At 45.4% G+C, this 72,089-nt stretch overlaps 1 protein-coding gene and 1 pseudogene across 5 annotated transcripts; one reads left to right on the top strand and one right to left on the bottom strand.

Moving 5' to 3' along the window:
* LOC119175997 (ADP-ribosylhydrolase ARH3-like) overlaps positions 1 to 7,311 on the top strand; it is a 94,311-nt pseudogene extending 87,000 nt beyond the window's left edge.
* An 11,316-nt stretch (positions 7,312 to 18,627) lies between these two features.
* Positions 18,628 to 44,254, bottom strand: LOC119175996 (nuclear receptor-binding protein-like). Of its 5 annotated transcripts, none has more exons than XM_075877182.1 (13): positions 43,952 to 44,254; positions 41,049 to 41,171; positions 40,030 to 40,224; positions 36,814 to 36,854; positions 36,543 to 36,637; positions 32,996 to 33,088; positions 32,690 to 32,748; positions 31,670 to 31,771; positions 25,194 to 25,326; positions 22,492 to 22,639; positions 21,856 to 22,042; positions 20,668 to 20,787; positions 18,628 to 19,823 (listed from the first exon to the last, which is right to left on the bottom strand). In XM_075877182.1, exons 1-13 carry the CDS (start codon positions 44,081 to 44,083, stop codon positions 19,719 to 19,721), a joined length of 1,533 nt encoding a protein of 510 aa, XP_075733297.1. In that variant the 5' UTR covers positions 44,084 to 44,254; the 3' UTR covers positions 18,628 to 19,718. The 5 variants fall into 5 exon arrangements, with proteins under 5 accessions (XP_075733297.1, XP_075733292.1, XP_075733294.1 ...); XM_075877177.1 differs by having other exon boundaries at positions 22,492 to 22,651; positions 43,952 to 44,249; XM_075877179.1 differs by having other exon boundaries at positions 22,492 to 22,651; positions 33,005 to 33,088; positions 43,952 to 44,249.
* Positions 44,255 to 72,089: the final 27,835 nt, after the last annotated feature.

The raw sequence follows: 72,089 nt of genomic DNA, 5'->3' as shown, positions 1-72,089 counted from the left end.
CAGTGGGTACTGGAGGACTCTGCAAACATGCCCACTCTATTGTGTGAAGGCAATACTGATATGAACAAATTCTCTAGTAGGCTGGGATCGGCACAACACCCTACGACTGAGTTGTATGCCTGAAATTGTGAGTGCTCTTGATTTGTTATACCAGTGCCATTACGGCAAAGTAACCTTAGGAGACAACACTTAACAGTGCGATTGAAGTGAAGAAGTGTCAGCCAAATACAGGGTATCTGTATCAGAGTGCACAAGAGATTTTAGCGTGGTTGCTGCTCAGAAGACAAATTGAGGGCAGCCGCAGATTCACGAATCATAATTTCTTCTCGAGCCAGTGCAGCTCTCATTGCGCGTTAGGTATGACTTATGATGACTTATATTTAACCCTACTGAAAGGACATGGCAGTAAAGACAACAAACATAGAGATTGGCACTTTTCTCTCTGGGGTATATGAACAGGTGTCCCACACTTACTACTAATGCATTTTGAGCTGATACAATGAGGCAATATACATGGGAAATGTTTTTGTGAAGAGTTTGCTTCTTAAAGATGGCTGGTTGATATACTGTATGGGTGTTGTGCTTAAAAAGAGGGGACGTGTTATGCACTTGAATGACTGCAATATTACTTGGGACTCAAAAAGACACTTGACACTAGATCTACACTTGCCCCCCGTAAACTTGTTGCAGCATCTAAATCACTGCTCCTGCTCTGCGTTATTGTTCAATTTTATCATTTTTGTGTCACTACGGTCTCTGTTTGTAAATTGATTACCTAGCTGAAAATGTTTAAGCTATCAAGTCAAATCAGAGGTGGAGATCACTGACAATTTCACTTGGCTTTTGCTGTGCCTTGTCAACTAATCATATAACAATCCTTACCTCTTCTGGTGCCTGCAGATCTTATATATGGCTGGCTAGATTTCTGCATGCTACATAAAAATAGACGTGCATGCAAGAGAAAGTATCTTTTTGGCACTTTATCAAGTTTGCAAGTGGGAAGTGATATTTCTTCTGTCAGGGCTTTCTTTAACAATAAGAGACTTCTAGGAGAGCTTGCTTCACAAATCTATTACCAGAATTTTGGGAAATAAAGCAACCTGGCTAAATCATGTGGTACTATTTTGTCCATCTAAATAGAGCCCTAGAAACTGCTCTGGAAATAGTCTTGCAATTGTGGCATGTTTTTTTATTATTTTTGTAGTAGAGAAAGGGTTAAAATATTCAGCTGATCATCATTGTTACATGTACTGCATTAGTTGTTAGAGTAAGTTGTCTTTGACTTATTGAACTTTCTCTAGGATTTCCATTATTTTATTTCATGGTTTTTTGCTTTGTTTTTGTTTTTCCAGATATCCAATGGCTTTGTTCGAGCCCTGTTCTTTGCCATATCAATGGGTGGAGACACTGACACTATCGCTACCATGACTGGCAGTATTGCTGGGGCATACTATGGCATCTTTAGAGTTCCAACAACCATGCAGGGGTACTGCCAGGCAGAAGAATATGCAACATATTTGGGCAACAGACTACTAATGGAGCGATGGCAGCCAAAGTGAAGGAAGGGTTGCAGAGCTGTCTGTGTGTTGTTTTTTCACTCATTGTGCGTTTTTATACAAGTATTTCATCTTATTTTCTTTCATTTTTTTAAGACCCACGGGCTGGTTGGTATTTTTCTTACATCTTGAGATTGTATTCTGGTCACAGAAAATGCTCAGTTTAGAAGGGTAGTTGCCTCAGCTGATTTTTCATGTATCAGTAAGTGCTTACTGATATTATGCTTAGTCAAAGTAAAAGTACTACAGGAAATTTGCTATTTACAAGAGCAGCGCACTGCAAAAATCAAGGAGCAGTTTCATTGCCTTGGTAGTGCAGAAAACAAGGAATAATGGGTGCCATAATTAGCTGACACTTCTGTATCTTTATTTTCTAGAAAGCCCCAAAATTGCTAGGTAATAATTATTGTATAGGGCTCTTAATAAGTTGCATAATTCATTGAACAAGTCAATTGTCATTGTGTTCAACTGAATGACCAAGTTTTTGCCATTGGCGGAAGCTTATGGAAGGTCAATTCTAACATTGTGGCATCAGCGGTTGTAACGTCGGCTCAAGATAAAGTTCTCAACCATCGCCTCAACAAGGATGGAAGCTTGGTGGTTACAGTGTCAACCCTACTCTCTGCAAATCGTTTGCTCACTGTGACTGAACTGGCTGGTGTAGCTGTAGAAGCCCGAGTTCCGTACTCATACACGGCGAACTATGGGAAAATACAAGATGTCCCTCTGAGCTACTCAAATGAAGAACTACAAGACTATCTACGGGATCAAGGAGTCGTTTCAGCGAGGAGGCTCACCACCTTCACACCTGAACAGGGAGGACAAGTGAAAGAGGTACATCGTCGATCTGTCATTCTGGAATTTAGCAATGATTCAGCACTACCTAAAAGAGTTACACTTGGCTTGTGTAGTTACCAGGTGTCCGAATACGTTGGGGCAGCTACACAGTGTTACAAGTGTCAAAGGCATGGTCACATATCAAGACACTGCACAGGCCCGGTGCGCTGAAAAGTGTGTGCTGGGCCTCACTCGCACAAGGAATGCACGTCAAGAGCACAACCTAAATGTGCAAACTGCGGTGGCCCATACCCGGCATCATATGAAGGATGCATAAAAAAGGATTCTACACTTGCTCGCACGTTGGAGCAAACACAAGGAAAACCACCAAAGCAGAACAAATCACTGCCTAGCACTGATGTGGTATTCACGAGTATGAAAGATGCCTCCCAGGAGCAACCACCACAAAGCCAAAAGACATCTGCTAACACGTATGCAGATGTTACTAAAAAGAAACGTGGGAAATCCATGGGCTTGTCACATCAAAGTCATCGCAACATACCTCGCAAGACCCACCAAGCCAGCACTACCGTCACCAGTCTCAGTCGCCGCAACACGACAAGGAGATCTGCGAGAGACAGCAACATGGAAACACCGATCAAGATGTAACTTGCATACTGATTCCTATGTTGTTTGCAGCCCTCAAAGCCCTTGTCCGCGCAAATTCGTCGTCAAGAAGTCTTCCAGAGGTAGAAGCAATCCTTGCAATGGAGCCCCCGGTGTCGACGTCCTACACACCGCAGGGACCCATTTCTTCACAGTAGTGATCATGGCTTCCCCAACGACATCGCCAGCTGAACTGACAATACATAAAATATTTAGCACATGCACCATATTCCAGTGGAACGCTCGCGGGCTTCGCTCAAACCTTTCGGATTTCCGACAACTTGTGCGAGCGTACCAATTCCCTTTCGTCGTCATCTCTGAATCACGAGTCGGACCATATTTCAAAATGAACGGGTATTATTTTCATCATTCAAAACGGCTTGGCCATATCAGCAGATTACTCATAGGCATTCGCAGAGATATTCCGGCCTCTGAGATCGACATCCCACCCCACAATGACAATGAATATGCGTGCGCCATCACAACAATCGGTAAACAAGAATATACACTCATTGGAGTATACCTGGAACCAGGCAAGCCTGTCGATGCTTCAAGACTTGAAAATTTGATTTCAAGAACACCTTCTCCACACATCATTCGTGAAGACTTAGATGCCCACAATGAAATTTGCAGCAGCTCACACACTTTTGTGCGAGGAGCCAAGCTCGGAGAACTACTCTCAAAACATTCCATTGAACCTCTGAATGATGGCAGCATCACATATCTACGAGGCTTTTCGACTACCAGTAGCATCGACGTCACCTTCGCAACAAGCTCAGTTGCCCGTAACTTTCACTGGGAATACGGGGGAGTGATCACTACCCAATCATGATATCAGCTGTTGGTGCGAAGATGTCATCGAAAAAATTAATTACAAGATCTACTGATTGGGATGCATTCAAAGACGCCGCTAGCAATGAAATTACTGCTGCCACCAAGGGCGAAGAATTACTCACTACTATGTCTCATTGCCTAAAAGCATGCAAATGTCTTTCAACTAAGAATGACAGATTTTCGTCAAACGATGAGGAGTTTGAAAAACTGTGTGCTATTCGCAGGCGAGCTGGAAGGAAAGCATTGCGCACGAAGTGTCTTAAAGACCTTCGAGCCTGCCGACGTACACAATGTCATATCCGGCGTTACCTGGATAAACGTAGCTGGCAACGATAGCACGACTTTTGCTCCACACTGGACGTTCATCAACCGATGGCCAAAGTATGGTGGGTCTTTAGAGGCATGCAAACACCACTCCAACAGCTTCACCTTTTCACCGTACTTTCCCTTCACGAACGGAAACACCTGAAAGAGCTGTCAGAAGGCTACTGCACACTGTTATCATTAACTTCAAACCCTGGAGCTCTTCCGCAAACAACAAATCTGATTTCTCATGAGAGACAGTGCCAGCATTGGATTTGCCATTCACAATTGAAGAACTGAACACTGCAATCAGCGAATCAAACAGGCACACATCACCCGGTCACGACGAAATAAGCTATGAAGCCATCGCAAAGTTACCCCACACCTCCCGCCTACGACTCCTAGAATAGTATAATTCTTCATGGCTGTCTGGCGAGGTTCCCACAGAATGGAAACTCGCTAAAATAGTGCCCATTTTGAAACCTTCAAAGCAGCCAATAAGCTATGCCTCTTTCCGACCCGTTGCCCTACTGAGTTGCGTTGGCAAGCTTATGGAAGAGATGGTTCATAAACGAATGACTTGGTTTTTAGAAAGCCACGACAAATTTCCTCAAGAAATGAATGGATTCCATCAAGGCAGATCAGCTATCGATAATGTCATCACCCTCGTTTCTTCACTTAAAGAGGACCTCTTTGCTGGACGCATCTTTCTCGACATCAAAGCAGCTTTTTACTCCGTCTTTCCCCATGCCATTCTTGCTGCCATGGTCAGTCTTGGCCTTGGAGGAAGACTGCATAAATGGATTGAGAGCTATTTAAAAGAACGGAAGATATATATGTGCACTCCAAACGGTCCCACACAATTCTATGCAGTAGAGAAGGGCGTACCCCAGGGCGCAGTGCTCAGTCCACTCCTTTTCAATATCACCCTGATGCATATAACAAGGATAATGCCACGAGGAGTGCACATCACAATTTATGCCGACGATATCTGTATCTGGAGTACTTAAAGTTCGCGTTTTGTTACCAAACAACGCTTTCAAAAGGCTTTACAGAACCTCTCCGCGTATTTGGCTCCCCAGGGTATGCACTTTTCTCCAGAAAAGAGCACAGCCATGGCATTCACGAGAAAGAAAATGACCAAGTATCCGCTCCTCCTCAGTGGCTGGCCACTGACCTATGTACGGCCTCAGCCATTTCTTGGAATAGTCATCGACAGAAGCCTTCCTCAGGTGAAGAAACTTCGAGCGAGAATAGCCGCAGCATCACAACTTTTCAAATTCATGGTGGGAACACAATGGGGATGCAAGTGCCGATCAATGGTCCTGCTTGAGAAAGCGTATATTGAAGGAACCTTGCATTATTGCCTACCGGTGCTTCACCGATTATCACCAACAAACAAGAGAACTTTAGAGGGCGCACGAAACAATTGCCTACGAATCTGTCTAGGCCTTCCGAAGAGCTCATCAGGCTCAGGAACTGTAGCGGAAGCAGGATGTCTTCCGCTAGATGTCATCTGCACTCAAGAAATATTGCGCACTCATTTCCGCCATGTCATACATGGGAAGAAGCAGTTTCTGTACCGCATACATCTCACCCACAGCAATTCAGCATTCGTTGGTGTGCAAATGCAGCAACTTACTGCTATCAGACAGCCGAAGAAGTTGATGCCTCGAATATTTCCTCCGTGGACGCTTACATCTCTTGATATTAAACAGTGTGTCCCAGGAATCAATGAAGTGAAAAGACGTATCGCACAGACCGCACTGCTGCAGACTACTCTCTTCTGCTTAGCCCAGCATTACACTCAGCATTCTCATATTTATACTGATGCCTCAACTACTCAGAAGATCTCGTCATATGGCCTCTATGTTCCCTCTACAGGACAAAGTCTATCCCATCGGCTACAACGCAGGACATCATCAACAGCAGAACTTCATGGAATTAAAGAAGCAGTTCTCTACATCCTGCGGCAAATGCCGAACCAATAGGTGATCTTCACCGACTTTAAGGGAGCTCCATTAATACTGTTCAGCCTCTTAAAGAAAACAAATTATCACTTGATTTCATTTGATATAGCATACTTACACCACTTGGCTCTTATCGCGGGTCACGCTATAACATTTCAATGGATACCGGCTCATTGCAGTATACTGGCCTATGAAAAAGCAGATGAAGCGGCCCGCAATGGGCTTCAAAAGCAAAATTACAGGCGAACCTATTTCACCAAATCAGATGCTTCCCAGCTGGCTAAAAGGCTTGCTTTCGAAGAAAAGAAAAGGCTATGGAACCTCTCGACACATCATTATGCTTTCCTTCTCTCTATCGACCCATATCTAAGGACTAGACTCCCATCCCAAATCCCTCGACACCTTGAAACTCTCTACCACAGTCTCCGGCTGAACAGTGCTTATGAAAACAATTTACGGTATCGCTTCGGTCAAGTAGACAGTGCATACTGCAATAACTGTGGCTCCATAGAAACTGTAAAACATATCATGTTTGAGTGCCGAGCGTATGCCGATGAGCGTGCGCTCTATGAACACTGCATGCATCTGTTAACCCAAAGAACTTTATCAGTTGATTGTGTCCTGGGCCCTTTCCCCAGCATAACACAACAGAGGCAAGTGATGAAACTTTTATTCGCATATTTAGACAATATCGGTCAGCTAGACAAACTAGGAACGCCCTGAAAACTGAAGTCATGCTGTCAGCACACGTCCCCGCCCAAGAGACAGAAAAAAGTCTGTCTATTTACTTTTTTTTTCTTTCCACTTTTAATATTTCTCTCTCTCTTCTGCCTTTCAGTCCCCAATCCCCTCCCCCACGTAGAGTAGCAAGTCAGCGACTCACACACGCAGGCTAAATTCTCTGCTTTTCAATAAAAAGCTCTCTTTCTCTCTTTTGCCATTTTTAATTTTACCATTCTGATCAAACTGAATTACCAAGTTTATGCCATTGCTAATTTTAACATTCTCTTCATTGTAATTGTGTTTGACCAGTAGTTTTATATGTGGCTGTTGAAATGCGCCATTATAGTGTTCTTGAATGATAGGATGCCAATAAGTCACCATCATCGCTCTGCACTCTATACGGCTAAGATGAGTATATATGGAACACATATTTTAAAAAAACCTCTTTCGTTTACAATAAAGATATTTTTTGCAGTGTGTAATCCCACTTAGTATACATGTCACATGCACTGCTCGATCGTGTGCTCATGGGGCCTAAAATTGTACAACTAAGTACGCATGGTATACTGGGTGTCGCAGCGAACCTGGACCAAGCTTTAAAAAAAAGAAAAAAAAAACGGGAAACCTGGGATCTATCTCGTGGTGTTCACTTTGGGGACATGTCCACTTCGGCCTCCACTGATTGGCTGAAGCTCTGTGAGCAGTGCACCACCTGTTTCCGCTGTAAATGTCATTTTGCGCAAAAAAAAAAAAAAGCCATGAAGGAAGAGAGAACAGACAGGCGCAGGTCATTGGTGAACCTTCATAAACTCGAGATAAATTATCTGACTGCCAATCTGTAATCATAACCACATGTATTTGCCTTTCATTTATGTATGTGTTTTTTTTTTTTTTTTCAAAATAAACTTCAGTTAGTCTGAACCTGTCTATGCCCTCTTCCTTCTTGTCCGGTTTTTTTTTTTTTTTTTTTTTGGGCAAGAAGCCATTCACAACTCGCCCAATGCTCGGTTCTTCTAAGCTGTTTCCACTCTTTCTTCTGCAACATCATTTTGACACTATGCAGCATTCACAACTCTCAACACAAATGAGAATGACAGAATGGGTTTAGCCGCTACGAATGCTGTACCTAGAGATTTGCTTTTGGACACACAGCTCGGAGGCTGTGCATAAACTCTACTGACATTAGCTCTTTAATTATGTTTAACGTGCCGCCCGCCTGACGCATCTGGAACGTCGGTACGCATTCGCTGCAACATTTCTAAAACATCTCAACACGTCCATACGGCAATTCAAACTTGTCAAGTTTGTTTCCTAGCTGTTACTGTACTTTTCATCCACTTTTCTTTTACTCTAGGTCTGTGTTGGGGTGGTTGGGTGGGTCGACGCGGTCAAGAGCGCCTTGACGTCACAACTCGCTGCATTTTTTGCGTAACCGAACGTGCCCAGTCGAAGTGGACATGTTCACTGAGTCGACACCACGAGGATCGTTTTAAACAAACTGGCTCGCGCCGAATAGCCTGCCCAAGAAGACTCACTGTGCCACATCGGGCAATGCTTTTGGAATGGTTCCCGTGGTGTTTTCGGGGTCTGTCCGAGTTTGCTGCTTTGTTATGTCTAGCAATGTCTAGCGGCTACGTGCAGGAGCTCGACATTGCGCAAAGTGCACCCACATCATCTACATGCATGCGCGGGAGAAAAGTTGCTGCCTCCTGCCAAACCACCACATATTTGCGTTTTTGTCTAAACGTACACACAACCTCGGGATAAAGCTTCCTGCCCCTGTGTCACACCAGGCCAGTTTCCAAGTCTTTGCGACACGTTGAGCTTGTAAGTGCTTCTAGGAGCCCTTGTAGTTGTACGTGTTAACTGGTGCCAGTGGGCGGTCATGCTTTAGGATAAATATTTTACATTTCCCTCTTTATTTAGTTCGTGTATAATTATATCAGGTTCTGGAGGTAACATAGCATAGGACTTTAATCAAATGTTAAAACAAAGAATATGTTATTTGTACTTTACCTGATATCACCTCAACATGGTTTATTAATATACAAGACCCTAAATGGGCATATAAGCTTACATATAGCATCTCAATGAACTTGAACAGATTCCTGTGCTAGCAATAGCTTGTTAGATGCTTGTAATAATGACATCCAAAATTTGTTCGACAATTTCATTGAAACGGGTGCATGGCGAAAGTTTGTAACGGTGCACAAAAGAGCCGGTGCAACCGTGTGTTTGTTAGCTTTTGTAGTAAATATGTCACAAAAGTTATTACGGTAAGTGCCCAGGCAAGTAACAGCTCCTATTACGAACTCTTTGCTTGTGGTTGCCTACGTACTGTTCTTTTAAGAGCTGCACATGTACTGATGTAGTGCTTCACATATGTGTAATATTTGCTTTTTGATCGACAATTTTCACGAGTAGGAACGCAGCCACTAGTTCAAGATAGCTGGGCATTGAGCAAGGGCTTAAAACTTCGCCAGTTGGTTCGATTGATAGACAGACAGACAAACGGAAAGCCAGACATACCAATATTTCTGCTTTGAAATACCCCAAGAAAGACTATTGTGTGGAAACTTGGGCAAGTTGGTAGAACGTAAGTGAATCTAGAGCAACCTAGAAGTAGTTACTGCATAACTACGTAAGAATGAACTAGGATAGAGAAGAGCACTCTTCTCTATCCTTGTTTATTACTTTTGTAGTTGTCCTGTAACTACTTCTATAGGTAGCACTGTTCATATATTTAGTAAAGACTATCATCTTTCAGAAAAACTATGTGAATGTCATGTATAGTGGAAGAATGTCGTGTGGCGGAAGCCTTGAATCACGACAGGCTTCAAAAGATTTGAATTGAGCTACGAGTGCATGTTTCAAAAGCCCACAATTACAAAGCAATCTTATATTTAATCGTCATCAGCAGCAGAACTATCAACAAAGTGAACAGCTGCGTAGGTTCGAGCGTTGCCTTGCGGACAGGTGGACCCTTCGCTGATCCGCAAAGTAGTTCTATGCCATATAGTGGGCCCTTCACTGTGCTTGCAATATGCATTCATTAGAGAGTTTTAGAACAGTGAAGCAGAAAGCGTTGCATTGCGCATGCGTTGTACGCTAACCTCTTGCAGGCTCCTGTTAAAGTGACGAATGCTAACGCAGCGCCCGCAAGCTTTTCGTACGGTATTCTAAAAGTCCCTCTTGACATCATGAAATGTTCAATGTTACGCACAAAATCGTTTTCTACTGCACGATTGAGGCATGCACCATAGCTATATCGCGATCGCTACTTGAAGCCGAAGCTCAAGTGTCCGTTTTTTTTTAATAAGTACTTAATGCTTCACCACCTAACCACAAAATCGGGGTGCTACCAGAATTTCTTGGCATGGTGAAACTGACGTACGGGCACCGCTCTCTTTCGCTATAGACCTAGGCCTCAAAGGACGTTTTGGTGTATATTCGTAGTAACCGACGTAAAATTTGCTATCTTGGAAACGGACTTGCGTGACTTTGGACTATGTAGCCCTCGTGTGTGAAAAGCCTCCTAATTAAGCATCTGCCTTTCAGCCATACGCTCGTGATACCACCAGGCACTGCCTGTTTTGCGGCCATCCTGTGCAAGTACCACAAGCTGACACGGCTGCCACTTATCGGTGCGGTGTCATCAAGCACAATGTTTTTTTTTACATTTCGACCACAAGACCCCCGGTTAACGCATGCCCACGCTGCCTGACCTCCCAGAAGCTGAATACACTCATACAAAAGCCCCTGGGCATCCCCATTACACATGGTGACAAGTCTACACCAGGAAACTAGCGGCCCTGTGGCGGTTATCGAGCCCTGAACCGAGCAACGTTGCCCGACCGTTATGCCCCCAGCAAACCATTAATATTTAGAGGATGTCCACAAATGGTCTGAATATCCAATGTTATTTGTGAATATTCAGTGGATATTGAGTGGACACTTCTATTTAAATATTAAAGTGGATATTCATGAAATATTCATGAACATTGTTTTACTAACAAATATGCCTAAGCGAGTTCAACCCGAAGGTCGCGGAAGCGAATCCCGGCCGCGGCAGCTGCATTATTCATCGAGACGGAAATGCATTAGGCTCGTGGACTTTAATTTAGAAGCATGTTAAAGGACCCCAGGTGGTAGAAATTTCCGGAGCCCTTCACTACGGCATTGTTTTGGGATGTTAAACCCCAACAATTATTAGCATCAAGACGCCAGAGATATTTTATTATAAAGATAACAGTAATGTGTAGCATTTTCTGTTTATGTACATATAGCAATGAGATGCATTTTTTTAATAGGTTATATTTTTGTGAAAGTAACCTGATTTGTTCACAGACTAGTTTGCACGTGCATGCATGCTTTTGTATTCACCCACACTTCAGCCACTACAACAATGTAGGATTGCATGCAAGTTGTGCAATCAAATTTCAGATTAGCAGCTTTAATGAACATTGTGATTGTATGTAGGCATCCCTAAAAATAATTTCAAAAAGAGTGATTTCAACAACAATTTTTACATGTTACACCACAACCAGAATATGTTGTAAAACTTGATTGTTGTGGGAAGTCACTCGAAAAACGCAGCCTATTCTAGGTCACTGATATCTCGAGTAGAAAATCAGAAAAACCATACTGCTGCACTGAGCTGAACGCGCTTGGGCCACTCACAGGATGTGATGGCTCGTTTGAGGCTCGATTAATACCACAGTAGATCCTATGACCTCTTTCAAACAATTACGGGGGATTACTCCACATTATCGCACTCACAACTCTATGGCCGCGCCACCCGCACGTCAGCCATGTTGTTTATTGCATTGTCTAGGTACAGTGTACTAGAAGAGGGCTGTGGGCTTACTCCGCCGCTACTCTGACGCATTTGGCGTCACATAGGAGAGATGGTGCCACAGGCATCTTCAATGAAAGCTTCACCTGCAGAAGCTGCTCACCGATGGCCGCTCGTAAAAGTTGGAACGTGCATTTATTCGATATTTGTAATAAACTTGCATGATTTGACTGTCCTCTGATTATATTATGAGCTTCTGGTGCTCTCGCTTCACAGTGTTTCCCTTTTCTTTTGTGATACAGCTTCCCAAAAATCAGTCCGATGACGGCTGGCGCAGTCTGTGCATTCTTCTTTCTAGTGCGACGCAGTTAACGCTATATTTGTGTATGTGTGGGTTTCAGAGGGTGTGTGCTTGAGTTAATCGAGTATTCCTGATAAGCACTATATTTGTTCAGGCCACATCGTGTTTCCTCGTATATAACACCTCGTCGAAAAGGGTGATGTATCCCACAAATTATATGATTTGAAACAGTGACCAAATGTACGGTTCATGCTGTGTAGACCGAACCTAAAAAGAATTCGTAACAAGATTAAGCCCGCTCTTTCACGACATAATTAGAAAACAGTGCACGTTCACTTCCTAGAAAAGCTTTTAACATGCAGGCGCTCTGGCTGGGTTTGCGCCTTTATTATAAAGTGACGTTGTAGTGCTTAAATAATTTTTGTTCTGCTTCAATTGTAGACCATGGCACAACAGTTTTCTGGGGGTTATTAATAATTATAGTTATGCAGATACACGTATGTTAGACATATGTAGAGCGACATAGTGAAAAACTTAAATAAAGATAAACACGAAGCTTCTGCTCCTGACATGAAGCACTTATTTGCAAGAACTGAAGTACACCATCTAGCCACTGATTTGCACACCTTATTCACTTCATGTGCGACGGCTCATCTACAGCTGCTTGGCCCTCTGCCGCTTCCCTGCCTTGTCAGTTTTCAGTCCTGTCACATTGAAGACGTGTGACAACGTAAAAAGTAATTACTTTCGCTGTGAGGGTAGCTGCATGCACACTGCAACCAACTTCAATCGAGAGTCTGCGCTGAACGATTGCCAGTATGTACATAATGCTGTCAGAGTGCAGCTTACTCTGGCAAAACCATTCTGCGAAAATATCCTCGAGCTTTTTCATGAAGCTGTACACCTGACATGAGGGATGGAGGCCTCCTCGGTCACAAAAATTAGTCAGTCGAACAAGTTGAAAACAGCCTCGGCGTAGATAATGGGCGAAGTAAGCGCACTTACTTCGCCCATTAATAATACTTTCCATTAATAATATTGTCGCTAGGTGAAAACAGAATACAGGATGACGGTGCGACCAGAAAAAACGAGGTCTGTATTAACAGAACAAAAGAGTAGCCGCTTCGACTTCTTCCTCGGAGAAACCGTGGGTGCTGTCCACGCTCATCACTTCATCGTCCTCTGTCTTCTTGCCCGGCCTTTAGCCGTGACATTAGCCTCCCATTCAAGAAAGCATCGTCCCGATGCTTTATAATCAAAGCGGTTTGTACTCGTTGGAAACGCGCGAGTTCATTCAGAGAAATAAGGCTTCATGCGTACCACGTGCACAACTTCTGGAGCATACCTTCGACGCCTTGAAGAGTGCGCAGTATCAGGAACAATCTCATAATTAATGTCACTGAGACGTCGCAGAACTTTATAGGGACCGAAGTACCATCTTAACAGTTTTTCTGAGAGGCCACGGCGCCGAATAGGTGTCCATATCCAAACTTTCTCTCCTGGCTCGTAAGAGACTGGTCGGTGACGAAGGTTGTACCGTCTTGAATCGTAGTCCTGCTGGCGACTAATACGTAGGCGTGCAAGTTGTCTGGCTTCTTCGGCCAGCTGAGTGATATAATCAGCATCCGTTTCAGCGTCTTCGCACCCGTGCGGCAGCATAGCATCCAGCATAGTGGTAACTTCACGACCATGAAGAAGGCGGAATGGCGTTGTTCTTATTGTTTCTTGATAAGCCGTGTTATAGGCGAGCGTGATATACGGCAAGATCTCATCCCAGTTTTTATGCTCCACATCGACGTACATGCAGAGCATATCCGCTAGTGTCTTGTTGAGACGCTCCGTAAGAGCATTCGCTTGTGGATGATACGCCGTTGTTTGCCGGTGGGATGTGCCACTAAGTCTTAAAATTGTCTGTAATAGTTCGGCTGCGAATGCAGTTCCCCTGTCAGTTATTACCACTGATGGAGCACCATGCCTCAGCACCACATTCTCTATGAAAAATCGGGCTGCTTCACTTGCCGTGCCCCTCTCCAAAGCCTTGGTTTCGGCGTAACGAGTGAGGTAGTCGGTGGCTACTATAATCCATTTGCGACCTGCTGATGAGGTTGGAAATAGGCCCAAAAGATCCATTCCGACTTGAGCGAATGGAGTAACAGGCACGTCAATAGGATGGAGGAGGCCTGCTGGTTTGACGGGTGAAACTTTTCTGTGCTGGCAATCAAGGCACGTCCGAACATAGTGTTGAACGGTCGCCGTCAGTCTTGGCCAGTAGCATTTCTGCCTCACTTTGCACAACGTACGCGTGTAACCCAGGTGGCCGGATGTTGGTTCATCGTGGCATGCCTGTAATACTTCGCTCCTTAGAGATGTTGGGACGACAAGTAAGTAGTCGTTTCTGTGTGGCGTGAAGTTCACCTTATACAGGACATCGTTGCGCAAGCAAAATGACGAAAGCCCTCTTGCAAACAGTCAAGGTACAGCTGAAGTGCGACCCTCTAAAAAACGTAGTATGGGTTCTAGCTCGGGGTCGTCTCGTTGCAGCTGTGCGACAGTTGCCGTGTTTACAACTCCGACAAAGGCTGTATCGTCATCTTCTGCCATCGCAGGTTCGTATGGCGCACGAGAAAGGCAATCAGCATCTGAATGTCGCTTCCCCAATCTGTAGACCACCGTCATGTCAAATTCTTGAAGCTTCAGGCTCCAGCGCGCCAACCCTCCTAAAGGGTCTCTTAAATTCGTCAGCCAGCAAAGGGAGTGATGGTTGCTGACAACATTAAAAGGACGACCATACAGGTATGGGCGGAATTTTATAACCGCCCACACCACCGCAAGGCACTCTTTTTCCGTAGCGGAATAATTTTCTTCTGCACATGAAAGAGTTCTGTTCGCGTAAGCAATTACTCGTTCGGCGCCATCCTGCCACTGCACGAGTACAGCTCCTAAGCCGACATTGCTAGCGTCGGTGTGCACTGTTGTCGGTGCGTCATCATCAAAATGTGCGAGGACTGGTGGCTTCTGAAGGCGTTGCCGCAGCTCGTCGAATGATTTTTGCTGCTCTTCATTCCATACGAATGCGACGTCTTCTCTGGTAAGGCGGGTCAACGGCGAGGCAATGCGCGAGAAGTTCTCAATGAAGCGTCGGTAGTAAGCACACAGTCCTAAAAACCGTCTGACCGCCTTTTTGTCATTTGGCGCTGGAAAATTCGTAACGGCAGCTATTTTTTCAGGGTCAGGCCGCACACCATCACTACTGACAAGATGCCCCAGGAACAGAAGCTCTTCGAAGCCGAAATGGCATTTTTCCGGCTTAAGTGTTAGTCCGGCGGAACGGATAGCTTGAAATACTGAGTGCAGTTGCCCGACGTGTTCGTCGAATGTGGCAGAAAATACGATGACGTCATCTAAATACACCAAGTACGTCTGCCACTTGAGGCCTGATAGTACGGTGTCCATTAGCCGCTGAAACGTTGCCGGTGCTGAGCACAAGCCAAATGGAAGTACCTTAAATTCAAAAAGGCCATCAGGTGTCACGAAAGCTGTTTTCTCCTGGTCTCTTTCATCGACATCTATCTGCCAATACCAACTCCTTAGATCCATCGACGAGAAATAACGCGCGTGCCGTAGTCGATCGCGTGAATCGTCGATACGTTGAAGTGGGTAGACGTCTTTTTTTGTCACCCGATTCAGCTTGCGGTAATCCACACAGAAACGTAAGGTGCCGTCTTTTTTCTTCACTAATACAACCGGCGAAGCCCAAGGGTTTTTCGACGGCTGAATAACGTCGTCTTCAAGCATGTCGCACCTGCTTTTCGATGGCTTCACGTTCTCGCGGAGCTACCCGGTACGGGTTTTGCCTGATGGGTCTGGTCATGTCGTCCGTTATAATTCGATGTTTCGTCAGCGGCGTTTGACGGACCCTGGAAATCGACGAGAAACAATCTTCAAACTTGTTAATAAGCTGCATGATACTTTGCTTCTGCGCCGGCAGCAAACTTGGGCCAATATCAACAGATAGAGGTGCAGGGGTCAAATCAGTTGAATTATCTTTCTCAAGAGTTAGGCAGTCTGTCATCTCGGCGAGCTCTTCCACGTACGTGACTGCCATGCCCCTCGTTAGATGTCGGCGTTCAGAGCTGAAGTTCGTAACAAGGACGTGCGTTTGTCCGCATTTTATGCTTACGACGCCTTTTGCGATAGATAAACCATGGCTGAATAGCAGTGTTGGAATTTGCTCGGCGATGTTTTCAGAATCGCTCGACGTGTCACATGTCACAGCCACGAGTGCACTTGACCGCGGTAGGATGGTCACGTCTTTGCAGCACTCTGGTAAAATTACGAAAGTAGCGACGAAATCTGAACTGCCGATATTAATTCGAGCTGTACATTTGCCCGTCGGCGTCACCAATTGACCCCCTGTGGTTCTAATGTTTGGGCTCGTCCATATTGTTCTTACTTTCTTTAGGCAGTCGGCGAGTTTACGGCTGATAATAGAGAAGTCCGCACCAGTATCTACCAGTGCTGTTATTGGGCGTTCGTCTATACAAATGTCTAGATTGGCGCTTACGATTTTCGTTGATGTCGGTGACGTCGTATCGCCCTTGGTATCGCGCGTCGTACGATCCGTGGTATCATTCGTCGTATCACGTCGTAGAGAAGATGTTGGGAGTGTGATAGAATCTCGACGGGCGGTAACCTTCCCCCCAAAGGTCCAGCTGTTAGTTTCCCCGACGAGGGCTAGGAGATCTGCCCCGAACCACCTCGGAGTAACTGCGCTGCGGCGGCGAGTTCGGTGCAGGTGAAGGAGAGCGGGGTCAACGATACGGCACTTCGGGTTGCTGTGCTTGCGGGCCTGCACTGCTGTCACGGCGGTTATCGAAATAGGCACGAGGGGAGGTTTGTAGAAAGTTATGATGTCTACGGTCACGGTACGGGCAATCGCAGAAAACTTGGCCGGCTTCTCCGCAATGAAAGCAAAGTGGTTGACGGTCGACGGTGCGCCACAAGTCCGTCTTACGGATGAATGGTCGACTGGTGGGCATACCTTGCGACCAAGATGCAGATGTCGGCTGAGTGTACATTGGCGCCGTTTGCATAGGCACGTTGGACTGTGGATACAGCTGCGGCGGATTGGGAGCTGGGGCCCACGGCTCGTTGTAAGGCCCTTGGCTCACGTCACGATAAGCCAGTGGTGACGAGTTGTAGGACACTGGAGTGTGTCGACGGACAGCTGATGCGTAGCTCACAGACCGCTGGTCTGAGGGCGATTCGGGCAACAAAAATGCCTGGCGGAGTTCTTGCCGCACAACTTCTGCAACGCAAGCCATGGTATTTTCTTGCGGAGTCACAAGGAGGTTTCAGATCTCCTCCCGAACGAGTTCGCGCAGAGAACACTCACTACCGGCACTCAAAGCAGAGAGACTGGGAGATGTTTTGATTGGTTGGTCATGGTATCGGCGCCGTTGCTGCAGTGCTCGCTCTATTGTTGTAGCCTCTTTGACAAATTCGGCTAGGCTTGTTGGTGGGTTGCGTAGGAGACCGGCAAACAGCTCTTCCTTGACGCCCCTCATCAAATGTCGGAGTTTTTTACCTTCAAGCATCTCGGGGTCGGCCCGCTGAAATAGGCGGGTCATGTCTTCCGCAAACATGGCGACGCTCTCGTTTAGTTTCTGTATGCGTGCCTCGATGAGCTGCAAAGCAGAATCACGGCGGTCGGTGTTTGCGAATGTCCCGAGAATTTGCTGCGGAAATTCCTCCCACAAAGACAGCGTTGACTCGTGGTTCTCGTACCACGTACGAGCGCTGTCTGCCAAAGCAAAGTAGACGCGCGATAGCTTTTGTTCAGTGGACCAGCGGTTGGCTTTGGCGACTCGCTCATACTGGGCTAACCAGTCCTCGATGTCTTCATAAACCTCACCGTGGAAGGTCTCAGGAATTAGAGGCTGATCAACAGTAAGCTGTGAAGGCCCTCCGGTAGCCATTTCTCCCGGTACGGTGTGTTGCTGGAGAAGTTCAAGCGGGATCGCCTCGGGACTAAGGCCTCGCTGTCGGCGACTGTAGCGGTGGACAGGAGTATCCACTGCAGGAACGGATTGCGGTGGTGGACTCGATGTGCTAGGGCGCGGAGCTGTCCCAAGCATCAGTTGGAGAAGTCCAGCACCTCCACCAATGTCGCTAGGTGAAAATAACAGAATACAGGACGACGGTGCGACCAGAAAAAACGAGGTCTGTATTACCAGAACAAAAGAGTAGCCGCTTCAACTTCTTCTTCCTCGGAGGAACCGTGGGTGCTGTCCACGCTCATCACTTCATCGTCCTCTGTCTTCTTGCCCGGCCTTTAGCCGTGACAATATGCACATGGTCCTTAAGCTAAAGACACGGTTGAAGTGAAGTTCGCAAACTGCGTTGGTGTCTTCCAGAAGCTTGTCCGCTCTGTGCTGGTTCTTCTCACATTCTTTCGGCCTGTTTTCATCCTTCAGGACGCCAAACAATGACAGGTCCTGCTTACTCTTCACGAACACGTCTGTTAGACACCCAAGCGCCTGACAGTGGTTTTGCCGTTGTCGTGGCATGGTTATAGTATGCACTGTAAAGCATACTTTCATCTTGCGTGGTGCGTAACGCCCAAAGCTGACGGCAAAAACTCGGCACAACAATGTCCACAGCCACACAACGTATGACTATGAGAAAATGAATGCACAAATGTGAAGGCATCAATTTTTATTTGCAATGACAAGTGCCGGTCAAATTTGTATTCTCAGAAAAAAAATAAAGTGCCAATTTTCCAGTCATGTATATCTCTTTTAAAGACGAAACAAAAAACTCTAGTTAAGTGTTATATCAGCTAAAAGCATGTCCTGGCTGATAAAAGCATTGCTGGAAAATGCCAAAATAGGAGCATTGCATAGTTATAGGAATATATGCTTCAAACAGTGACGTGGGCGAGCAGTTGCCAAGCAAATCTTGCTCGAACCCACACGCACTGTTTATAAGAATACCTGGGGGACAGAGTTATCATTACATTACAGATACTGCAGCGTGGCTCAACAATCCATAAATATGGTTGCGAGTAGGTCACGGTGCCTATTGACGTAATTCGAGAAGAATTCATTATCTCTTCAATTCATAATGTAAGCAAACTAATGAGCGAGGCCTTGGGTCACAGTCTCATGCCTACAGCTTACACATGTATGAAGCAGAGAGAGAAAAAAAAAATCACTTAGCGATGCCTTCTTATACTTTTCATGCAAACAGCATTGTAAAATGAACCGGAATGCACACTCAGCTTTCCAACACTTGTGCTATTTGGTGGGCTTTCATGCGAAATGACAACAGCATTTTTCCAGTTATCATGACAACCTTTGTACAGAACAAGGAAGAGGGAATAAGGAAGAAAAGCTCCAGCATGATACTAAGCTCAGAAACTTCGTACGAACCCCAACCTCTCTCTTTTCAACTCAAGTGCCCACCCCTACTCGAGGACACACAAACTTCTGTACAGTACGATGAGTACTTGGCCCCGGCTTGCTCCTTCCGGAGCCATTAAAAAAATTTTGAAGAAGGGGAGACCGTCAGACATCCCTCTTTGCAAGGCAACTTGGAGCGGTCGAGATTGCAGTCGCTGCACAAACGGCTCATTCACACACGCTAGAAAAAACAGCTAGCAGTCGCTTCAACACACACACACCTCTCACACAGGCCTAGACTTTGGGTAGCCCAGTCTCTCTGTCACACTCAGGTCTTTTCTAAAGAGGAGGCACCGTGACTAAAGTGGATGGCCCCTGAGGGGTGGGAGGTCATGTGGCACCGATAGATATTGGAGGCGCTTGATTGGAGATGCCCGGAATGTGACTCCGGCTTAGAGTGTCTTGGATCAGGACCTCCACCATGTTCCTGTCATCCTGTAAGCAGAGTGCAAAAGTGTTTTCAGCAACGTCCCCTGCCCATAGCATAGAGTTTTGCAATAGCGCACTAGAGGGAAATCTGCCACTAGGGTCTGTGAGAACTCCAAAGCATGTCGCTAGTATGGGAACGATGGGCAGTGCATAGATTTGCATAGGATTCGTTATTTCGATTAAATGTGGCACTGTGTGGCTTACAGCCATTTTGCCATAAGATGTTCAGCAGTGCCACCTCGCGACCTTTTTTGGCTCACCCATTCAATCAGCTCACGAGGTTCACAACGAGCAGTCCTTTAATCCAAAACTAGTTAAAAGACAACAATAGGCAAAGCCACAAAGAAACTCCAAGCAGCAAGCATAAAAAGGCTAGGCAAATCCATGCACTACTCGTTCCCATGGTGGCTATATGCTGCATGCAGTTCCATGTAGACGCTCCAGTGCAGGAAACTATGGCCCAAAGAACACCTCGTCGAATATCTTTTGTAGACCGCAGTAGCAATGAAGCACACAGACATCTCCTTATGGCGACATTTGTTAACTCAAGACCCTCAATCCTTGCATGCTGCCCCCAACGAAATGGGGCCACAGCAGCCAAAAGCTGAAGGCGCAAGTTTTCTGGTGGGCAGGTAATCGCCGCATGTAGTCATTAGAGGTTCAAAGGGGCTCAATCTCGTACAGAGGAAAAGAAGGAGCACATCAAGATTTAACATTGGGAGCAAGTTAGAATCTGGTAAACGCTGTACTTCTGAACAGTTTAGGCAGCACAACAAAAATTAGCTTTTACAACGGCTAGTTCTATCAACAGTCAGCTTCCTTCGGCAGCAAGTTGAGCGAAGAACAGTACCTTGTTAATAAAGCCATAGTGAACGAGCTCTGTGGCCAGCACGGAGGGAGTGTCCTTTACACTGAGCTCGCAAGTCAACTGACGATTCATTTTGTCATCCATTCGCAGTAACAGCGTCATCTGAAAAGCAAGGGGATACAGCTAGTGTATGCAACACACCGCACTTGTAGCTTGAAAACTAACTGCAAGCACCACAGACGCTCTACCCAAAGAACCACAGCGATCATTTTTTTTGCGATGAACACAGAAATTATATTGTCAATTATTTGAACCTTTAGGTGCAGAATGCATCCAATAACAGACTTGGAACAGCACAAACAGACAAGAAATGTACTGTGTTAGGTAAATTTTTTTTAGTAGTGTGTGTTGCTTATAATGCCTTTCAAGCATGCCTAACGGAAATGACTGTAACAATATCTGTGAAATACCAACAACATATCCCTCCATTATTCCAAAGGTTGATTGATATGTGGGGTTTAACATCCTAAAACCACCATAGGATTATGAGAGATCGCCATAGTGGAGGGCTCCGGAAATCTCAACCACATGAGGTTCTTTACTGTGCACCCAAATCTGAGCACATGGGCCTACAACAACATTTCCGCCTCAATCAGAAATGCAGCCGCCGCAGCCGGGATTCGATCCCGCGACATGCGGGTCAGTAGCCAAGTACCTTAGCCAATAGACCACCGCGGCGGGGCATTCTAAACATTGTTAAGCGAGTACATAGTGTGAAGCTTTTGGCAATAGAGACTAAAATGGCAAGTTATAGTGAGGTTTTATGCGCCAAAACCACGATACGGTTATTAGGCATGCCATAGATCACTCTAGACCACCCGGGGATCTTGCAAGCATAACTATATGTACCGCATAGAAGCTAGTGTGTAATGCATAAATGAGAAAATTATTGTGTTTATTGACAGCACCGTTTAATGTCAGACAGGTTTTTCGCTCGCAAAGTAGATGGTGCACCGATGCTTTAGCATTACTGCACCATCGCAATGCAGCAACTATGGCCAGGAATCAAATCCAAGGCGTCAAGCTTAGCAACATAACACCATAGACCTTAAGCCATTGCAGTAAATTATAAAACGAGCTCATATTCATTAATTTAAAATGGCAGGGTTGCACAGATCCAGCATGAACAAAAAAGCGTGCAAAAGAACGGCCAATAATAACAATACTCACAACAAAGTTTTGAGATTCGTCCTGCTGTTTGATGTTACACATCATGTTTATGATGCGTCGTGTCTCTGCATCAAACGGTTCCGGCGATGCCGATTTAACAGACTCCGACACTTCGGGTGACGACGCTCGGGGTCTCACGATTGGCTGATGGGACATGACAAACGCTGTCAAGGGATAGATGCCATTTCTGGATTGCGAAAGAAAAAAAAAATGGAAGGACGAAAGCATAAGAAGGCATGAGTACAATGGCTAGATGATAATGCATATAGCACTGACAGAGTGTCTGGGCCACCACTCGGTCTTGTCTTAGATACAAAGGAATTTCATGCAACGTGCCGACAGGCCACTAGCTTCAACATTTAACAAGTTAGATAGGACAAGCAAGGTCATATCTGTGTGCATTTTACAGCTTTTTAACCAGAAGTTTTTCCTTCCAAGATTCCACAGCATGCATTTAAGTCTATAGCCATTTACTGCTTGATAGTCGGGCATTAGAGTCATCTGTGTAGGCATACCTCGAAGTACTGGCACTGTAATGTGCTGTCTCTATAAAGCAGTAACAGTGCAATGCAACAGAACTTCATACTGTGTCACCCTGACCATCGCTGAATGAAGAGTACGCATGCACACGCCCACCTGACATCTTCGAGCAGCTTCTCCAACTCCAGCTTGGGCACCTCGTTCTTGTGCAGTTGCACGCCAAGCCGGCCGTCCCGGTGCGTAATCTCGGCAATGATGTCCGCCTGGCTGTACCTCAAAAGCACGGCCTCATCCGTCAGTTGGTCTGGGTGATAAGCTGAAAGTGTGAAGGCCCACCTTATGGAACCAACAGACCACCAGTGCTGCTGCTGTGGTCGGATTGGTAACGAGACCAGTAGCACAACTGTGCTTCAGCCATGCGCAACATGCATGCAAACGCTTCCTCTCTCTCGTGTCCACTGTGCACATCGCTTCAGTAAATGAGTTTCCTCAGCGGAGTGCTTGCAGAGAGCCCGCAGCATAGAGTTCCACTAGGATACACTTGGAGGGAAATGTTGTGCTAGTGCCTATGGGAGCTGCAAAGCGGGGACCTTCAGCCAACACGAAAATAATGAGTAATGCATTGATTGGGGCCTGCGTTTCTATCTTTCGGCTCCGTTTAACCTGCATTCACTTGACAAGCCGAAGTAAAGCAGTCCCACTTTGCCACCCTTTGCGAAGGATCAGTTGAAATCTGCTCGCGAAGTCCACAACCAGCCATTTTATCTTATCTGAAAACAAAAGCCAAAACACGACAATAAACGGAGCCATAAGTGCGTTTGAAGCCGGAAGCATGAAGACTAAGCAAATCTATGTGCTACTTATCGTTCCCAAGGTAGCTGAACGATTGCAGTGGCACAGTTTCCTTCAGTAAATATTGTAGGAAACCATGGTCTACAGTCTACACATGTAAACCAACAGAAGCAACTCTAAATGGTACAAGTTGTATAATTTCGTCAAGGCCAGTTCGAAGAAAAACAATTCATCTCTTCAAGTATTGCTCTGAAATATGAAAAGCACAATCTTCGCCGCAAGAGAGCGCTGTGCTGGGAGGCTTGTTAGCAAAGTATAATGAGGTGTCGATTCCACTTGCGGGGCATTCCAGTCTACACGAAAAATTTTCCCTTTGCACATAATGCTAGTATTTCACTATTTTAGTGCACAGTTAAACAAGACAGAACAGAAGAACAACAAAGACACAGCATAATGCTTCCGTCCTCCGTCTTGTTTAACAGTGCACTAAATAATGAAATGGGTTACCAACATGCCGAAGCATTAGTTAAAAAACATGAGGTGTGAGCAGCATTATACTGTAATGAATTGCTTTAGAACTTAATCCTGACAAGGACAAAACATTGCTTACGGGGAAAGCATCAGTTCATGCAAATGGGATAACAAATTGGAAAAAAGAAACGAAAAAAAAAAACATAGCACTGTTGCTTAAAGGTAGATGTGATTCGAAAAATACATGTTTTTTTTCTTCAAAAGGACAAATTAATCATTTTTATTTGCTTTCTCAAGTTTCTCTACTTAAACTCAATGTTGGTTACCAAAACTCAAACTAAAAAATTAAGAAGTCCTGATTGTCTAGAGTCTCCTGGAAATTGTCACCTCGCTGCTTGCCATTGCATTTCACACGAGGAGTCTACTAGATCCACATGCTCAAAATAATCTACAATTGCCAAGCTCTCATGATGAAAGAAATCATGTTGAAAAACATATCTTTTCCACGTAGATGAGCTTTGCATTCTGCCTTTAAAACGAGTTTGTCAAATCCATTTTCGGGCAACTTCTTGAGTTTGGACATCGTGTTTTTGGTACTTCCAGGACGAAATTTCGCCCACATATTACTGAACATGTGAAGGGTGCAAGTATCTCCTTCAAACTTGATATCCCCTATATAACTACTACAAATCTAAAGTAAGCAATTAGTATGGCCTTGGAATTCTAAGAATTCGCACATTACAATTTTTCTTGACCATCACAATGTTTTAAATGCACTTTCTTGATACGTCATTTGCATTCTGAAGTTAATGTGGAGCATTAGGAGCCATTAATTGCTCAGAAGCACAAAGCTTTAGTGGAACAGAAAGATTGTCCAAACAAACTATACTTTACACATTGTTTTGGCACAAAACCAAAAGTGTACAAGTAGCAATAAAACTAGCAACATACTTGAAATCAGCATAAAAGCCCATATATACAGTGAAAATTCCATTGCATTAGGCTACAGACTAAAAATAGACTCGCACCTCCCCTTAACTATAGTTTCCAAGCAGCGTAAACATAGCTGTAATAACGAAAGCACCACACACAAATTTGACTTTCTTCCTGGTGAAAGTTCACGGATGCTCCAGTTATTTGTTTAGGAAACGCATGTTTTCATGCATTCTAGCACAAAAGCAACCAGTGCACAGGTGCATTCTGTGGCAAATTTGGCAATGCATGACTCATGTCTTTCCGAGAATTCATTGCATGTGAACAACACCTTCAAAGTCGTAGGCCACAGCTGTTACACCGCGATACATGCATTAAAATAATAGCAAAACGAATGCCAATTAGGACTGTTAATGAGGTAAACAGGCATTTCAGTTTCTCGTGCACGCGATTCCTGCTTTCCGAAGAAACCTGTTTAATGCGTAAAATTGTTCCCAATTATGAAGCTACGAGAAAAATGCCAGATTGTTTTAACAGCCACTGTATTTGCAAGAGACAGTTGCCCTCACCCTGAAGAGTAGCCCTCACCTTGAAACAAGCACGACAAGAAGCCACATATACAAGATATAGCAGTCACTTTCAAGACGGAAGGACCGACTTACAAGCAGTTTTGATGACGACGTGCGCTGCCAGTACTTGCAGGGAGTGAACCTCGAAGATTACTGGGTGAAAGAGAAGCTCCCTGGCAGTTGGCCTCTCCAGCGGATTTTTTCGCAGGCACTTGCGGATGAAGTCCTGAAAAAATCGTGCAACAAATGCACTGCAGCACACCCACCGGCTTCAGAATTTAAAGGCACCTTTGGTCACACCAGGTTGGATTGAACTTGTCTCAAAGTTCACAACCAATTTCGTGGCAAAAGGGCGACCATCAGAGCAAAGAAAAACGATGATGATGATGTTTTGTGGCGCAAGGGCCATTTCACGGCCAAAGAGCGCCAGTTCATCTTACTAAAAACATGGACAATGATTGTGGTAAGCGGCTGTATAAGGGCTATAAAATTCCTCGCGGTAAGGCGGGTAAAAACATACAAGTAATAAAATCATGACCATGCCTTGAAAGGTGTGTGTGGTGTGAATAGATGACAAAAGTTGGTGATAATAAAAACGATGGTGGACATGTATGGCATTAGCACAAGTGCCTCACTCGTTCATACCTTTGCGTCCAGGGCCGTGAGGCAAGTGCTTTCTTGTGTAGCCACCGCAGCGAAAACCTCTCTGGAGAGGTCGTGCTACGGAATGCCCGGGTATATGATATGAAAACTATTAATTTCTTTTAAAAACGCTAACAATGATTTATGACTAAAAAGCGGTTCCCTACCGACGAACATTGCAGGGTGTAAAGGTATGTGTTGTCGGTAGGGTAATGGAAAATGTTGTTTTCTCAGAGTTTCTACCTGTTTGCACTGAATTAACATGTGAAAGACAGTTAATGCTTCACCACATTTGTCACACAATGGTGGATCGCCACCGGACAAAAGATATGTGTGTGTCGTGTATGTGTGTCCTATCCTGAGCCTCGTTAGTATTACCTCTGTATGACGCAATTTTGATACTGGCAGCCAATGACGAAGGTGTGGCTTAATAATGTGTAGTTTGTTTTGTGTGTGTCTATCCCACTTGCTCTGCCAGTAGTCCCTGAGGTTTCGTTTGAGAGACGGCTGAAGATCAAGGGCCGGGATTGATATGGGTGTAGGGGCAGTGCTTTTGTGGACGGATGCAGCGAGATGATCCGCCCTCACGTTGTCTTGGGATCTCACGGTGCCCTGGCACCCAGCACACTACAACATGTTGTTTGAGTGTGTAGAGTGTGCATAAAATGGAGTAAAGTGAGACTAGGACTGGGTTTTTGTGTTTCTTAAGAGTGTGCAGAGCAGTTACCACACTGAGGGAGTCCGTATAAATTACTGCTTTTTGTATTTGTAATTGCTTGATGCGTTTAGCCGCCACAAGTATCGCATAAGCTTCGGCTGTGAAGATACTTGTGCTTGGATGTAGAGGGCCAGCATCCGAAAAGGATGGGCCGACAGCAGCGTAGGACAAAGAGGAGTAAGACTTGGAGGCATCTGTAAAGAACTCAGGACGTGTGTATTTGTGTTGAAGTTCCAGGAAGTATGTTCGGATATGGGCAATAGGCGCATGTTTTGTAAATTTTAGAAAAGACACATCGCAGTCTATAGTCTGCCACTGCCACGGTGGCGGATATGCTACAGGAGCCATTAAATTGTGTTCAAGTGACACTCGAGTTTCCTCAGCTAGACCCTTCAGGCGAACTGAGAAGGGCTGCCTCATCAAAGGCCTGTTTTGAAACAGAATGGAGCTCGACAAATCATTAATAGTAGAGTATGAGGGGTGCATCTTGTCTGCTTTCACCTTAAGGAAATAAACAAAGGACATGTAAGTTCTCTGCAGATGAAGCGACCACTCATTTGACTCAATGTAAAGGCTTTCTACGGGGCTGGTGTGAAAAGCACCCGTAGAAAGGCGGATGCCCAAATGGTGCACGGGGTACAGCATCTTCAAAGCACTTTGAGCCGCAGACTTATAGACAACGGTCCCATAATCTAAGCGGGTGCGAATGAGCTTCTATACAGATTCATGAGACATTGCCTGTCACTATCCCACGTAGTACGTGACAACACTTTTAAAACATTTATGGCTTTTAAACATTTTGTTTTTAAATACTTGATGTGCGTTACGAAGGTCAACTTGCTGTCCAAGATTAAGCCTAAGAATTGATGCTCTGCATTAACAGACAGACGTTGACCTTCAGTTCAATGTCGGGTTATGAGTGCATGCCTCTCTTTCGGGAGAACAAAACACACATGCTTTTTTGTGGGTTCAGTCGGAATCCATTTTCCTCTGCCCATTTGGAGACCTTGTTTAAACCTAACTGAACCTGCCGCTCACACATTGCCAAGTTGCATGACTTGAAGCCAAGCTGAACGTCGTCGACATATGTACAATAGAACATATTGCGGGGGATGGACAGGTGCAAGGAATTCATTTTGATAATAAAAAGTGTACAACTAACTACACCACCTACGGCAGGCCTGTTTCCTGGACAAATGTTTGGGAGAGAACACAGCCCACACGGATACGAAATGTCCGATTGGACAAGTAACTCTCGATTATGGAAAACATTCTACCGCGCACGCCAAGGTGGGAAAGGTCTCTTAGAATTCCAAAGCGCCATGTTGTGTCATAAGCCTTTTGGATATCGAGAAACACAGAGAGAAAATACTTTTTATGGACGAAAGCGTCTCTGATCTGTGCCTCGATACGAACAAGGTGGTCTGTGGTGGATCTACTCTCTCGAAACCCACACTGAAATGGGTCTAGCAAATTGTTTGTTTCAAGGAAATGTACAAGTCGGCAGTTTATCATTTTTTCGAAGACTTTGCAGAAGCAGCTTGTAAGTGCAATAGGCCTATAACTCGAAGCTAAAGAAGGGTCCTTGCCCTCTTTCAAAATGGGAATAATCATAGCCTTTTTCCAGGAGGTAGGGATAGTGCCAGAAAGTTTTTTTTTTTGTTTTCACGTTTCGATTGGTAGGTTTTTTAACATTTCATACACCACACGGTCAGAACCTGGGGCAGAAGTACTGTAGGAGTATAGAGATGTCCGGAGCTCAGCTAGACTGAAAGCTTGGTTATATGCCTCGTTTCTAGTGCAGTTGTGTTCGAGTTTCTGCTTTTCTATTCTTGTTCTGTATTTTTGGAAAGTGTCAGTATAGTGGGACGAGCTGGACACCCGTTCGAAGTGCGCACCGAGGAAGTTTGCCTGATCTTCCAAGGTATCACCCTGAGTGTTTACGAGTGGAAGTGTGTGTACTTGTTTTCCTGCTATCCTACCAACCATGTTCCAGACTTTAGCCTCCTGTGTGTATGAATTGATCCCAGACAAAAACTTCTGCCAGCTTTCTCTTCTGGCCTGCCGACGCGTTCTCCTGCCTTGAGACTTTATTTTCTTGAAGGTGTAAAGATTTTCGGCTGTCGGTGAGTTTCGAAGCAACCTCCATGCTCTGTTTTGCTGTTTGCGCGCGTTTCGGCATTCAGAGTTCCACCATGGGACACGCCGTCTTCCAGGGTGTCCATTTGTTTGTGGGATGCATTTTGTTGCAGCATCAATCAGAAACGCTGTGAAGTAGTCGACAGCAACATCAATGCTTAAAGTACATATGTCACTCCAATCTAGACGAGCGATTGTATAAAACTGTTCCCAGTCGGCTCTGTTTATGAGCCATTTGGGAACACGTGGTGGACACTCAGTTGCTGTAGTTGTGCTCAAAACTACGGGGAAGTGGTCACTTCCGTACAGATTACTGACGACTTTCCACTGGAGTAGAGGCACAAGAGATGGAGATACTATGCTAAGGTCTATGGAGGAGTAGGTGTTATGAGCGAGATTATAATAGGTTGGTTCTTTTCGATTTAGGAGACACGCGCTCGACGAGAGAAGGAACTGTTCAATCAGTCGACCTCGCGCGTCGCAACGAGTCACCCCATAGCCTGCTATGTGCATTAAAGTTTCCAAGGAGAACATAAGGCTCCGGAAGTTCATCAATTAAAAAGTGTAAATCACGTTTTTGCAGCTGATAGCTAGGAGGAATGTAAATAGTACAAAGTGTGATCAGTGTATCAAAAAGAACCGTTTGAACAGTCACTGCCTCAAGGGATGTTTGGAGTTGTGTGTGCATGCAATCCCTTGATTCACTATAATGGCAACACCTCCGGATGATGTCATGGCATCATCACGGTCCTTTAGAAAAATAACGTATTTTTGAAGAAAATTTGTGTGTTTTGAATTAAGGTGTGTTTCTTGTACACACAGCACTTTTGGTGAGTGTTCGTGTAAAAGTTCTTGGATGTCGTCAAGGTTTCTGAGAAGGCCCCTGACGTTCCATTGTATAATTTGAGTGTTCATGGTGAATGTAAAATAGTGCTCTGGGTACGAAAAGCGAGTGGCTGTGTAGACGGGGGAGTTTGAGTTCACGTAACAGGGCCGTCACCAGGCCCTGTTATCTGCTTTTTTGTTTTCTTGGCGCGCTCCAAGGAGTCACGCCGCTCTTTCAACACCAAGGGTACCGATGTATCCATTGCCTCCTCGGAGGCACTGGATGCCCGCAAGTGCGGGCTGTTAGTTCGAATTTTGGGCCTCGCCTGGTGAGGTGAGGCCTTGAGACCTGAGGACTCTGGAGTCTCCTGTCTCTGTCTGGGAGTAGGCGGTGTAGCCTGAACTACAGCTGCCTTGGGGGTAGGTGCCACAACCACCAGCTCGCTATGCGCGGGCCGAAGGAGTGGCGAGGGCTGGTGCGGCGGTGCCCCCTGACGCGCCGCATCAGCGTATGTAGGTCCATAGAATGGTGCGACTCTTCGTCGTGCTTCCTTAAATGATATGTTCTCCTTCACCTCTAATGTGATTATTTCTTTTTTACAGTATGTGCAGGAGCGTGAATATGCGGCATGGTTTTCTTTCCAGTTTACAGTGTGGCGGTTGTTTGCAGTTCTCAGACACGTGGCCTAGGACTCCCCATTGTGCACAAGTCTGGCGACCACAACAGGACAGGTTTTAGAGCCATGGCCATACCTCTGGCATTAGAAGCAACGATGAGGGTTTCGTATATACGGCCTGATAGATGTCTTTGTGTACCCTGTTTGAATAGATTCTGGTAGTTCACTGGATGCAAACGTGAGTATTAAGTGTTTCGTCGGTATTTCCTTGTTATCTCTTCTGATGATAATTCTCTGTACATTATTGACATTTTGGCTCTTCCACCCTTCCAAAAGTTCAGTTTCGGTCAGGTCAAGTAAGTCTGCGTCAGATACCACTCCGCGAGTGATGTTCCTAGATCTGTGTGGTGTTACGGTGATCGGTACGTCACCAAATGTTGAGAGGCTGTCTAGCTTTACAAATTGTGCTTTGTCGCGAATTTCGAGGAGAAGGTCTCCGCTAGCCATTTTGGTTACTTTGTATCCAGCCCCGAGAGTTTTGGTAAGACACCTGGCAACTACAAAAGGAGATACGGTCCTGGCTTGCTTTCCGGTTTTTTCACAGTGAATGACGTGGAAGTGGGGAAAAGTTTCTATTGGCTGGTTGAAGAAATTTATGTCATCGGTGCGTACCCGCTTTAGGCCGGTACGATCAGACAGTAGAGGGAATGCTCTATGCATGCCGGTCTTATTTTTGTTCAGCAGCATTGGCAGCCACCTATCACGGAGCCCAACAAGGGAACGCTGCATGTTTGCAGGTGCTGAAAGCTTGCAGACGTCAGCCGTACAACACTGCCATAACCCAATGCACCTAGACCAAGGTAGGCTATTTGCACAGGGTTAACCCTTGCCGCCAGGAAAATTGGAAGTAAACAGAAGAGATGAGTAGACAGGACAGACTGAAAGAGAGAGATAAAGACGAAGTTGTAGGGGAGAGAGATAGGAAAAGGCGACTGCCGATTTCCCCTGGGTGGGTCAGCCCAAAAGCCGTCTACGTGAAGCCGGGGCCAAAGGGGTGTGTTGCCTCTGCCGGGGGGGGGGGCCTTAAAGGTCCAATCACCTGGCATCGGCTCAACCCCCAGAATTCCCTTTTCCCCGGACACGGCAAAGCCACGCACGGCTAGGCATTGGAGGGAGTCGAAACTCTCCCATTAGCTCGGGTCCGTGGTGTCGCTACGCACCAAACGCCTACTTACGCAGACACCTCTGCGGGGAAAGAAAAACGAAGGTTTCTTTTGAGGCCTCTGTAACCTAAGGCAGGTCAGGATGTTTGTTTACATGAGCTTTGATTTGATAAATCGGAATTCGAACTGGAGAGCTGAAAACAATGTACGGTCTATTTCAAAGTAATGTTCTCGGAGAATGCTTGCAGCTGTGTAACCAATTTAGTAGTTGTCATTACTGGTCATTGAAAGATAACTTCATTTTATTACCCCCCCAAAAATACATGTTGACAAGTTTTGTTAGTATTCTCCCATGCGAAATGGGGTAAAGAGCTTTTGTTTAAAACCTGTCTAAGCACAGCAGTGTTATGTACCAGGGGCCCGAAGTTTTGACTTTTTTGCTTTTGTTAGCTATCAAGTTAGTACCTTTTGCTGGACGTTTTCTAAAGACTCGATTGTCTTGTTGATGACTTCTTCAGTAATTTGCGTGCCCGAATCACCATTTCCAGGAATTTCCAGTGCAGCCATCTAGGAGAAAATGCATACGTCTCAGATACCAAAGCAAGGGCAAGATATTCGAATGGTACAAGCGTAAGTCCACACCAAGAAGAATGAAAGGCCAACTCACCAGACTGCGCAAGAGGCCCCCAACAAACAGAAGGCTTTTCAGAAGGCTAGGAAGAGTCTCAAACCCTCTAGCAAAAAGCAATAACTTAAGCCGAAAAATACACCCTGCACCAGATTCAGCGATCGTGCAGGTTTTTAAACTATAACTTGAGGCAAATCTGCAGACAAACTAAAATACTGTCAACACGAGTCATACGTCTAGCAATACATTGCTTCAATAAGCTCCCCAAGCTGCGCAAATTAGAAAAAAACTGCGCGTCAGTTGGCCCACCTGCGTTTTTGAAAACTTTGAACATTCGCAGCCTTTTTTCAATATGCTGCTTATGCTTCTCCCATACAACTTCATCAATCTTTTTGTGACTGATGATGGCACACCTTCGATGCACTCATCCAATCCCACAAAACAATGAAGCAGCCACAAAACATGCCTCACTGGAGGGCTATAAGTTATTTGACGGCCAGCCTACTTTCATTTTTTTTTCAGAGTCCTCAAAGTATGTTACCCTTCACGTTAAACTCCCTCTAGAATGGGAACATAATGTCCAGGTATTGAACCCAGAACCTTGTGTACAGCAATGAAGCACCCTACGGCTGCTACCCCACAATGAGGTAGTACCGATATAGCAAAGCTAAATTGACGAGAATAGGTGGCAATGGTTCTGGCCACAAGTGTGAGAGGTAACTACCGAGTTAACCTGTCCCCGCTAGGAACTGATCAGGTTTGCATCATCCAAGTCCTGAGCACTGGGAGCAGATGACATTTTTCAAATTTGCAAGAGAAGTGCTTTGCAATAATAAAGAAATAAAATAGATGCTCACCTCAAGAGCACACATCCCAAACGAGTATATGTCAGCGGCAGGTGTTACGACAGACGCAGCTGGAGAAAATATAATAATGCTTAGCATCAAAGAAATTAATTAAAAAATAGAACTGCACTAAGCTATGCTAGAATAGCTTGTGACTCAAAAGAGTCCCAGAAGTGACCCTCAACAACGAAGGGTCAAATGAGAGTGGAGGAAAAAAAAAAGAAGACAAATGATGAAAAGAAAAGAAGATCGAGGATGTTACCACCGAGAAGAAGAAAAGGGAAGAGAAGAAAAAGCGGCACAGTGCCAGACACGTACTCGACTTACTTCCGTACTCGGGTGCCACAAAATGAACATTCTTGATGTTTTCCCGAAATGTTTTGACATGGTGGTTGATTGCATCAGGTGCCACTGAAATGACAAGAGGGAGGTTTCAAGATAACAATCACGCCATACTAAAGCGAAACCATGCCTACAAGACACATCAGAAGCCATTCCACTGCAGTAGTGGTGCCACATGGGCGCATTTGATCAGGACTGATCGGTTCGGATTCTCAGTTGCGACGAATGGATGCTGCTACATGATCTACAGTGATCCCGATAGAGCTGGGCACAGACGCCAGCCAAATTGCATCGAAGAAATAATGACGATGAAGAAACGGTGCAAAATATGGGGCAGAAAAAATCGCAAACCAATAGCACATCAGGTACCACAGACACTTCCTGGGGCTTCTTTTGCCAAAAGAATAAAAACTGAAATTCTGTGGCTGTGTGTGCCCGAAACATGTAACAATTACAAGGCATGCCATAGTAAGAGGGCTCCAGACTTACTTTTGTCTACCTGGGCTCCTTGAATGCATACCTAAATATAAGTATACACTCATTGTTTATGAAAGGTAACAGCCGAACGCGTGACCGACGCGGTCTAGCGGCCAACTTGCAGCACCTTGAAGAGGGAGCAGGAGCAACCACAATCTTGTTTCGAGTCCTCGTGTGGCGAGCAAAACAACCAGTCATGGGTGATATGCAACCGGCTACAAAACTGCAACCCCCTCCCACTATCAAGGTGATTATGCAAGAGGCCAGCCACTCATCTTCTGCTCGTGAACTATGCTTGGTATTAGAGCGCACACAAAACGGGGAAGCTCTGCCACGTGGATATCACACATCACACTTTGGCTAATTTAGAGTGATTTAGCCAATAGCAGTGCACTCAGGTGAACTTTCTTTGCTGGTTCGCTCTTGTGAAGTCTCTCATAACATGTCATGGAAAATATTCTGGGTAGAATCCCACTTCGCAGAGAACGTGTTGCCTGCCAATGCAAAATGTACCATACTACGTTTCACACATCAGGTGCAAGTTCGGCCAGCAAAACGTATCTCTGGTGCATCCTCGCGTTTCATTGTGCTCCCCTTTGGAGTGACTGGCGAACAAAAAAAAGCGGGGAAAGCACAAAAGAAGACTGGGTCCAACTCTGCAATATCCTCCCCTGCGCTGACACTGTGTGATGAAACAGAAAGCCTACGTGGCCACCATCGTGACATACCCAGAGCAGAGAGCCTGTACGCGACGCCACGTGTAAACCAAGATATACAGCCGCGTACTAAGAGACGGTACATGGCGTTTTTGTTCGTAAGGCACAAAATCACTTGAAGTTCGCCGTATTAACGAATATGAAAATTCTGTTATTGGTGGCAAGAATAATAAACAATTTTTTGTTGCAAATGCATTGACTGCAAGAAGTGTCGCTAGCCTCGATGGCGTTGCAGATGATTTACGAAACAGAGTATAGTGTGTCGGCGCTCAATACTCTTTAAGTCGTGCACAAAGACTCCTGCTGGTGTTGCGATGAGAGCGCAAGACAGTACTGCAAAGCAAACAAAAGGTGGCCTCGCCCGTCTCCAGATCTAAGCATAATCGAAAACGTGTGGGCACTTTTGAAAAGTGTGCTGGCCAGCTGGTCATTACATAGACTGATCTCATTTGTGCGACAAGAACTGCCATATTAAGCGTACAGCTCATCTGGCCTTTTTTTCCTCAGCTAGACATGCAGACTAGTTTGGCGAAATGAAAATGAGCAGGAGTGCTTCTATCTCGTACCGATTATCTACTGCTTATTTGGCAACAGTTATGTGGTTACTTCTAAACCGGGGCACTCAGATTTTCCGGTTTGATTTGGTTTATGCAATAAATACTAGTACTTAAATTGTAGCTCATTTCAGAGCACATTTTAGACAACCTGCCATTGTTTATTTCATGAAATTTACAGTTGTCTGTTAAGTATATGTCATAAGAAATATTGGTATTTACAAAAACGTAAAAAGTCACTTCCATCACTGGAACCCCTACCAAGTGCAGCTTTGCTGCCGGCTGCACATCAATCATGACTGGTTGTTTTGCTTGCCACTAGGCGACATGAAAAGAGGCTGTGGTTGCTCCCACTACCTCTTAAAGGTACTGCAAGCAGTCGACGGAGCGTGTGGGCTACGCATTCACGCGTTCCCTTCCATAAAAATTGACAGCGTACAAAGTTGTTTTTGTATTGTATGCCCTGTTAAGATTTTGTTGTCAGCGCTGGCTTGGACCCTTGGGGGAGTGTGTCATAATTATAATTTGGATCATTTGCCTTTTTTTTTTTTAAAACTGTCCTTACTACTTTCGCATTCAAGAACACTGTCACAACAGCAGTGAACACAGTTTTTGCAACCTGAAGGTACCACCTTCACGGTGTCAAAGCAAGAAAATAATAATGTGTGGTGTTTTACATCCCTAAACCACAAAAATTGGGGGACCCATAAGCTTCGCCTTTAAGAGTTGAACGCAATAGCAAAATCAGGCCCCTAGTGCACCCTTCAACCGCTAAGTGCATACTTACTCATATGTTTTGTTACATACACATGCATGCACACAAACACGCATACAGTAGATTGGACCAGCGCACGCTATCATCGCAGAAGGGGCTCGTTTTCGTCGTGACACCTGTCAAACAAAATGTGTTATAAGGGTCGTGAAACACTGGAATGCATTGGAGTGAAGCACTGGAAAGTAACCCTGGAATGCATTGAGTAGGAGAGCTTATTTCCACACAAATTCAACGCCGCGAAAATTTTAAGAATCCGTCCAGTGCGAGTGGAGTTAAATGGTTTGTTGCATGCCGCAATTGCATTATCTCTTCTCTCGTCCCGACGAAAGCGCCAGAAGCTAAGCACGAAGGGGTGGCAGGGCAAAGAAACTATCGCGCTTCGTGACCATGAGCACTTTTTTTCTTCCAATGCGCGGCTTTTCCAGTTTGATCGCGCGGGCACGTGTGGACAAGTAGCGGCCTTTCGCGGCTATCTTGGTAACTTGATTTATCGGTCACAAACTCGCATGATTTTTCGCTCACAACTAACGGGGCCAACGCCGGCAGCGCATTTTCTGCGACACGAGCTCTCCAACGTTATCGCGTTAAAACGTTATGAAAGATGCTGTAGCGGAGGGCTCTTGATGTTTAACCATCTGGTGTCCTTTAATGTGCACCAACATTGCACAGAATACGGGCCCCGAGCATTTCGCTTCGAACGAAATGAGACCGATGCTGATGCAGCCGGGATTGGACACGATACCTTAGAGTCGGGCACCCAGTACCTTGACCAGCATGGCAGAAAAACCAAGAAAAGGCACGCGAGATAGAATGCTTATTTATTATTGTTGCAAGGCAGAAAAGTACCTGAACGAGTGCAAGTGTGTTTTTAAAAAGCGCAGACAGTACAGCCAACATATCGGAAACAGCATCAGGGAATTCGTGACAAACTGCCGAGCCATCGGAGCACAGTAAATAGATAAAAAAGAAAAAATGGGGGGGGGGGGGGGGGGGCAACGCACCTGATCCAATCTTTACGAGGCCATTGTGCTGGATGAAAATGGTGTCGCACGTCATGTTCCCGTGCAGGATGGGTGGCAGACACGAGTGAAGGTAACTGTCGAGGAGGAACAGAAAAGGCACTGTTGAGGAAACTCCCGACACTTAGCGCCTCGGGTCGGCCACCGCAAAGAGTGCAGCACAACCGTCAGCCAAGGACGGGCAACAAATGTGGCGGCGGGCGACGGCTCCCGCCGCCGCGCGTAAATATAGCATCAAATGCTGGGACCACACCTTAGTGCCGAGAGAATCTGGTTGCACCATCTCTTCCAGGCCTAAAACAAAAATTGCAAAGGTGATGACGCGTGCCAGCGACACGACACAATCCATACGTTGAGCACAGCGGTAGGCAGAAACAACTTACGCTGCCAAGAGGTGGCGTGCATGGAGACTGAGCTACATGCCACCCTGCACGCTAGTTCTCTCTAGCCGACAGAGGGGGGAAAAAAGAGGGAGAAATTTTGAGAAGCAGGAATTTCTGGGCTACAGAACAAGTTGACAAGTGAGCTGCCCCAACTAAGGGCCAAGGCCTAATATGAAGATCACCAATTCTATTCAACAGAAAAATGTGGGAGCCACGCCACTTGCTAAAGGCACCTATGGCCAACAAGAAACGAGACCATGTAGGTCAGTCTCCAGCAAAAGCAAGGATGGCAGACTGATTTGCAGTCAAAATGGGTGCAATGATATAAAACTAACTTCTCCAATTCTTCAAGTGGTGGCAATATATACAGTACAGTAAGGTTTTGCACTCTAGGTACCGACGTTTCCAGATATTCAAAGTTGTTAAAGCCGATTTGCTCCTGTAGTTCCTTTTTTTTTTTAAAAGGTGAATCTGCAGTGCCACACACATAGGATGAACACAGCAATGCTCAAGTAAAAGCTGTAGAGTTTTTCAACAAGAGCTTCAAATGGAGCCTAATCATTTTGCACATTGTGCAAGTTTTTACTCTATTGAAACATCTCGTGACTTTTCATTACACTGCTTTAAGATAACAAAGACTTGGTGCCACCAGCATGCAAAACAAGCATGGAGATATTGACTGGTAGTGTGCACAATGCAAGTGAGTGGGACCACGATACATTTACTGAAGTACGCTACTTTGAATTCTGCATCAATATCTAGGCAAAGCAACCGTACATCTAGATGTAGATGCAGAATTACCATACCATAGATTTCACACCCATGCATTTATGTGATTATGCTGTATACAAACAAGCTCTTTGATCAATTAAGAACAATATAATCAACCAATTGACCTTTTTGTTATGCACTACACGGCAATATGGGGACTTTACCAATAGAAAGTTTTAGGTGAGCATTGCCGTCTGCTTCATTCAAAATTTCATGTGCTGATACACTGTAGCCAATTAAATACATCTCGCATTTCTGAAAAATGTACCTGGAGAGGCATGCTCGACTTGGCTACAGAACAGAGAAGCTATACCGTACAGAATATAGAATTCTGTGCACGTGCAACAATGATTCCAATAGGACAGCTATTGCCAGTACACAAGTCTAAATCGAGCAGACTGATTGCTCAGCTAAAGCTTTGCCCAATTAACTGGGCAATACCAGAACCAATCTGATTTACGTACAGGAAACACTATGCCAGCCAAAATTATGCCAAACTTAATCACAAACATCTCAATGCTTTGAGTAATTCTTCTTTTTTATTAAGTTATAAGAGAGACTTCAGTCCCATACTTACAGCATTATTTTAGTTGCGAGATTTACAGTCAAACAGCTTCGCACAAAAAAAATAACAAAGATAAACAGAATAAAAAATGTGGTTTTGCTACGAAATCAGGAAGCAGAATTATTGCCTGCGCTTTGCAATATACATAAGCATCCAATTAATAATGACATGCGAAGTCACAAGTAAGGCCTCAGCAAAACGGCAGTTCATCGTTCATCACCTTGGAAAAAAAAAACTGGATGACATCGCACAATTTTATTTATGTTTTTATGATGCAGCAAATCGTGACTTTTCCAAATTCATTCTTAATGTAAAAATTTAAAAATTTTGAATCTGCATCTTTGAGAGAAAGCTGAGCAGAATAACAGAATCATAAGACATTACCCTACAGCCACACTAAAAAGTTTACGGACCATTAGATCTAAAAAAAAACAAAAAAAAACTGCCTAGCAGTTCACGATTAAAATTGGCAGAACTATATCACACAATATTGTCCAGCCTGAAAGTATGAATGTCACACGTTGCGTTCCAATGCTGCAGCGATACAAAATTTCTCCGAAGTCCTGCAGTCTAAGCTTTACTAGGGTGACTGTATGCAAGAGGCTACCCACTGTACCCAATTCTGCAAGGAAATCTCAATGCTTAGACAAGCGAGTCCCAGCTATTCAAATATTAATTAAAAACTAAGCCGTGCCACACACACAATGATAAATTAATACAGTTACCCAATTTTGGATAATATTGCTCAGACTATGAGTGCCAGTGCCTCGTAGCAAAAATTAGTCGAGCAAATGCAGTATAATAGCTTTGTTTGCAGAGTCTCATTAACTCTGACGTCTCCGTTTTTCTGTTACAGCCCATTCCTTCACAATTTAACTCTATGGATTCGAAAGATATATAAAATTCTACATTTACATTCTTATGTGCACCCACATTTATCTTTATAAAGAAATCATATGCACTTAAAAAAAAAAGTAGCTTCCTTTCATTAACAATGCCCCAGCACACAATATATGTTCAAGTACTGAAAGCAAGATAGGCAACTTGGTCCTAGTAAGTTGCGAGATATTTGCAATATTACTAAACACATTGGGCAACTGTATTGACATCAAAATTTCTGAGACAATGGGACGACAAAGAAACAATTACTGCATTTACACTTTGCATTTCACTGCACTGAAAGACGCAAGCGACGCCTTCAAAGGGGTCCAGAAGGAACAGCTGAAAAGTGGAGATTAGTACTGAATCTTTTTTTTCCTAGCCGTTTTGAGGGCTCACTAATTTAACTTCAACCGACACATGCGCACACATGCATACACTGCAACAGAGCGCCCAGAAAATGTATTTCTGTGAAGCTACTTTGGTACCTGGCAAGTGGCTACATGATGACTCCTCTCACCCCATTCATGCGATTGCCAACCGAATGTCACAACATACCCGGTTTTAACTGAACCTATACAAAAAGCCCACACAACAAAAAGTCTATTCAGACGCTGTCTCGAATCTGCCGTTCTACAATACCTAATTAAGCTGCAGTGAAAGGTCGTCATCGCCACGTCGTCAGATTGTCCTTAAGTCTTATCTTTAATAACCGTTCCTAAGTGTTTAACCTCTCGTCAGTGCAATTTCAGTCTAGAGATTTGGCATATTCTCAACTCCTACAGATTTTTCTGGGACCCCTCTTTCAGGCGCACTTCCAACGAGACAAGACAACAACGTAAAGAAGAACTGTGCTAGCGTCGGCATGTACCTGCAGGGGAAGCTTGATGACATTGCGTTTAGTTTTCTTCAGGAACTGCTTCAGTGACCCACTGGACATGTACTCGGTGATGAAAATGACTCGGGGCTTCTCCGAGTCCTTGTCCATCCAGTACTTGTGGATCTTGACTATGTTTGGATGCTCGAGCTGAGCCAAGCTGTCAAAGACCTCGCGTATTTTCTCCTGCTAGAGAGATAAGTGCCAAATTTCAAAGTTGCACGAGCACCCTGGGAGGAAGAGCTGCCACTTTGGCTCTTGCTGCACATACTCAGGGGGCCCACCTTAAGGGGGTTTTTCACTGCATTAAAATCTTATTAATCATCAATCTTATTCATCAATCTGCATCAATCTTATTAAGCCATTCGAGTTTACGAATATTTACACATGACAAGACAGATGTTCAAGGAAACATGGAAGGAGTGAAATGATTAAAAAGTCACTGAAGGAATAACGCTGAAGCCAAATTTTCGACAAGCAGGTTCGTATTGAACCAGGAAAGGCCGCTTTGTTGAAACACTGAATTCAGTAACATTCTTTATTCAACCATTGCTTACGACTTCTACTTACACAATGTGAAAGATACTCCCATTTAATACACATGGTCAAAAAATTTCTCGCTACAAATCCGTACTTTCACTTTCGCTTGCATAGGTTGCCCCTCAATGTCTTAACTGTCACTCCAGTTACATTACCTAAGCAATGTCATTCTGAAGGAAGACTAGGTTTGAAATGGCAAGCTTCATACTCTTCTTTTGCGACACGTTTAGGAAGCATTGCTCTTTGTCTTGGTGCTATGATACTATCAACGACACCAAGCCAACTGTTTCAAGTCCGTTTTTGATATCACGTGTAAAGGCTCGTTAAATGCTTCTTAGCTTCGACTCCTGCCAAACTGTAATGTCAAGCAATATTTAGTAGAGTTTCTATAGTTATACTCAACATACGCAAGTTAAGGTGGGCATATCCTGACAGGGTAACTTAGTGCAGAATTTCCAGCAAGGCTTCCCCACCTCTTTGGCTTTGAAATTTTTCCTCTCAGAGAACTTGACTTCGTTCCAGACAACCTCGACACCCTCCTCAGTGTCCATCGCAAGGTACGCGGCATCTATGCCTGGAATGTCTCGCTGTTGAACCTACAGGCAAGAACAACGAAAAAATTTTTAGACTTACATAAGCAAGACAGCCACTAAATGCGGCCCGGCCAGCAAGTAGACACATGGCAACACTGCAAACACGTGTTAAGTAAAACGCCTGTTAGTAAATGGAGCAGTGCAGATATTGATTGATATGTGGGGTTTAACGTCCCAAAACCATTATATGATTATGAGAGACGCCGTAGTGGAGGGCTCCGAAAATTTCGACCACCTGGGGTTCTTTAACGTGCACCCAAATATGAGCACACGGGCCTACAACATTTCCGCCTCCATCGGAAATGCAGCCGCTGCAGCCGGGATTCGAACCCGCGACCTGCGGGTCAGCAGCCGAGTACCTTAGCCACTAGACCACCGCGGCGGGGCAAGCAGTGCAGATATACCAATTTCAACTCTTCAGATTTTACACACAGTTTGCAACCGTTCCTAGAGGGAATTCCGGCACAACCTTCTTGCTCGTAGAAGTATAGCAGTTCAACCATTATGATTACAATAAGCAGAGCCCACGCATTTGGCTACAACTTCGGGTTTTTGTTTATGGGCAGTATTGAGACACTGCATAGTGGCAACAAAACCACAATCCTGCGAATTCTGGCGAGATTCACCCGTGTCAAAGTACTGTGCCACAAGTGCAACAATTATTCACAGGCTTGGGAACTTATTGCCCACATGCTTTTGGAAAAAAACATGTTTTTAGCAAAGGTGGTGTTCAAAATCGCATTCCGGGGACAAGTATCTCTGTGGATAGCAAACGGATCACAAAAGCTACACTTGAATGACATGTTTTAGAAACTATTTTGTAACCTGCAACTAGTCGCATGCTGTACCATTTAGGTTGCCTCTTGTTCGGAATCTGTAGTCCCTTGAAGTGGGACAACCTTTGTCATTCTCATGGTCAAGCGACAAACTATAAATTGGCTAAGAATAGCTCCCAACGAAGCACGATTTTCCATGAGAAAATAGAGGCAGCATTACTTTCTGTGCTTTCATTGTACGTTCTTTTCACTACACGAAATATACGACCCTAGAGAAAGAAAGTGATAAGCTGTGTGTCAAGCAATATAACATTATCTTCAACTAAATCATGGATCGCTAGATTTGGTAACCCTGAAATTAATAGTCATATCTTAACAATAATCTTTTCCAAGGCACTTTTTCTGCCACAAACCAAACTTCAGCCCCACTTGCTTTTGTATCAACAGTGGTACACAAGCTTTGTGCCCAGCCATCTAAACTTGATCTGCAAACTAGAGAGGACGGCATGAATGATGGATTTTTCATTTTTGGAAAGTTGATTTGATCGTGCAGTCCGTTGTTTTGAACAAAAACAGCCGACTATCCCCTCTGTCTGGTTTCTTTGTCCAGTCTTGGTCGTAAGGACGAAAATAGAGTTTTCGTTTAAACTGGAATTTCACAGCTTCTGTTTACCTTCGAGTATTTTCCTTCCTACATGAACCGCTATAAGAAACCATTTAGTTGTCACAAGCACAGCAGCACGAGCGGTTAGCTTCAGTCGTCAACAAAGTATAGTACAAAGAAGCAAGATTATGGGCAGCATACAGTTGGCATCAAGAGGTTAGAGACTACTTAGTCTCCAACCCATTTTGCGACTGCATTTGGATAAACTGCCCCACACATGTTAGAGCACTTTGCAACAAGCCATATACAGTGTTGCATAGAGAAGAAAAAGGAATATTCAGATATTTCCAGTGTCTCCTGGTTTGTAAGCTTTCTATGTTGACTGTACAATTGCACCACAGTGGAGGCAACAGCTGGCAATGTCCTAAACAGACAAAAAGAAAAAAAAAAGAATGATCAAAGCCTTGGTTGTTCCAAGTAAACATTACAAAATATTAAATATTTGTAAAACTTGTCTGGTATGACAGAAGCAGTGCAGATAGACACGTTTTGACAACCAAGTTAGAACTTTCATACACAATGCTGCCATGCTGTTTTTACCGAGATCTGAGTGGGAAATCTGCACAATTCATACACCCTCCCCTTCTTTATTTCTCAATGCTTTTCTTTCTTTGTCCAATATTGCGGTGAAGATATTCACGTCCCAACAGTTCGTTTTTTTTTTCCTCTTTCTTCTCTTTCTGACAAATTACAAATGGGCTTTGCGGTGCTGTAAGCGGCCTAACAATGCGCAAGATCACGCAATGGAAGTTTTCCCGACACACTCATTTCGTGTTTTCAAAGATCGTCGCTGCGGGGGAAAAAACGAACAGAATGCGAACATCTCGTGCATGACGTCATCGCGAAACGGCCGCGACAGATAAAATAAACAAGCAAAACGACAAACATATCGAAGAGACGGGAAGCCACTACGGCTGAACAGCGTCGTCACGCGGCTGTCAAAACTCGTCACCCTCCTACGCACTTGTCCGAGCCGCGCCGCTTCGGCGGCGAATCCTTTGTAAACTTCCCTAGGGTGCCTGGCAAGCAACATTGCGCCTACGATCACTCCGGCAACTCGCGCAACCAATAAAGAAAACATATAAATCAACGTAAAGGGCAACAGCCGGGGCGTTTTCAATCCGATGGTCAGGGAGCGCCATCAGAAGGCCTGTTCTTGAAGAAATTTGCCAGAAATTAAGTCGCCTAGCGAACAGCGCTATTTATTGCACCACCGAAGCTCTCGATTTGTCAAGACTACCAGTTGTCAGCGGCGCCCTACGCGACCCAATTCACTGCACTCTTCCTCGCCTGGGAAAAAAAAAATTGATCGTGATAAACAAATGAATTGTCGAAGGTGCTACCTCTTCCCTCCGCTTGAGCCATCGGCCGCAAGGACTTTCTTCAAGGATCTCGCTTTCGTCTTCCGAATCGTCGCCGCTTACACGCTGTTCGTTGGATCCCTGAGGAATCTTGCAGTCTTTCGCGTCACCCATGGTAGCGCCGAGAGGCTTCGTGAAATTTCGATCATGCGGCACACATCGAATCGGGAGTATGTTACAACCTCGAACCTGATCGCGCTTTAACTATCGTCCCTCCCAAGCTTGTTCCATTGATGGCGATGCCAGCGCCGCCGCTCGTGCGACCAGAGAACCACAAACGTGTGGCATTTGAGCTACCCCTCTGCATGCCTCCGCCGCTTAGAGTTTCCCAAAGTTAACTAGAAGGCACTCTGGCGCTGCGATCGTTAGTGGCGCTAGCCACCGCCCGATCTAAAGGGTACAGCCATACCCATCCATCCATCTGTTCAAGGACCATGGGAGTGATCACGGATTCCTTCCTCCGTGGGAGTGATTGATGGGTAGTAGTAGTAGAGTGTACTAGAAGCTTTTGAGTGGCGCGAGCGGCCGCCTGGTACTGGGAGCGGCCGTTTCGGCGTGGAATGATGCGGTGGCGCTGGCGTCGACCATTCTACCCAGGCGGATGGCTGGCAGGCGTTCCGCGTACGTGTTGGTACCTCTCTGTCGCGCCAAGTGTGAAGATGATCTCCCTCTTTTTTTTCTTATTCACATACCTCCCCTTTTCCGCGCAAATAAACGTTATTTGACATTATTGTTATTGAAGTTGCTGCTGACCGCACTGCAGCCCGAAGCAGCATAGTACATTGTACAATATAACGAGCGCGTTTTTTTTTTTTAATTTTTAAAGTGTACATATTTTATACAAGAAACCAGCCGGCCGGTACACACCAGAAGCGCCCCCTCCCTCCCAAAAAAAGAAAAGGAATATGCTGCACACAAAACGAAGAACTCTTGGTCGATTGCACGTAAAACACCAAAGCTGGACTCAAATAAAAGGCTCGTTGCTTGTGGCTGCGTGCACACACGACAAAAAAGTAGGCTTTAATGATATTATTTGAAGAACAGCAGAGTTTTCCCAAACCTCTTTTTGGTTTTGAAATATGGGAATAGATTCATTGTTGTAAGACCCACAGAAATGCAAATACGTAATACTGCAGAAGAATGTCTTAGGTGAAACATAGTAGTCGAAGATTTTGAGAGTTTAAAAAACGCAACAATACTGCAAAGCAAAGTCGTAACTAATGATAATCTTAATTGATAATATAAATATCCAAGGTTTACATATTTAAAAAACAATACATTTGGACTTAGGTAAAATGTAAAAAGGTAAAATATAGAGCCAGAATACAAAAGATAACATAAAACAAAGCAAGCAAAACGACCGAGTTTAGGTTGTCTTTCCAAAATGCATTTAAATAAAAAAAAATATGTTATGGTCGAAACATCGTTTGAAGGGACACTGAAGTGTAACAATGAATTGGCTTAGATTGATTAATTATGCACCGAGATCCCTAATCGTCATTTTGCGTCATTTTGCGACTAAAACCGAGATGCCGGCCATGCCACCGAGCCAGCCGAGTAAACCAAGTGGGTAGATTGGGCGATGGCAGCGCCGCCGCTACTTTCGCCACAAGTTGGGGATGGAGAAAGCAAGGGGAAAGCGTTTCGGTCGCGCCACTCAAAAGTTCTAGTACACTCTAGTAGTAGAGTGTACTAGAACTAGAATCTCGGTTTTAGTCGCAAAATGACGAGGAAGCAGCGTCTAAACCATTGTTACGCGCCAGGTTGCACAACTGGATATCCGCGTGTGCAACAAAGTCGGAAGTTATCGCTTTTTAAGGCCCCGAAAGACGAAGAACGACGACTTCTTTGGGAGCGGAACCTCCATCGGCTTGACAAGCCACTTGACGCCGATTGTGCTGTGTGCGAGTTACATTTCGAACCGCATTTCATTGTGAGAGACTACGTACATGTTATCAATGGTGTTCAAGTCCGAATTCCTAGGGGAACGCCGACACTTGCCCCTGATGCAGTCCCGACGATCTTGCCCAACCTGCCTGCATATTTGACGCTCAAAACTCCGGCTCCGCGGACTCAAACAAAGCGGCGGCATCAGTGTGTGCCGGCTGAGAATGACAACAGAAAACGGCGACGCATTAGCACTCCTGCACAGCTCCTTGTGGATACCAACGGTGCAACTTCTTCAGATGGCGACGAAGCTGACGAGACAAGCTCAAGTCCCTCGTCTGACGCGGTTGTCACTCTCGGTGACCTTCGTGGTCTTGTCCTACCATCAAAGTCATGAGCGCTGCACGAGTTTCCTGGATTTGACGGCGTGTCGTACGTAGCGTGCTCACTGAATCCTAGCACTCGTGAACTTTGCATTCAACGAGCCGAATACTTCACCTGTTTGAACAAGTCGCGGGATGAGAAACGAAGAAGCGCACAGCAGCACCTAAAATTGAGTAGGCTATAAAATGCTACAGTGGCGTAAAAAGGATGTCATTTTTCGTGCATATTTTTTTACACACATAATTTTTGGACGGTACTCCAAGAAGAAAAACAATTTTTCCTAGAAGAGGCTTGTAAGCGAGAGAACGTGCAAATAATGACGCGAAATCTCAAAATAAATCTTTGATCTTGAATCTTTTTGTATTAAACCGGTGATGGTAAATTTAGCAGCATTAGGGATCTCGGTGCATAATTAATCAATCTAAGCCAATTCATTGTTACACTTCAATGTCCCTTCAAACGATGTTTCACCCATAACATCTATTTTTTTATTTTAATGCATTTTTGGAAAGACAACCTAAACTCTGTCGTTTTGTTTGCTTTGTTTTATGTTATCTTTTGTATCCTGGCTCTATATTTTACGTTTTTTACAATTTACCTAAGTCCAAATGTATTGTTTTTTAAATATGTAAACCTTGCATTTTTATATTATCAATTAAGATTATCATTAGTTACGACTTTGCTTTGCAGTATTGTTGCGTTTTTTAAACTCTCAAAATCTTCGACTACTATGTTTCACCTAAGACATTCTTCTGCAGTATTACGTATTTGCATTTCTGTGGGTCCTACAACAATGAATCTATTCCCATATTTCAAAACCAAAAAGAGGTTTGGAAAAACTCTGCTGTTCTTCAAATAATATCATTAAAGCCTACTTTTTTGTCGTGTGTGCACCAGGGGCGGCGCCAGGGGAGGGCAAGGGTGGGCTGGAGCCTCTCCAAAATTCTCGCCGGCCCCCCCTACGCCCACCCAAGTGCCCGGAAGCATATATTGAAAACCTAGTAGGAGCAGAGCTAGCTTGCCCCCCGGAGGAACTCACTTTTCGTGGTTGCCCCCCCAGTAAAAACATCCTGGCGCCACCCCTGGTGTGCACGCAGCCACAAGCAACGAGCCTTTTATTTGAGTCCAGCTTTGGTGTTTTACGTGCAATCGACCAAGAGTTCTTCGTTTTGTGTGCAGCATATTTCTTTTCTTTTTTTGGGGGGGGGGGGCGCTTCTGGTGTGTACCGGCGAGCTGGTTTCTCGTATAAAATATGTACACTTTAAAAATTAAAAAAAAACGCGCTCGTTATATTGTACGATGTACTATGCTGCTTCGGGCTGCAGTGCGGTCAGCAGCAACTTCAATAACAATAATGTCAAATAACGTTTATTTGCGCGGAAAAGGGTAGGTATGTGAATAAGAAAAAAAAGAGGGAGATCATCTTCACACTTGGCGCGACAGAGAGGTACCAACACGTACGCGGAACGCCTGCCAGCCATCCGCCCGGGTAGATTGGTCGACGCCAGCGCCACCGCAGCATTCCACGCCGAAACGGCCGTTCCCAGGCAGCCGCTCGCGCCACTCAAAAGTAGAGGTGTGCGCCGAGGCGATTTTGACCGGCGGCGGCGTGAGGGTCGTCCAGAGTCGGCGGCGGCCAGTGGTGGTAACTTAGCGAGAAAGTCGCTAAATTTAGCGCCTTTTCAGTCGTGCTAGCGACAATTTTATCACTTTGGAGTCTTAGCGACTTTTTTGGAGACTTTGAAAAGTTGAAATTGAATGTTTAAAGGACTACTGACAGGAAAAGTTTTGTTTTCGACATTTTTTTACAGTAATCCGTAGCTTTGCGTCTAGTAATGCCAAAATTCAATCGTAAATGTTCTAACGCATCGTATAATTGATGCTAGCATCGTTAATTGAGGACGATTTTGTTTCAGTTCAAAACGCCCGCCTAGATACCATAAGAAACTAGCGCCGCACAGCGGGGCAGTGCCTGAGACTACATGCGCTCAAGCTTCGGTGACGCTGAACGTGCGGTTTCCAAATAGGGTGACCCGAGAGTGGGGAAGAATAGAACGATGTGGGTGCGTTGAGCGTGTTCCCCTCAGGAAAAAGAAGAGCATTCCTGGCGTAAGCAGCGAAAACCACCTTAGAGCAGCCCGACAACAGAGCGAGAGGGGTGACGAACAATAGTCCTCGCCGGGAGCCAGTCGGCGAATTGTACTCACCCCGAAAACGTTCTCGGAATCTCCGATGCCCACAATACTTGCTTGACCTCTGCAACCACGCAAGGGGAGCCTTTGTCTACGTAAAACCACAAAAAATGTCGATTTTACCGGAATACTCGGATGAGCACACACCTTCGCTTTAAAACCAAGTTGAAATATTTTACAGGCAGCACTCACCCCTAATAATCGTTAAGAAGTGCATGCAAGAGTCTCAAACGTCGCAAGCACACCAAGCTTCCAAATTTTGTGTCAGGGGTCCTTTAAAACAGACATAGAATATTAGGAAACTAATGAGAACTGGGGAATGCTCGGAACGAGCTTCAAAAATGAGGCCAGGGCACACAGGATCGAGCTTCTTGAGCCGCTGCGATCTTTAGCGTGCGTGCAATGTGGCCACCTGGCTGTTTTGGGCTGGTTGGTACATGATCGACGAAGCGAAAAAAAAAAAACTGCGCGGAACACCGGACAGTGAAAGAGACGGACCAAGCGCTTTTTTTCGCTTCGTTGAAAATACAAGGATGGAGAGGAAGCTACAGGAAAGCTGGCCTTTGCCCCTTCCTCCTGGAATTTCGAATACCTTGTCTATGCAGGCAGCTCGAAAGAAACGATGCCTGCGCTCGTCACTGCTGGAGCCTGGATGTCTCCCCCCCCCCCTCGCTAATGCACACCCATGCTATGGTGGCTAGCCACCATACCCATGCTAAAAGTTCTGAATGCGCACTTGTGCGCCACGTGCTTCCGCGAGCATCGGCAAGCCTATCTCTCACACCATCCCTCTCGCTCCTCGGGTTCTGAAATCCGGGCATGTTCATGGCCGATTCTGCGGGGGTCTACCCAGCGTACCCCTTCAGAGAACACGAACTCAAACGAAGTGGTTCAACCGGTTCAACCTACAACACGTGGTAGCGTTGCTTCACCATGGCTCACTGAGCCGCAGATCACTCGTTCTGTAGAAAAAACAGCCGCTCAAAAGATTTCGTTCACTCCTGAGCGACACATCTCTATTTCCAGTACACTCAAGGACTAGGTGTAGCGTGCCGACTCGCTCGCTCTAGCTTAATCATGCCTCCAAAGTATGAGCAGCATTATCGAAAAAGTTGGGAATCACTGCCCGAGTTTAAAGGCTGGCTACGTCCTGTGGAGAGCGAAAGAACAAAAGCATCATGCGCCTACTGCATGAGCGAATTCTACGCGAAGCTGTGCGATATCAAGAAGCATGCCGCCACCACCAAGCACAAGAAGTCATCTGAACCATACTCCAGTTCTTCTCGGCAGAAGAAACTGCAGTATTCAGCCGCAACTGAGTCTTCCTGCGGCAGAAGTGAAGCAGCTCTTTGTCTGTTTATATGCGAGCACACTGCATTCCTCACCGCTGACCACCTGACAGAACTCTGCAAGAAACAGTTCATGGACAGCAAAAGTGCAGCAGGCATGCGCATGCACCGGCGCAAATGCACGAAGATCATAGTGAATGTGTTATCTCCGCATTTCGTGGATCTCTTGGTGGCTGACATCGGTGACTCAAAATACAGCCTGATAATCGACGAGGGTACAGATATTTCGATCACTAAGTTACTGGGTGTGGTGGTGCGATACTTCAGTGCTGCTCGGAAGAGCATTGTGACGACGTTTCTTGCGCTTATCGAATTGGACGATGGCACAGCTGTGACAATCGTCAGGGCATTGGAAAACCTCCTCACGCGTATGGGACTTGACAAGAAGCGTCTCCTCGGCATTGGAGTTGACAACGCCTCGGTGAATACGGGTGTCAACAACGGTATTTTCGAGACAATTAAGCGTGAGTGGCAACTCCCGAACTTGATAATGGTAAGGTGTATTTGCCATTCTTTGCAACTCGCACTTTCCCACGCTGTTCAGGGAACGCTTCCCAGGAATGTGGACTTCTTGGTGCGCGAAACCCACATGTGGTTTTCCCATTCTTCAAAGCGTAAAGCCGCGTACAGTCAACTTTACCGTAGCCTCTGCGATGGGGAAGAACCACTATCAATTCCAAGGGTGTGCGATACCAGATGGATATCGTTGGAGCCAGCGGTCGTCAGAGTCCTCGATCAATGGGACATGTTGCTGAAACATTTCGAACAAGCCAGATCAACGGAAGGATGCTACACCGCAGAGCTCCTGTATCAGATGTACTCTGATCCGCTGAATAAGCTTTATCTACTCTACCTTCGACCAATGCTACGAGAAGTTCAGCGTACAAACAAGGCCTACGAGAGGAACGACGCGGATCCCGCAAAGCTTCTTGAAGACCTCACGCTCCTAATTAAGATGGTTTGCAGCAAAGTGCTCATTCCAACGGCGAAGATAGATCCGCTGCGCCAGCCTATCGATGGTCACCTGGACCCCAAGCCATACCTGGGATACGAGTTCGAGAAACTGGCGAGCACGCTACCAGCTGGTCCTGAAGTTGACTTTGTGCGCCAGCGATGCGTTAATTTCACAGTAAAGCTGTCAAATGAGCTCCGGCAACGTCTGCCATCGAACTTCAAGATATTGCAGGGCATGGCACGGCTGTCTGTGGGAGCATGCTTGCGAGTACTCAAGGAGCCTATCACGGAGCTGGCGGAACATTTCGGTGTTCAACCAAACGAGATAGATCTCGTGAACGCGCAGTGGAAGAAGCTGACCCTGGTGGGCTGGGCCAACACCACCGACACCATTGCATTTTGGTCCGAGGCCACTGCGTACCGTGATGCAGCTGGCTCGAACCCGTTTCACGAGGTCGCGCAGCTCGCAGTTGATGTGCTCTCCTTGCCGCACTCAAACGCAGAAGTGGAAAGAGTTTTTAGCCAACTAAGCGTGGTTAAGACAAAACTCAGAAATTCTCTCAGCACTGCCAGCACAAATGCGGTCTTAAGTGTTCGTAGCGGACTTCGCCGTCTTGGAAAGTGCTGCCACACCTATGACCTGCCTGACACAGTGACAAGAAAAGTTGGAACCATGCAAGCGTACTCCTCAGCGTTCGCGCCAAGAAGTAGTGCACGTGCGCAAAGCAGTGGAGAGTCTGCAGACGAGGAGGTGTGGACTGGTGAGGTGGAACTATTGCTTGACATATAGACTTTAGTGACTTGAGTGAAATGTGAAGAACGATCGAAATGAAAGAGCGCCGGCCAAAATGAAAATATTTAAAACATTTCAGATGTTTTAAATCTTGTCATCTTGGCCGGCACTGTTTCAATTTGCTTGTTCTTCATGCTTCTTCCCTACGAGACGATACTTGGTCAAACGATCTTCTTGAGTGCAATGTGTCCAATAAAATAATTTTAGGTTTCACTCGTTCCTAGCATTGTAGTAACATATTACATCAAACGTTAGATAGCAGCTGTGCACGCAGTAGGTTATTGTTGAAAGCTAATTGACGAAGTATGGGCTCTTTGGTGGAATTGCAGTACCTTCATGAGGCAGAAAAAGCGTGCGTGGCGTGCATGCACAAAATTTATGCACACCACGCGTTCCCCTGCTTCGCGGAGAGAGAGAGAGAGAAAACTTAATTTCCGGCAGAGTGCTGCGCTGGGTTCCGACCCATGGGTATGGTGGCTAGATCATGGGGGAAGGAAATAACAGGAGGGAGCATGACGTCACGCACCCAGCCTTGGCAAGCCAACCCGTTTTGAAGCCAACAAAGTCGGCCCTTTTGCCGTGAGATCACGCAATAAACGAGACTTGCCGATACCTCGAAATACGGCGCCCGGTAGCTTTTAATCGAAATGAACTGGTTCGGCGCAGACTGGCCGGCTCACGGAGGTGTTTCAAAGACGGAACAGCGCCGAGAGAACTAAAACCTACCGCGAGCGCTGACGTTTTGGTCACTTGTTGGGCCGACTTGGTGGGCTTCAATCGAGTTGCGCAACGCTCCCTCCTGTCTTTCCTTCCTCCATGTTCCGATCTGTGGTTCAGACCTAGAAGTTTATTCCGCGCAATCCACGTCTCCCGGCAGACCCAGAGTTGCTTGTCCAGACCAAAACTGAACAGCGCAGTCCGACACTAGAAATGATTATTTTATTTTGACTGTTCACTTTATTCACCACAGCAGAAATTTATTTAAATCATTGTTTAAAAATAATCCCTTAACGTGCTTTATCCAGTCGAAAACTAAAAACTCAGGAAAAACGTCATCATCATCATCACTTAGCGACTTTTGGCTGAAATTGACGACTTTTAGGAAGCGTTCTGGCGACTTAGGCCCCCCAAAAGTTACCACCACTGGCGGCGGCGGCGTTGTCGGCGCACGCCAGATTTTTCATCGGCGGCGGCGTGCGGCCAATTTTCGTCGGCGGCGGCGTCGGCGGCGCAGAAACCGAAACTGAAAATTCAAAAGGCTCTTCCGCCACAGGTTACTGAATTAGTTGAAATCCAGGAATTTTAATCCAAGTAGCATAAATGACACTACACAGATGTGTCGACATCCATATGAATGCAAAGCGTTTTGTGAAACAGTTTTTATTTCGCTTTCATGAAAAAATAACGCGTATTTCAATCTATGTCCATGTTCTACGGTAAATGTGCAGCACTTTGCTTTTTTTTAAATTTAAGATGCATCAGTTTGTTGTTGTTGTTGGCAACGTCATACTTCATGAAACCTTTTTTCATTGAACAATGAGCAAGCAGTGACGCACGTCACTCATTTCGCTTTTTCCGGATCTGATCTTACTTTTACATTGTACGCTGCACAAAAGAAGAAGCACCTCTGCTTGGAGTTTTCTTATTACGATTGCATGAAACCGCCTTTTTGAGTATCTGTCATGCTTTGAATGTAACTTTCCTTCAAACGAATCAAAATACCTACTTTTCACAATGTGAGAATCTTTTATGCAGCGGTATAGGATGCGGAAGGAGACAAATCTGCGCATTTATTCAACTAGTTCTCAGCGCGGTGTTCAATGAATGAAGTGTAGACATGGGCGTGGGAGAGGCGGGTGGTGCAAAAAGGACACTTGAACCCTTCAAGCTCCACTAGCACTTGCTACCCACTCTACCGACACCAACACGACCTACTCCCTCAGTCGTGATGCAAATTGAAAGAAGGGTTTGCATCCCCCCAAGACAAAAACCTGTCGATGGTCATATGTGCAGATGAGAGCAAATGCAATATTTGCTCAGATAGACAGCCCATACTGGTCACGAGCTGGGCGTCCGTTGACCACGCCTGTAGAGAACGTTGACTCCCCGACCCCTTGGTGTTTGGTCAGGGGAGGGTAACACCCCTTGCAAGTGGGCCCCATTAAAATTTCTCTTAAAAACGTCACAAATAAGAATGCTTGATAAGTATGTATAAAACATTCAACTTTTCAATGCTTTTTTGTAGCGTGTTCACGTGCTCAATACCCATCAGATGTGTGAGAAATCGAAATAGCAACTGCCACTCTCGACTTGTTCCAAAAAAGACACAATAAAACAATGCAATTAATTACGAGTGCTGGGAACCTTTGTTCTTTCGTATATTTGATTTCTAGGCATGATTTGAATTCTTATATAAACAAAAATAAAACCTGCAACATATTAAAAAAAGGATGCTATTGCAAGATGTGTGTTGCAAGACGTGATTTTTCTAGACTTAAGTCTCTGCAAAGCACATCTGGTGTCACAAACTTGTAAGTGCCCCCCCCCCCCCCCTTTTCCCCACGACATCTCCCGATCCCCCCTCCCCCTCTCAAATAAAAAGGCACCAATGTAGGCCTCCGTAGGCCTCCGTGATTGCCTACTGGCGCGCGGCGGGCCATACTGGTGGCTAGATCCAACAGTGACGATTTCGACTTGCTTTATTGGAGGTGCTGAAGGATCAAGAAAAGGCCGATATTTGTAAATTTCTTGAGAGTTCAGTGATAGTTTCTTCATGAATACCGTGGATTATTGGACCTCATTTTGTGTATAATGCTCCAATAAAAAAATGGTTTCATCCTGTGTCACAGCAGAGTCAGAAGCCATCTCATGTGCAGGCATCATTAAGCTTCTATATTGCTAAGGTTCAGTACATTTGTACAAATAATTCTCGTTAATTGAACATTTTGAGTAAAATCCTTGCTTGGGTTAGTGTGTGTGAAACATAAATTTGAGATTTAAAATTATCATTGTGGGTTTCTGCAGCAAAGACACATTGATTAAAACTGATGACTCCGGAGCTACGGCAGAGGTAACATTCGTTCTGTTTTTTTCGGTTACGGTAACGGTAATGCGTTACTTTTTTTATGTATCTATATAACGTGGAGCCGTGAAGCGTTCCCCTTTTTCTTATTTGAGTAACTAGTGAGGTATTTAGTTACTTTTTACTGTAACGGGTACATCACTAAAAAGACTTACAGGAGTGATGTCGGCCCACACCGTTAGTTGTTGCGGTCTACAGGCTGGCTGTAAACATTACATGGATATATTCCTTTCATCCAGAAGGGTTGCTCGACCATTGAGAATCTAGACCTTTGAGGAATACACAACAGTTTCTTAATGATATGCATATCATCCCACCGAAGCGTGCACTTCGTTTCGCTAAAGTTTACAGTCAACGTCAGTGCGGTCGTCACGCGGTATGTTTTAGGTAGAAACTTAGCCTTCTCAAAATACCCAAAGACGTCGAACCACCGTGCAACGCGTGGCCACCCGATGATGGTTCTGTATGAAAATGGCATCCACAGTGAAACATGTTGCATCTGCTGAAATTTTATCGCAACATTATTATACTGCCACGCTCGCTTGTATTTTTATGTCACAGTCTTGCGCAAAGGCACTGCCGTAGTGGTTCAGTAGCTAAGGTACTCGGCTGCTGACCCGCACGTCGCGGGATCAAGTCCCACCTGCGGCTGCTTTATTTTCGATAGAGGCGAAAATGCTGTAGGCCCATGTGCTGCGATTTGGGTGCATGTTAAAGAAACCCAGGTTGTCAAAATTTCTGGAGTCCTCCACTACGGCATCTCTCATAATCATGTGGTGGTTTCGAAACGTTAAACACCACATATCAATCAGTTGCCTTGCGCAAAGGACGCTTGGCTGTCTGCGAACACTCTAGATTATTTTAGAATCTTCTGATAAGCTTGAGACACCTACGATATGGATGCTACGTGTATAAATGGCGACGTACCTTCGCGCAGATCATATTACCAACGACCAATGCTCTGATTACCGCTATCTGTGTAAAGCACGAATTTCGAGCACTTTGCCCTTTCCTATGCACATGTTCACTCAATAAAAAGTGTCGTCTTGAGCAACCCATGTACCATCTTCTTTGACGTCGCAACCACGCGGCAATACCGTAAGTGAAATGAGAACGCTGAAATGATCGATACAAAACAGTGAGATGGGGCGTAAGTGCACGCCCAAGTTTGATTTGGGATGCGTATACCACAAGCTATTTTCTTTTATAGAACCAATATGATGCGGATTTGTTAAATTACTGTGAAGTTGAATGTCAAGAAAGGAAGAACACGAACTTGGAAAGAGACAGTGGAGACGAAAAGTGAGAGGTATTCACGTAAAGTTTGATCGGTCATTCCACTATCTCAGGTGTATGCGAAAAATGTCGCGCTGATTTACTATATTGAAAGCAGTCTATTGCGAAAATGTTTTGCAGAGAAAAATATTTTTATATGTGACCGAAATTCCGGCTATAGGATGGGCCCTATATCGAGTCCTAAGATAAAAGCACATTTACTGAGTGAGTCTATATGGGCTCCATTTATTTTGCTGACCTATTGTTCCGAATATTTAAAACCTCCCACGATGGCGTGCCTTGTTGTCGTATTGACGTTCCGGCTTGTAAAGCCGAAAATTGTATTTTTCGAATTATAAGACTGTTACTATCCCCCCCTCTCCGGAACTCGTTCTAGGGTTGGTCCTTTGATAAAAACCAGTCATATATATTTAAAAAATGCTTGGATATTAACTATTCATAACTCTCATTTAAGGATGTAGAAGTGAAATGACCATCACTAAATGACTGATGAGGTGAAATATTAACATTAAAAGCATAGTAAACGTGACTAAAAAGCTAATTCTACAAAAACAATGTAACCTGAACTAATGAAGTCACCACACATCTAAAACCTCATGCAATGTATATTGCATACCTGCAAGGTGCTGTTATTCGAGCGCTTTTTTCAGTGAAATTTGGTCACGGAGTTAATCCCGTTCACGGTGGTGCTATTTTTAAATTTAACGGTTGAATATCTAACGAAGCATTAGGAAATTCTTTGCGTGAAACGCGTATTTTTTTGCGACGTAATTGAGTATTGTATACATTGTGCTGGCACGAAGTTTAATGCAGGTGATGTGTTTATAGAGTACACCGTTCGCTGACTGTGGTAAAATAGAAACAGCAATTTATGTTGATTCATGCTACAAAACTCACGTGACCTGGTCCCAGAGAACAGAAGAATGCATAACGAAGGGCGTTACTAACGAACGGAAGAATTACATAATTCTTGGTCTTTAATGTTGTTTCTGTAGCCCAATCTACAACCGTTCGTATTAAACGAGCATGACGGTACGAAGGCATGGAATTGGGTTCTGCAGCATGTTGTGACGCATGTGCCACTTCAGGTCACCTTTATTACGTGACATTAGAATCCATACTGAGCTTGATCTATGATTACGTACCTAATCAACGGAGAATGAGTGCTAAGCTCCGGTTTCATCAATAATGTGGCTTCAAAGACGAGAAAGCAGCACGATTCGAGAGCAATCGAGCACCCGTTCTGTTTTTCGATTGCGTTGAACTGCTTGTGCCTTCAGATGCTACTTCAGTTTTTTCTTGAATAATTGTGGCGATTGGGAAAGTAGTGAGCGCCAAACAAGACGTTAACAAGAACGAGAAAGACAGGACGGATGCTTGTGAACGTCGTGTGGAACTATTAGTTTGCGCTCAAAATTTGCCGATAGCAATGTGCCATCTGGCTGGATTTCAAGTTTTGTTAAAATGTGGCGATGGCACAGACCATGGGCTTTTGTCATGCAATTTACTACCATTTAAACAGCGGTGGCGTAATTTAGGGTACCATGAAAATTGTCGCGGTCATATTTCAAGAAGAAAGGAGGCAGAAACGCACCGTTCATGCCATACGTGATCCTTCATCACACGCGGAAATAAATTTATTCAAGCTGTAACATGGTTGAAGAATTCTGTTACTTCTCGGCAATCAGAGAGGCTTTTAATTCTCGAGTCTCTTTATGAGATATTGCCGCCATCTTTTTCCGACAGGTCTGCAGTTTTTTTGTACCGACATAGCAACGCCCAAGTTTTTGAAGATTTTTTTTTCATTCCCATTCAAAAACGATTCCATTCGTAGTCATTTTTTTTTCTTAGGATTCCATTCGTAAGAACTTCCTGTCGTTCGTCACCCGTCGTCGCGTTCGTCCAGTACACACTGCAAAAGGCTTGATGGGAAAGTCGTTTTCCATGTTCAAGTTCCTCGTACCCATCCTTTCGCGCTCTTTGTGCCCTTCAAGGAATGCAGAGAGACTACAAAACAACGCAACGAGCTCTACACCATGCCGTCGGGACTGGTATGCATGGCGCAAACATGTTGTGAGTGATCTCGCAGTGTTCTGCATTGCACTCCGTTCGCTGTTCCGTGAGCTCAAGTTTGGTCGACACGTGGCGTCGTTGCGGCACCATTGGTGTCGTGTTTTCCGTGTATTTTCTTATACACAGTGTTCTACGAATGAATGCCTCTGTGTTGCCGCTGGTGCCGAGGTCGCGGATTACGTTTTTCCTTCTTTCCTTCCGCAGCTGTGGTGACAATTGGTGGTTAGATTATCGGTTATTTCTTTACTTATTTTAGTTTTCTTGTTTAGCTAGTTTTCTGTATTCTTGCCCAAGAAAGGTGATCCCGAATTTGTTTTTTCTCGTGGGAATGACCATAGGTATCTGCGTACATGGTTTCAGCTCCACATTTCCAAGTTGTACGACTCGGACTGCCCTGCCGACAGTCCCTATTCTCTTTCTGCTCTAGCAGCCATGACCGTCACGTTCTTCCAAACCTTTTCCTCCTACCTACTTCTAAACTATTTTCTCCACTCTCCCATTTCCCGTCAAGGGACTGAGCCGTGGTCTCCAAAGGAAAGATAGTGTCTTTTTCTTTTTCTTCAACCACACATTCATCCATTCAGGGGAAGCTTGCATGCAGTAACTGGTTTAAACGTAAACATTTTGACAGCAATCTGTCTGGCTGGGTAGAAAAGTTTAGAAGATTGAGATTGCTCCAGCCACAGTTCAAATAGAGTCCGACGTTTCGAGACCAACTCGGTCCCTTCCTCAGGGGGTGACTGTCTTGGTCATGGAAGTGTCGTCGCGTCGTGTTCTCTCACCACGGTTCCGGCTTTCCCTTTCCACCACGTTTCGGAGACCGTGAACATACACCGAAGGCATTGTTCCCAGCGAGCGGTTCACGTTGGCAGGCGTATGCTGAATGTGCCAAGACTCGAGCAAGAGCCTCTTTCCCAAATTCCGTTCTGTTTCAATAACAGAAGCGCTGTCTAAGTCAATTTTATGGTCGTGCTTCTCGCAGTGCTCCGCCAGAGCGCTACGTTGCACTTCCATCTTCCTGATGTCGTTCTTGTGTTGGCGCATTCTTTCCGGGAAACACTTGCTCTCGCCTATGTAGCAGGCTGGACACCCAGAACACGACACTTTGTAGACAACGCCCGGGTGTAGCTCCCTCGGAGGTCGGTCTTTCGGCCGCGGGAGCAAGCGAGCGAGCGTCGAGACAGGTTTATGGATTACCGTGACCCCGGCTTTTCCTACGACTCTCGAGAGCTGTTCACTTATGCCCGGCACATATGGAATGGCGACGCGGTTGTTTGGCGCCTTCGTTTTTCTCGTGTGCGGTGGTGTGGCCAGGGCGGAAAGGGGGTCGGGCGGTGTGTCGCTTGCAGGTGTCTTTCCGCGGTGCGGTGGTTGTCGTCTCGACAAACGGCGTGACGCCCGGCGGATGAGCGCTTCTGTGTAGCCATTCCTTCGTAGCTCGGCGACAATCCTCTTTTCTTCTTTCTTCCTCTCACCCTCCGACGTGCAGATTACTCGTGCACGTGAAAGGAGTGCCGAAACCACTGAAGCTTTGTGGGCAGTTGGATGACAGGACGCAAAATGCAAATACCTGCCGGTGTGAGTTGGCTTTCTATACACCGAAAAGGTCATGTGCTCGCCCTGTGGTCTGACTAAAACATCGAGAAACGGAAGCGCCCCGTCTCGCTCTCGTTCCACCATGAACTGTATCGCTTGGTCGATGGAGTTTAGATGTTCGAGGAAGCTGTCTACTGCTGCCTTCTTTATTATGCAAAAACAGTCATCCACGTACCTCACAAATACTTTCGGCCTGTCAATAAAGGAGCCCAGTGCCGTCTCTTCTATGTGTTCCATTGTGAGGTTCGCAGCCGTAACGGAGATCGCCGCTCCCATCGCGGTCCCGCTGGCTTGTCTGTAGAAGCTCCCGTTGACGCTGAAATACGTCCCCTTGAGGCAGTATTCCAGTAGGCGACACAGTTCGTCGGCGCCCAGGCAGGTTCTTTCATCCAAGAGCTCGTCTTGGTTCAACGCTGCTCGTGCGCTAGATACCGCTAGTGCTACGGGCACACTGGTGAACAGGGACACGACGTCGAACGAGACGAAGCACTCATCGCTGCTCACGGTCACATCTCTCATGCGCTCCAAGAAGTGGCTGGCGTCGCGTATGTGGGTCGGTGTTTGCCCACGAGCGGCGCGAGAGTCCGGTGGAGATACTTGGACAGCGCCCGGAGTGGAGACGTTGTAAAATCCACGATAGGACGGAGCGGAACTGTGGGCTTGTGGGTCTTGGGAAGCCCGTAAAATCCTGGTGCAGAGCCGTTCCGGCAGATGAGCTGGAGGTATGTGTTTCTCGCCTTCGGGTGCGCTTTAAAGATATCCGCCAGGAGCTTGTTCATTTCCCTTTGGACACTTGGTGTGGGGTCCTTCGTCAGCTTTTCGTAGGCCGGACTGTCCAGCAGGTCTCACTGCGAACCTCACAATGGAACACATAGAAGAGACGGCACTGGGCTCCTTTATTGACAGGCCGAAAGTATTTGTGAGGTACGTGGATGACTGTTTTTGCATAATAAAGAAGGCAGCAGTAGACAGCTTCCTCGAACATCTAAACTCCATCGACCAAGCGATACAGTTCACGGTGGAACGAGAGCGAGACGGGGCGCTTCCGTTTCTCAATGTTTTAGTCAGACGACAGGGCGAGCGCATGACCTTTTCGGTGTATAGAAAGCCAACTCACACCGGCAGGTATTTGCATTTTGCGTCCTGTCATCCAACTGCCCACAAAGCTTCAGTGGTTTCCGCACTCCTTTCACGTGCACGAGTAATCTGCACGTCGGAGGGTGAGAGGAAGAAAGAAGAAAAGAGGATTGTCGCCGAGCTACGAAGGAATGGCTACACAGAAGCGTTCATCCGCCGGGCGTCACGCCGTTTGTCGAGACGACAACCACCGCACCACGGAAAGACACCTGCAAGCGACACACCGCCCGACCCCCTTTCCGCCCTGGTCACACCACCGCACACGAGAAAAACGAAGGCGCCAAACAACCGCGTCGCCATTCCATATGTGCAGGGCATAAGTGAACAGCTCTCGAGAGTCCTAGGAAAAGCCGGGGTCACGGTAATCCATAAACCTGTCTCGACGCTCGCTCGCTTGCTACCGCGGCCGAAAGACCGACCTCCGAGGGAGCTACACCCGGGCGTTGTCTACAAAGTGTCGTGTTCTGGGTGTCCAGCCTGCTACATAGGCGAGAGCAAGTGTTTCCCGAAAAGAATGCGCCAACACAAGAACGACGTCAGGAAGATGGAAGTGCAACGTAGCGCTCTGGCGGAGCACTGCGAGAAGCACGACCATAAAATTGACTTAGACGGCGCTTCTGTTATTGAAACAGAACGGAATTTGGGAAAGAGGCTCTTGCTCGAGTCTTGGCACATTCAGCATACGCCTGCCAACGTGAACCGCTCGCTGGGAACAATGCCTTCGGTGTATGTTCACGGTCTCCGAAACGTGGTGGAAAGGGAAAGCCGGAACCGTGGTGAGAGAACACGACGCGACGACACTTCCATGACCAAGACAGTCACCCCCTGAGGAAGGGACCGAGTCGGTCTCGAAACGTCGGACTCTATTTGAACTGTGGCTGGAGCAATCTCAATCTTCTAAAGTAACTGGTTTGGAAAGCAGGTAAGGTTCGCGGAAGGTCACCTCACCTACCCTGATTTGTTCCGGGTCAACGCTTTCGAGGTGCGCCAAAAGAGGCGACAACACGAAAGTCATACTTCGAATTCTTTAGGGCTGTTGGCTCCCCTCGTCAAAAACTCTTTGGACACGCCCGACTGACTGACGGCCTAGGAAGAGCTGTCGGAAATCGAGGCAGCTTGATTTGTTCGACGTGCCACGAGAGGCGCTGAATAATTAGCCGAGACGTCCTGAAAAAAGAATCGTCAGGACTAGCGACGGCCTTGGCGAGAGGGGTGGATGACATGCGCACCGTGTCCCCCCAGGTGCAAATTGTAGTATGCACAGTACCGGAAGTACCGGTGCGCAACGTCAACCTGCGAAGAGCGGTTGTCGACGCAAACAAGGAGATATGGCGGATTAGTCGAGAGAAGGGTTTCGAGGTAGTGGATTTAAACAGGGAAGTGCACAGGTGGGGTGGATTCCAAAGAGACAGGATTCATTTCGATAAGAGGCTTGGACACGAGGTGGGCTGGCGACTGGCAGGACGCGCAGTAGCTTTTTTGGGGGGCTCACGGGCCCTTCGGAGTCCGGGGTAGCTCGTAACAGGGAAAGCAACCAGGAGGACGCTTTGACAGGTAGAATTGCGAAAAACCAGAAAAAAGGTAAAAGAAAAAGGAAAAAGGCGCGTGTTGCAATTAGTTACATAAACATGCAGGGTGGCAGAAAGAAGGCAAAATGGTTAGAGATTGAGGAGCAGTTAAACAAAGAACAGATAGGCGTGTATGCGGTTACAGAAACACACCTTAGAGACTTGGAAGAGCCACCACATATTAAAAATTATGTTTGGGAAGGGTGTAACAGGACCATATCGGAAAGGAAAGGTGGGGGTGTAGGAATGCTAATTCACCGCGGAGCCAAATGGGTTAGAGTGAAACAGACGTGTTCAGAGCACCTCTGGGTTCGGGGCACAGTAGGTGGAAAGGAAACGTGGCTAGGGGTAGCCTACTTGTGGACGGGGAATAACTGCAGAGAAAAGAATCAGGAGATAGTGGATTGCATGAGTGCGGATATTAAGGAATTTGGTAATGGGGCCGAAATCATCCTTCTAGGGGACATGAATGCCCACATACATGACCTTGACGGATATTCAGACACCAATGGGAAGTTATTACTAGATCTTTGCGAGCAACATAGTCTGGAGATAGTTAACACGGGGCCTAAATGTGACGGCCAGATCACATGGGAAGTCGGAAACAAGCAATCAAGTATTGATTATTGTCTCATGACTGAAGGAATTTACCACAAACTGACAGAAATGAGGATAGACGAGGAAGGCATTAACAGCTTGGGTAGTGATCATAAACGAATAACATTACAAATGGGATACGAAACTGAAAATATGAGCATGGAATCAAAGTCTGGCAGCTCGTATTTAAATGACAAACAAATAATAAATATAGCCGCAAGAGTCGAGGAAGAAGTAGGCGAAATACCAGGCAAGGACTGGGAATATAGTGAGCTGTTACATCTAATGACGAAGGAGATAGGGAAAGAGAAGAAAACTGTTTGCTGGAAAGGAAAAAGGAAGCCAAAAAGTTGGTGGAACAAGGAAATCCGGGAGGCGATCGAGAAGCGACGCGAAGCCTCACGGGAGCATAGAAAGGCAAAAAAGGAGAAGCGGCCGCAGGACGAAGTCAAAAAAATATGGGAAATATATTTAGAGAAAAAATCCCTTGTACAGAAATTGGTAGAGGCAAAAATTAAAGGTGAAAGTGAACGCTGGATGACAGAGATACACGAAAAAAAGGAGGCCGCGCCTAGGATTTTTTGGAGCCACATAAAGGCGCTAGGTAGGAAGTCTGTCACAACGCAACAACATATTCTAGATGAAGGAGGAAATCAATTGGAAGGGTACGAAGCGCTAGGTTACATCCAAAAGGTAACAGCCGATTCGTTTCAAAAGAGCGTCCAGGGGATCTCCCCGGTGAGTAAAAGTGTGGCGGAGAAAGCAACAGAGGAAGAGCTAGTACTTGATAATTTCAACTGGAAAAAGGCCGAAGGAAAAATTCCAAAGCGCACTGCCGCGGGTTTAGATGGGATTCCCGTTAGCCTCATTAACGAACTAGGACATAACACTAAAGAAGCATTGTTAAAAGCAGTAGAAAAAAGCTTAAAGGACGGACAAATACCGGACAGTTGGCGACAAAGTAGAATGAACTTAATCTATAAAGGCAAGGGAGAAAAGGACAAGATTCGCTCGTATAGACCACTAACCATTACATCGGTACTATACAGGATGGCGATGCAAGCAGTAAAAATGAAAATAGAAACATGGGCCGAACATAACGATATTTTGGGAGAACTTCAGAACGGATTTCGAGTCGACAGGCGGTTAGACGATAACCTGTTTGTTCTCACTCAGTGTATAGAAATATCCAAAATAGAGAATAGGCCCTTGTACGTGGCTTTTCTAGACATCACTGGGGCATACGACAACGTTAATCAGGAAATTTTGTGGGATATATTGAAAGGAATGGGCATGGGCGACGACTGTATACAGCTTTTGAGGGAGATATACCGAGAAAATACAGTTTGCATAGAGTGGGAAGGAATGCGTAGCAAAGAGAACGTTGAGGTTAGCAGGGGTCTGAGACAGGGATGTCCTTTGTCCCCGCTGTTATTCATGCTGTACATGGTGAGTATGGAAAAAGCGCTAGAAGGTAGCAACATTGGTTTTAATCTGTCACACAAACAGGGCGGCATGATGATTGAGCAGAAGCTTCCAGGTTTATTTTATGCGGACGATATCGTCTTATTTGCGGACAGTCGAGATGATATACAGCAGCTGGCGAATATATGCGGAAGGGAAGGTGAAGCTCTTGGACTGGGATTCAGTGTAACGAAGTGTGGATTGATGGTATTCAATGATCCCTGTGATCAGACGGTGTCCATACAAGGCCAAGAAATACCGAGGGTAAGTGAATACAAGTACCTTGGAGTATGGGTAAATGAGAGTGATAGATACATGGAGGTACAGGAAAAAGCCTCGGCAGCAAAAGGAAAGAGGAATGCGGCAATAATGAAGCACAGAGCGTTGTGGGGATACAATAGGTATGAGGTGCTTCGAGGTCTGTGGAAGGGTGTAATGGTTCCAGGGCTTACTTTTGGGAACTCAGTGGTGTGCATGAGGGCAGAGGTGCAAGCGGGAATGGATGTAAATCAAAGGACTGTGGGACGCCTCGCGTTGGGTGCTCACGGGAAGACGACAAACGAGGCTGTAAAGGGCGATATGGGGTGGGCAGGTTTTGAGGCGAGGGAAGCGCAGAGCAAAATAAGGTTCGAAGAAAGGCTAAGAAATATGAAGGAGAGTAGATGGGCAGAGAAGGTGTTCCGTTATTTGTATAGGAAGAGCGTGGACACACAGTGGAGAAAAAGAACTAGAAGACTCACTAGTAAGTATACGGCTGGTATTGTAAGCCGTATGTCAACAAAGAGCGTTAAGGGAAAAGTCAGGGAGGCGGAGAGGATTTACTGGATGGCAGCTATGGAGAAAAAACCGGCTTTGAGTAACTACCGAAAGGGCAAAAATGAAATAAGGAGGGAGGCATTTTACGATAATTCAAGGGGAAGCGCTTTACTGTTTGAAGCGAGATCGGGTTGCCTTAGAACGCGTAGTTATAAAGCAAGATTCAGTAAAGAAGAAGAACAATGCACATGCTGCGGGAAAGATAAGGAAACGGCGGAGCATGTTCTGATTGAATGTGGAGATATCCACCCAGGTGTACGTTTGGGCACGAGCCTACAGGAAGCCTTGGGTTTTAGGGACAACAATGGAAAGCTGAACACACCCGCGATTGAAATAAGTAAGAGACGGTTAGAGTATTGGTGGCAGAAAATTAGAGAGAAAGGACAAAAATAAATATTGGAAAAATAAAATATGGACAGTGTGCCGTAAATGGCAGAGAACTTAAGCTGAAAATTTACCTTTTTTTCCATTAAGATAGAATTTATCGAAGTAGAGGCATTAGGCCAACATAAAAAGAAAAAAAGGTTTTTTTTTTGTCGAGCCTGGTGGCATACTTGTCACCACCCCGTTATAAAGGGGACGCTCATAGCATCCATCCATCCATCCATCCATCCAGAGGTTGGGATCCGTCCTCAGGTATGTTTCCCACACTCTGTAGTGCTTTCAAGTCTTCCACTCCCCCAGGCCCTAGCCTGCCTAGCACTGCAGGCCCTATTCTGCACGTGCGATGCAACGTTATTGCAGTGTGCTGTGTTGTGCGTATTATTGCATTATGACCTACGTTGTGTTTCTCTCTCGCCGTGTGATGAACTGAACGTGCATCCTTTCTATTTCCTGGGTTGAAAAGAAGGCAGTGTTTGACTTTCTCTCTCTTTCTCTTTCTCGTTTTTTTATCTTTATTCGCTGCGCCGTGCTCCCTGCTGGGCTGCAGAAATTAGGCGCCTTCTTCTAACTACTACCCCCCCCCCCCCCCATTTGGGAGACGGAGATGAAGACGACAATTTCTTTGGACTGCCTTGGACTGAATGGACCTGCAGTCTGTCCATTTACAGTGATCTGCAAGGCGGCTTTCCTGTAAGGTTTATTTTTTAGCCAAAAACTATCGTTCACAGACTGCTTTTCTTCCTCATTGTGTCTTTACCTCTTCGAATTCCAGCGAATGCACGCGAGCACGCGAGTACAACATAATGTCACCTCTCCAAATTCCAGCAAAGGCACGCGAGCACAAGATCTCAAAAAGGTGAATGGCAAAAACAAAAAGAGCGAGAAAAGCAGTCTGTGAACGAGAGTTTATGGTTGGAAAACTAACCTTACAGAAAAGCTGCCTTGCAGATTATTGCAAACTGTCTATTGTTTTCTCTTGCAGATAATTTTAGGAAGACCCCGGCTTAAAACGCGAGCACCGAGACGCTCTGAACCAGCTCTCAGAAGCTCTCATCAAGCTTCCATGATGCTACTTTTAGTGTGTAAATAGTGAACATAAACGTTGCTCTTATCAGTCCCGGCTACTCTGCTTGACTTCTACCTGAGACTTGGCTAGCTCGTTCGAACACATCACGAGCAAGCAAAATGGCACGGAGTTGTAAAGATGAAAATGTGCAACATCACATCGCTTTTATTACGTGACATATTCGTTCTCCGCCGCATTCGCCCGATCGTGTCCACATATAACTTTCCCGTTTTATAGCGACAACACACCGTTGATTGCGGTCACGTCATTGAATGTCATTTAAACAGCGGTTGCATTATTTATTTGCAAATTACTTCTTCATAAAGTATGGTGAAGTAATTTATTATTTGGCCACCTGAGGAGCTTTCTGACTTGACTTATTTTTTTATCAACACTTGAATATACTGTTAAGTTTTATTTGGTTGACTCTGAGCATTACCTTCGCAACAGAAGTACATCTGTCAGCGACAATCATTCTTAACCTCTCCCAGTGCAAGTAGGTCCGTTCAAGCTACGTGATGAAAACCAGTTTGCTGAACTATGTCTTATATGACATGTCCCTCAAATGTCGGTCTCTGCATTTTTTATGAATCCAGCCGTCTTTTGTAAATTGTCTACTGGCAAGTTTTTTAAATTTTTGTTTTGTTTTTCAAAACTGGTGGTCTCAGACAAGCTTATTACGCATCTTCTCACCACTGGATAGCCGTTGTTACGCGCGGCGCCTGGACCGACGGGGGAGGGCCGCGTTCTTTGTTCATCAAACAAGTCACCGAAGGGCTGTCAGCCTGCTGTCCGCCGTGTACTGTTCATCTTAGCCGGGAAGTAAGGTAGCATTCCGACACCATAAGACGTTCAACGAGACGACCACAATGGTTTCTTGGTGTCACAGGTGCAGTGTGGTGGCCACGCCCCAATCAAAGACCTTGACTTGAGCGAGTGTGAGCGGCACCGTCAGAAATGGTGTGTGTGTCTCGTGATTCAACAGTGCATTCTGGACCCATTCACTAATTAAGTCAAAACGTACACTTTATATTGAGCCACCCAGCTCATTCGCAAGAGACCTCTCGCCCTGTCTGTACAGAATGTAGTAAATACTCTGTTAAGTTTGCCATCTTACTCCTGAGTGCACATGCGTTTTCTTTTCTATCTCTCTACACGCCCTTTCTTGCCCCTATTTCTCAACCCTCAGTGCTAGGCAGCAAACCGGATGCCAATATATGGTTAATCCCCAAGCCTTCCTTTCTCTCTCTTGCCATCTTACTGCCTTGGCATCTTCACCACGGGTATCCAATGTCTTAAAAGGCCGGTACAAACAGACAAGTTAAAGAATAAAACAGATGGTGAATATTTTCTGCAGCATGTTCAGACGCTGCATATAAGTGGTCATCCTCGAAAATTATCAACTTTAACACCGCGGACAGGTGCTGATATACCCTGAGTAGGTTCGAGCATGTATTATGCCTCGACGCTTTTAATCTTCATTAAACTTCTCCCTTTCAATTTCATCCTTCGGGGTTTTGTGTAGATCTTCATCTAACGCCTAACCTCTATGTCCTTCCTCATTTATTCCTCCTCCTCCCTTCATCTAACGTGCTGCATTCGTGCTGCACTGCTACCACTTCAATTCTTCTTTATGTACGCCCTGTTTCGGGCACAATTATAGGCTGTCATCTTGGACTGATAATGATGCCGTTTTCCATCCGTATGAATATTCGAATTTTGCTATGACGAACTCGCACGCATCAAAACGCTGGGCCATTACATTCAACGTCGTATCACCATAATCATAGCTAATTACGACACAAAAAACAGATAAATTGCTTCTAAGCCTAAGATGGCAGTGTCTATGCTTTACTGTAACTGTTACATTTATTTTTTGTCAATTTGTCCAATATGTCATTTCATGCAGCGGCCGCCGAACTCGTTCCGCTGTTCATAGTGGTACTCTCGGTCTCTGAAGCTGGATGAAGATAACTAAGAAGCCTGGTTTTTACTGGCTACATAAAATGTGAAACGAAGCTATAAATCACGATGAAAAAGAAGACAAATTTGTGAAAATCAGTACTGGCGCATAAATGGCGCGCCGATTGCGCCGATGAAAAACGTCGGCGGCGGCGGCGGCGGCGCGCCGATCAGTTCGCGTCGGCGGCGCGGCGAAAACTATCGGCGGCGGCGCGCCGACCAGTCGGCGCACACCTCTACAGTCAAAAGCTTCTAGTACACTCTAGTAGTAGTGTAGACTGTGTAGTACACACATTTGCCTAGTCTTCGTACTTGCGGGCGGCGAATCGTACTTGCGGCTTTGTTTATTACTGGTTACGGTTTTGTTTTGAAAGAAAGAACAAACACTTTTGAACTTAGGGACTTGATTCAAATTAGTAAGCTTAAAAGAATGAGGTTGTGAAGCGCAAACGGTGAACAGTTGCTAATTTATGTTTTTGTGAAAAAACAACTCCAAGCCACATGAACACACACGGAGCCAAAAGCAGGCCAGACGTACGAAAATTAGACAAATGTGTGTACTACCCATCATTCCCATGCTCGCTGAAGCACCGGGGAACTCTGAAGTGCCAGAGTTCCCTCTAGTAAGAATTGTGGGAAGTTCTATGCTCCGCCGGAGGCAGAGAGTGAGCCCGCTGCCCCCTTCTAGTACACTGTAGTCTAGGCCTCTAGCCGGCTCTAGCCACATCCGCCTAACACGCTTCCTTGGCTAATGGCTGAATCGTACAAATTGCTACACAGTGCCTTTTAAAATATTTAACTTACAGACACGTAACAATTTTTATAACACGGAATACGCTGTGAAAGCACTGTTAAAAGTGTGAAGTGTGAAAAGCACGTGCAAACAACCTTTTTTTTTTGAGCTGCCATGACGACTCGCCATTGGCTCGCTGCAAGCTGAACGCAGCCGAGACAAGCTCCAGTGAGGTACTGCATTGTGCGCGGCGTGCTTAAATATCGTCGTGGGGTTTATATTGCTGCTGAAGCTGTAGCTGTAAAAGGTTGGTACTCTTCCTTTTTCAACTTCGAAATTTTGAATCCACCATAAGGTACGCAGTCTCGCGTTGTGAATAATGTGTTCGTGATTCATCCTAGCGCATGTCTACAAAGGACCCTTCTGCTTTTCTCGTTCCTTTATTTGATCATGATAAGCTCATGGCCTCGCCCTTTGATCCAGGTGATTATGGGTGAAAAAAAAACGCTTGTGTCAAATAATCAAAAAACCAATTTGGTTGTCGTATCGCAGGCGGCTTTCCCTGTAACATTCCACTTGCGAGGGTTAGGCGTGACCTCCTCCATGAAAGTATAGAAGAACGTGGTTTTAATCAGAGAATAATCACTATACGCAGATATAGACTAATCAGCAAAGCATTGCATCAGTGACTCATAAAATTGTTTGACCACCATGTTTATTTGTAGATGTCATTTGCGGTCGTCGACTTCTTTGACGTGGTGAAAGCTGAAGTTGTACTGGCGTCGTGGTTTGACGACGGTACATGCTGTTGGCCCTGCGCCAAACCTGATAGAAATGTCCAGCTAGCGAAAGCTTTGGCCAAGCCTTCGGCAGCGTGGGCGATATGTCCGGCCAAAGTGAAAGCAAGAGGCGGGAGCGGGCGAGTTGTTATTCTTGTCTAAAACAGCTGAAGCGCTAAACAGTAACAATGGTCTAAGGAAACGACTAGGACAAGCGCTAACTTCCAAATAAAATTTTATTGCAAAGCAGCAAGAATATATACCTGTCACATGGCATCACAATGCAATCACTCAATGCACAAAGATAGAAAAAAAAAGCAGCAGTGAATTTACAAAGAAAAATCTTGTGCTAGTGAGTTCAAGTAATCTAGTTCTTTTTTTGTTCGTTGGACGAATGGCTTGCTGATGCAGCTTCAACTTGCTATCGCCGCCGCCTCAATAATAAGCCTTAATTACACTATCGTTAGAGTGATTAGCCAGCACAGTTGTTTTATCAAACACCGGCTTGCACTTGCATTCTGTGCAATGAGTTGCCAGGAAACCACCAGATTTCTTTTTTGCTTGCTGGTTGTGTTCAGGTAATCACACATTGACTCATCTGCCTGTCTGTCTGGTGTAACTTAGACCGCAGGTGCAGGGTACTTCATATACTGCTGCCTTCTTCACACATTGAACAAACTTATTCGGGTGCTTAATTGTACACTCGTTAGGAGGGTCTTCTTACATGATTAGTTCTTGCACATAACTGCGACAACTTATTTGGCGCAGAAAGTACCACCGAAATCCCCGCCCTCTGACCAATATTCTTTAAATTGTGTGATATTTCATGGAAGTATGAAATCACAGCCACCTTCTTACTCACGGCTGCCTGAGAAACAGTTCACGTGGCACTGACTTTCGAGTCCTTTCGCAGTTTTTCTTATACGAATACCAGCAAGTGGCTAGGATACCCAGCTGCCCTCATATCTGCCCTCTGAAACTTTCCTGAACTGAATGATGCATTCGTGAGTGCATTGTGCAAACAAGCACGGACAACGCCGTGCTTGACCAGCTTGCTATATGCCGAGGCGAAAGGCAACAAGGGTTTTTTAGAACGAGGCTCGTAGCTCCAACATATATGTCTACTTGAAAACGAAAGCCTCAGGTCCAAGAACCTCGGGGATCCATTTTCCGGTATCTCGTGCGACAGAGTGGGTGGCGTCGGGCAGTCTTTGAATAGCGTTAAATGCCTCTTGAAGGGACTGTTTCTCAGGCAGCCTTCAGTAAGAAGGTCGCTGTGATCCCATACAATGCATGGAATTTCACACAACTTAAAATTGGTCATAGGGCGGGGGTCTCGGTGGTATTTTCTGTGCAGAATAAGTTGTTGTAGTTATGTGCAAGGACTAATCCTGTAAGAAGACCTCCTAACGAGTGTAAAATTAAGCACCAGAATAAGTTTGTTCAATGTGTGAAGAAGGCACTATATGAAGTACCCTGCACCTGCGGTCTCCGTTACATTGGACAGTCAGGCAGGTGCCTCAATGTGCGATTACCTGAACATAACCAGAAAGAAAAAAAAAAGGATTTGATGGTTTCCTGACAACTCATTCGCAGAATACAAGGGCAAGCCATTGTTTGCTAAAACAACTGTGCTGGCTAATCACTCTAACGATAGTGTAATTAGGGCTCATCATTGAGGTGGCTGCGATAGCAAATCGAAGCTGCATCAGCAAGCCATCCGTCGCACCAACAGAAAAAAGAAGCAAAACCGCGATTCGGCCTTGTTGGAATATATCCATCTTGAAATTTTTGTGCAAGCACACAGGGAAACAGAAAGAAAGACAAATGGGCGCAATCTCACAACTGGTTTATTTTTTGAAAAAACATTCCCTTTATACTCCTCGGATCTGCGCTCTCTGGTCACCAAAAAAACAAAACAATAAATGCACTGCACAAATATCGCAAATTTTTATAACAAGTTCAATGATTAACAGACATGAGCGAAACTTCTATCTCTAGTAAGGC

The sequence above is a fragment of the Rhipicephalus microplus genome, chromosome X, assembly GCF_043290135.1.
Source record: "Rhipicephalus microplus isolate Deutch F79 chromosome X, USDA_Rmic, whole genome shotgun sequence".
Lineage (NCBI taxonomy): Eukaryota > Metazoa > Arthropoda > Arachnida > Ixodida > Ixodidae > Rhipicephalus > Rhipicephalus microplus.
Note: the sequence above shows the minus strand (reverse complement) of the source record. Positions and strands in the feature narration are given on the sequence as shown.

Coding starts and splice junctions, on each gene's coding strand:
- LOC119175996 (XM_075877177.1), bottom strand. CDS start 44,083: ATGGGTGACGCGAAAGACTGCAAGATTCCTCAGGGATCCAACGAACAG. Junction 40,225..41,048: donor AAAATTTCAAAGCCAAAGAG/GTGGGGAAGCCT, acceptor TTATCTCTCTAG/CAGGAGAAAATACGCGAGGT. Junction 32,749..32,995: donor CGAGTACGGAAGTAAGTCGA/GTACGTGTCTGG, acceptor TATTTTCTCCAG/CTGCGTCTGTCGTAACACCT.